The sequence below is a fragment of the Rhododendron vialii genome, chromosome 2a (assembly GCF_030253575.1).
Source record: "Rhododendron vialii isolate Sample 1 chromosome 2a, ASM3025357v1".
Taxonomy (NCBI): Eukaryota; Viridiplantae; Streptophyta; class Magnoliopsida; order Ericales; family Ericaceae; genus Rhododendron; species Rhododendron vialii.
Genome location: NC_080558.1, coordinates 43997391 through 44063833, shown reverse-complemented (window position 1 = coordinate 44063833; position 66443 = coordinate 43997391). Strand labels below are relative to the sequence as shown.

General features: G+C 37.9%; 3 protein-coding genes and 1 pseudogene across 4 annotated transcripts; all 4 read right to left on the bottom strand.

Annotated features, from left to right (window-relative positions):
- Positions 1-480: 480 nt before the first annotated feature.
- Positions 481-6591, bottom strand: LOC131315627 (probable copper-transporting ATPase HMA5). The gene is made up of 6 exons (XM_058344796.1): positions 6236-6591; positions 3446-4837; positions 2743-2997; positions 2088-2210; positions 1494-1973; positions 481-1009 (listed from the first exon to the last, which is right to left on the bottom strand). Exons 1-6 carry the CDS (start codon positions 6539-6541, stop codon positions 590-592), a joined length of 2976 nt encoding a protein of 991 aa, XP_058200779.1. The 5' UTR covers positions 6542-6591; the 3' UTR covers positions 481-589.
- Positions 6592-13942: 7351 nt separating this feature from the next.
- LOC131317587 (probable copper-transporting ATPase HMA5) lies at positions 13943-21645 on the bottom strand (annotated as a pseudogene).
- Positions 21646-39804: 18159 nt separating this feature from the next.
- Positions 39805-47795, bottom strand: LOC131315626 (probable copper-transporting ATPase HMA5). 2 transcript variants are annotated; one of them, XM_058344794.1, is made up of 6 exons: positions 47404-47795; positions 42407-43798; positions 41756-42010; positions 41463-41585; positions 40871-41350; positions 39805-40386 (listed from the first exon to the last, which is right to left on the bottom strand). In XM_058344794.1, the coding sequence occupies exons 1-6, from the start codon at positions 47707-47709 to the stop codon at positions 39970-39972; spliced, it is 2973 nt and encodes a 990-aa protein (XP_058200777.1). In that variant the 5' UTR covers positions 47710-47795; the 3' UTR covers positions 39805-39969. The 2 variants fall into 2 exon arrangements, with proteins under 2 accessions (XP_058200777.1, XP_058200778.1); XM_058344795.1 differs by lacking the exon at positions 41756-42010.
- Positions 47796-63801: 16006 nt separating this feature from the next.
- LOC131315625 (actin-depolymerizing factor 7-like) lies at positions 63802-65927 on the bottom strand. Its single transcript, XM_058344793.1, has 3 exons — positions 65758-65927; positions 64714-64973; positions 63802-64227 (listed from the first exon to the last, which is right to left on the bottom strand). Exons 1-3 carry the CDS (start codon positions 65758-65760, stop codon positions 64077-64079), a joined length of 414 nt encoding a protein of 137 aa, XP_058200776.1. The 5' UTR covers positions 65761-65927; the 3' UTR covers positions 63802-64076.
- Positions 65928-66443: the final 516 nt, after the last annotated feature.

Sequence of the window (66443 nt, the reverse complement as noted above, 5' to 3'; positions counted from 1 at the left end):
ATTACGTGGATTATTTAATTAACAAATATAACGAAATCAATGGTTTTGATCGTTATTATTGTGTCGTGGTTGCAAGTTAACTGTACATTCAGTTACAACAGAAAAATTGGTTTTATATCAAGTATATTGAATGCACAATTCTAAATATTCTTTTGGTACGACACATCGTGGTAAGAAAATATCAATTTTTTGTGTTGTCATAACAATTATGGTTATGTTATATAATTTGCAATATTTTATTAATTGATTTAATAAATGGGTGGTCCGGATTATTTACTTTTAAATCCAATGGTTTAAAATCATAGTGCGTATGGTACACCCCCTAATTAGGGGTGTGTACCATAGGACTACCCTTTTTGGACTTAAGGGAACTATTTTTGCTTTTGATCGTATTATTGTTTTACATTTTAGATTCTTCTAGTCAAGACCAATAATTAATCCAAAACTCAATGCAAATTCAACGAAAGTTCACAAAAATCAAACAGAAATATCGCAATCCAAATTTTGAAATTTCGCCAAAGTTGCTAAATGTTGTACAAGACTTTAATCTACAACGGGGCATGAGAGCAAGCTTAACACCAAATAAATTCTACAACTCAACTACTATTCCTCCTATCTCCAGGTTGTCCAGAATTTTGGGTCTTCTGTAATTCTTCAGCAAGAGAGAGCAGCAAACAACACTAACTGAAGAAGCAGCCATTGCAGCTCCAGCAATCCACGGTGGTAACCGAAGTCTAGTGGATGGAAAAAGGACTCCAGCAGCAATTGGGATGCTGATGAGATTATAACCCAGAGCCCAAACATAGTTTAGACGTATCCTCGAAAAGGTTTTCCTTGAAAGGTCAATGGCCGTTATCACGTCCTCCAAGTAGCTCTTCATAAGAACTATGTCAGCTGCCTCAATAGCAATGTCGGTTCCCGCACCAATTGCCATTCCAACATCTGCAGCTACCAGTGCCGGGGAGTCATTGATTCCATCTCCCACCATTGCCACGACGTAGCCTGCAGCCTGTACATTGAAGACGTATGATCATAGCATGTAAATAATGGGATTGTTAAATTTATGTGTAACTAGAACATGGTAATGTAGAAGTGCGAGATTATGAAAATTGATACTCCCTCTGCCCCATTTGTCTCTCCATTTTCACCATCTTGGACATCTCAAAATAATCTTTTATATTTTGAATTTACTCTGGGTTTAAAAGATTTCGAGAACTTTGTCTACAAGAATTTTAACTGTGATTAGTGGACAATATCTTGAAATTTTTGCAAGGGAAATACATTATTTGTTTTTCCCCGTTAAAGGGCATATGGCAAAAAAAAAAAAAAAAGGAACGGAGCGAGTAAAAGAGGTTGTCAACCAATCTATCATGACTAATCAAGGACGAATAGACTGGATAAGTCATGGCATGGATACATCATACATGCAAGAGGCTTTAGGATGAACAAGCACGAAGTGATAATATAGGGTCGAAGCCTATTCGAATTGCTACCTGTAATTCCTTTACTTTCTCTGCTTTATGCTCGGGCTTGGATTCTGCGATGACAGTGTCGATTCCAACTTCCTTGGCAATTGAATTGGCTGTTCCCCAATTGTCACCGGTCACCATTATACTTCTGACTTTCATAGACTTGAGAATGGAAATGACTTCAGCAGCACTGGGCTTCAATGGATCAGAAATGGCGAGGACTCCAACTAGATCCCTATCTACTGCTACAAGAACCCCAGTTTGAGCCAAACCTTCTGTTTCCGCAAGCATTTCTTCAGCTTCGACTGGGATGACAATGTTTTCTTTCAACATCAAGCTCTTGTTTCCTACAATCAATTCCTTGTTCATAACAACGGCCTTCACTCCATGGCCGGTTATGGATTTGAAGTCTTGAGCTTCTGGCCAGGCAGGATTCTCTTCATCTTCTCGGAATTTCTTGGCATACTCAACGACAGCCTTGGCCAAAGGATGCTCACTGTTCACCTTAAAAAAATACCCAGCATGGTGAGGAGTCCTTCTTTGTCAGGAAATTTCGAAGAATACAACAAATCAAGGGGTATCTTGACATTAAATGAAACTTAAATCGGCGGCTGATACCTCAGCTGCAGCAACCAGTTCATAGAATTCTCTAAGCACCATAGTTTTGATGAGCCTTGTGTTAACAACTACTGGCTTGCCTGTGGTAAGAGTTCCAGTCTTGTCGAAGACAATGCAGTTCACCTACAAAAAACCATTCGCATCAAGATTCTAGTATCGCTACATAAACTAGATTTTTACTATAGGACTCCAAACAGTAGCATGTGAAGTACATTTGAAATTTGAATGGTGTGTTTTCCAATTTGATTAGCAATACATGTCAGACTTTTAAAGAAGTAAAAATTTTAGGTGAAAGTACACGGAGACCCCCTCAACTATGCCTTTTTTTCACGAAGACCCCCTAACATTTAAAACTGCTCATACAGACCCCCTCAACTATATGAAATGAAAAATTGGCTAACACTGTTAACGGAATGAGGAAAAATGACGATTCTACCCTTAAAAAGTCGTCCACACTGACCCCTTCATCTTAACAGTGTTTTTGACACAAGGGTGCTAATTGGTCAACGGTTATAGTTTAGGGGGTTTGTATGGGCGGTTTTAAATGTTAGGGGGTTTCCATAGAAAAAAGGCATAGTTGAGGGGGTCTCTATGTACTTTTACCAAAATTTTATGAAGTGCAGTTTCTAAAGAAGAAATTGATTTCTCAATCTACCTTGTGTGCACTTTCTAGTGCTTGACCACCTTTAATTAGGACACCTTGGGAAGCACCAACACCAGTACCAACCATAACAGCAGTGGGAGTGGCCAAGACTAGAGCGCATGGACATGCTATGACCATAACAGAGATGCCAAACTGCAGTGCAAGCTCGAAGCTATCCATGGAGGAAGGTATCCAAGATTTCGGGAAGCCATGAAACTTCCCAGCTAAAAACCAGGCAAGCCAAGTGGAAAAAGATAGAATTATAACCTGCAAAGTATAGTTAAAAAATGTGACCGAAGGCCAACAATGATAAGAACTATTACTCGTTTGCTAACTCCTTGGTTCTATCCAGCAGATCTAGAAAATCAATCTTCATCGGGAAACTAATACAGTAAAAGTTCCCCCAAGAAGGGAGGAAAGTCCTATTTTCGAAACTTGTTTCCCACCAAGGACAATAAGACTTAGCACCTTGAAGGACAGTCTGACAGTAAGAAAATTTCTAAACACTGACAAATTTATCGCCGCACCTAAAACATGAACATGACGCTTTTTATTGATTTACTACTGAAATATAAAACGCTGAAAAGGCTCTCATTCATTTAGGAAAAAGGACTTCAATGCACATATTTTCCTTCGCACCGAATAAGTTCGGAATATAGGACTAGAAACTAATTTACTGGAAAAAAAAAAAAAACAGCTCAGGTATACTACTTACCAGAGGCACAAAAAATTTGGAAATGCGATCAGCAAATTTCTGCACCGGAGCTTTAGCCATCTGTGCTGATTCCACGAGCCGAACAATTTGGGAAAGAGCACTCTCCGATCCAATGCGAGTTGCCTTTATATGTAACACACCATTCTCATTCACCGTGCCTCCAATGACCGTATCTCCCTTCCACTTTGCCACTGGCCATGCTTCTCCTGTAATCATGCTCTCGTTTACATGGCTTTGCCCCCATATGACATAGCCATCTGAAGCCACTTTTGCACCTGGAATAATTTTAATCACGTCGTTCTTTTGTATCAATCGAATATCGATTTCTTCTTCACCTATTACATTTCCTTCTTTATCAAGGGTTAACAGTATAGCCGCCTCGGGGGACAGTTCCATAAGCTTTGCAATGGCCTCAGACGTCTTACCTTTGGCCAAAACCTCCAAATACTTCCCAAGCAAAATAAAAGAAATGAGCATTGAGCTAGTCTCAAAGAAATCCGTGGATTTGAAATATGGAGAAGTTGCGGCTCTCGATACATTATACACTGAATAGAAGTAGGCCGCATTTGTTCCCAACGTAATCAAAACATCCATGGTGGCAGAGCCATGACGTAATGCATTGTAAGAACCAACATAGAATCGATGACCAATAACAAACTGAACAGGGGTAGCTAGGGTCCACCTTATAAGCTCTCCCACAGTAAGCATATTCACCACTTTAGTATCCATTACATGCTTTAGTCCAGGGATATACATAAAGACCATAGAAGTTAAGAAAACTGGAATTGTAAACACTGTGCTCCACAGAAAGGATCTATAGTACTGCTTTATTTTCTCCTTTCTATGGGATTCTCTTCCTCCTCCTTCGGGGAAAAACATTGCTTTAAAACGCCCGGATTCAGTTGACTCGATGACTTTGATCAAATCTCTAGGTCCTGTCAAATCTGGTTTGTAAGAAATGGAAAATTTATAGAGCTCAGGGTCAATGTCTACCTCTTGAACACCTGGGAGTGCTTGAAGCGAACTTTCAATCATTCTCATCGAATTACTAGTCCATTTTCCTTCAATTTTGAGCTGTATTTTGCTTGTATCTTCTCCAGTACTTATCAAAATGGCTTCAAACCCAGAGTCTTCTACGGCTTCTATTAGCTGATTGTAGCTGACAACCTTCGGATCATACAGGATTTCTGCTTCTTCGGTTGCTAGTGCAACTAAGGCTTTTTGAACACCAGGCACTGCTTGCAAAGCAGATTCAACAGTTGTAGAACAAGTAGTACAAGTCATGCCCTTTATCTGTATCCGACATACATAGGCGGATTTCTCGTTTGTCTCATCTTCTACCAACGTTGCCTGAAATCCCACATCTTCAATGGTCTCTTGAATTGTTTCCGTCTAGAGAAGAATAACAAATTGTGAAACAGTGGGAATGCAGACAGGAAGTATATAATGAAGTGCAGATCTTTCTTAAAACATGACTAAATGTAAACAGCATGATTATTTCCTGACTAACTTACAAGTTATTACAGAATATACTAAGAAGAAAAGGTTGCTTGCTAAAATGGTTCTCTCACTTCTTGTGTGGTGTTAGCAATAGATTGCTTCAGCTGATAGATTTTCGGCGCGTTAGTCTGGGTGAATCGATCACGTAGATCGATCCATATTTCCCTTGCAGTTTGCGCGTATAGAATACTAACACGGATCTCACTTTCTGTGGAGTTGAGGATCCATGAACTGACAAGGTCATTGCCGCGCTCCCATTGACGTAGTTGGGTGGTTTCCTTGGGCTCTTCAATTGAAAGTATTCACAAAATTGCTAATATTTACATAGAGAGGCTTCCAAGAACAAACTAGAAATATTCATGCAAACGTACTTACATGTCAACCTAGAATTCAGTCGGCACCTATTACACGTGGACGCGTAGTTATATGGGCCATGAGTCCATCCAAAACTCAACCAATACGCACCTAAAAATGAAAGAGAAATGAAGGTTCTTGCCTTAGATTTTGCTGAAAATTCGAAGTATCAACTGGAAAATTCAGTTGAAACTAAGGTCGTTAAAGGAACCAAACTGCTCATAGTCAACTTGTGTTGGCTCATTAAAAGGTTTTTTTAGAATCATCCATATCAATGCAATGTTAGGCGAGCAATGTTACCCACATAATTTTAGAACACAACTCCAGACACAACTGATCCGGAGCGGTTGGATCCATACGGGTCTACATGCATTGAACGTTCCGGACTTAGTTAATCAGAAACACAACATTCTACCACAATACTATTAATCAGAAACACAACAAATAAATCCACCAATCATGCTAGGGACACAACATTCTACCACAATACCGACTACACCCGCTTACGTGGCACTACATGATTGGTAATAGGATAGTATATATTGTAACAAAGCTCAAATTTTGAATTTTATATATATATATATATATATATATATATATATATATATATAAATTTAACGTTTTAAAGTGATCCCTTGAATCCAACTGTTTTTGGAAAAAAAAAAAAAATCCACCGGTTGAGATCCTAGGACTGGCCATTTTCGGAAAGAATCCAAATCAATTTCTCTCTCCTCTCTTCTCTCTCATTCTTTGAAAAATAAATACTAAATTCTTATTTTTTAAATAATTATTTTTCGTTTTACGAGACGGATCATGCTTATTTTCTCTTGGTAATACACGTTTAAATAAAAAACAAATATTTATTTTCCTTACGCCTAAAACTAAAATAGCAAAATGAAAATTCAGGCCAAGTGGAGACCTATCCCACAAACTTACGTTAACGAAGCTGGGGTAAAACATGACATGCGCTCTTTTTTTCAGCACGTCAACCACCGCTTCTTTGATCCCCGGCAGCCGCTTGACGGCCTTCTCGACGGACCCTGCGCAGGACGAGCACGTCATCCCGACCACCGAAAACAGCGCCGTCGACTCCGACCCTTCCATGTTCTTCTCCTCTTGCGAAGACAGCGCTCCCTTCGGGTACTTGGGCATCGACGGGTAGTGCGGCCGCGGCGACAGGTCTCCTCCTCCTCTACTACTCTCGCTCCTCATGCACGCTAGTGAGAGAAACTTCGCCGCCATGTTACTCTCTCTCTCTCTTGGAAGGGAAAGGAGCGTCCCCTGGGAATCTGCTCCCCCTGCGTCGTGTTGTACTCCGTATATACTAGTAATGTAGCAGGTGAGTTCATTGGAGTCTTGGACACAGTGAAAGAAAAGTAGCAGCGGGAATAATATTTTAAATTGAAAGGTTATTCAATTCATTGATCTCATGTCACCACCACGATTTGACTCCATTTTTTCCAATTTTTTTGAATTTTTACTAGATTTGCAATATAATTTTGGGTCTAAAAAGTAAGAAAAAAATTAGTATTATAAAAAAAAAAGTTCAGTAAAAATGTAAAAAAGTACCAAATAGTTGTCTTTTTTATATAAAGTGTCATCTTAAATGAGTTTTTCCCAACATAAAAGTCCACATTTTTATACTCCCTCCGACCTAATTTAATAGTCTTTTTTTGAAGTTTGTATCATTTTTTAATCGATTATATCTTTCAATTGATAATGTTTTACGTGATTTCAAAAATATTGTACTATAGAACTAATCGAGATCTATCGAACAAGATCCATATTCGATATGAAATTCATTACGGATTCAAAGATATAACCCATTTTTAGCCGGTTAAAATAGAACTAGAGACAATTAAATCCAGACGGATGGAGTACTTTATGATGTCTCTTGTCAACACAAATGATTTGTTCCAAAAAATTTGACTTAAAACTAAGCAAAAAATTGTGAAAAGTAAAAAAAAAAAAAATACCGAAAAAAGTACTAAACAAAAAAAAGTTAAGAAAAATGGAGATGTAGTGTTATTGTGACAACGTAACGTAGTACTCCAACCTCTCTTTTACTACGGATGGATCAAGGAGGGGATAAGTTCAAGCGCCGCCCTACCGAAGTTTTAGAATTGCTTTAGAAATTGTAGTAGTTTTTTCGTTTCAACATCACAATTATGTAGGTTCGTCCACCCAACGTCTTCTAAAACATTTTAACACTCAGCCATCCTAGATATTTTTTTGAAAAATTCGATAATCCTCCTCCTAAGATTGTATGCATATGTGCAAACTTTAAAACTAGATTCAACATTTTATCTTTTGAAATGGATATAGATGCACAAAATTATAAGCATGCATCTATAATTATATCTTTGCAAATGAAATAGGTTGGTTGAAAATATATACAATAAGTTGTCTGAGGCCCCGTTTCGGAAACGGAAATAAGTACTTATTTTTTAAGAAGGCAATTTCAAGCTCAAAAATCATGTGTTTACGTAAATAATTTTCCTATCAATATGGATCTTGTTTGATAGATCTCATTGAGATCTTTTATACGGTGAAAAAAAATTAAAAAATAATTTTTTATTTATATTATTTTTGAGTTTGAAAATGTGAAATAAGTACTTATTTTTTAAGAAGGTGTTCTGAAAGGGAGCCGGATACTACTTTGTAATGTACTCTCTCCGTCCTATTTTTTTAGTCATTTTCAAAAGTTCGCGACACTTTTAAATTAATTATATCTTAAGGTGGCCCTAATGCCACTACTCATACTGTTACTGCCACAACCTTCTGTGTAGTCTGACTATTTTGCCTTCAGCAGTTCCTTCAATTGTTTGGGGATGAGGTTTTTGATTTTCTATCGTCGGTGAAATTGTATTTTGGAGTAATAAATTACTTCCCCTATATGGGTTTGTGATGATTGAGAAATGGGTTTCTTAATTGTCGTGAGAGAGAGTACAGTGAGTGAGAGAGAGAGAGAATCCAGTGATGGAATACTTGGTCACAGCTGTATAATTGTCGTGGCATTATAATCCACATGTCTTGCCCTATTATATAATTTATAATATTTTACATGATTTTAAAAATTTTATTTCACAGTAAAAATTGAAAACTATCAAAAAAAAAAAAAATCGTATTGTTGGTAAAAAGTGTTACCAATTGATCACATATGTAACCAATTTAAAATTCGGTTATGATGGAATGAGAGATTAAAAAATGGGAATAGAGAGAACGTGTGGTAAGGAATCATTATCGACTTTGATATGTGAAAAAGAAATTAATTTTCGCCAGACAATCTTGTGTGGTCAAAGACGACAAGCTCCGTGGGGAAACTTGTCTTTAATTGTTTTCCTATCTCCTAATATAAATAAGGAACTACTCTCTCCGTTTGTTCTAAAATCTTGGTGCTTTTTGAGAGTGCGTGTTATTTTTTAATTAATTAAAATTTACAATTTATAATATTTTAGTTGATTTTAACAAATTTGTATAAAAGAGCTTATTGAGATCTATGAAACAAGATCGATACATATTTGATATAAAAAACATTATAAATTAGAAGATGTAATCAATCTTTTGAGACTTCTAAAAAAGAAAAGAAGAATTTGGAACGGATGGAATACTATACACCTCGATCAAGGTACATTTAAAAATAGAGAAACAACAAATAGTTGATCAAGACATCTTGTAGTACTTCCAAAAGTAGGCATCTTTGTACTTCCATTCATAAGATCCGTTTAACCCATAGTTCTAAAAGTCGATCGCTATGTAGCATATTGGCCGCTACGTAGTGGTTTTTCAGATCTTCGATACCGCTATACACGTGCTATCCAAAATTCACACCCCTATCGGCCGCTACAGGTGCTTTGGCACCAAAAATGATTTTTTAAAGATCACGACCGCTACACCCGATTCTCACCACAACGTATCATTGATACTCCCGCTACCGATTCACAGTCAGTTACTGCTATTTAAAACTATGGTTGAACCCTCATTAGCTATAAGTTATAACTAACACTTCTTGTCTTTCAACAAAAAAAAAAAGCTGACCATTTGGTTCAACTCTTGCTCACTACTATATATCTTACTCCCACGTATACAGTATAAATTTCTTGCATGCCTCTCCTTAAATAAAAAAAGCCTACCAAATTAAACATTTACTGATCTTGTACAGGGCATGCGCGCGATGATTGCCATCGCATGCACTTGGTCAAATGTGTAAAAAAATAAGGCCTTTGTTTGGTTGTCCAAATGGCTATGCTAAAGTCATTTGTAATTTATTGCAGTGTCCGAAAAGATAATACTCCTCCCATCCTAATTTAATAGTCACTTGTTCTATTCTAATCGAATACTGTAAAACACTAATTATATCTTTAAATTGATAGTGAATTTTATATTCACTTGTTTGATAGATCTTGACTAGTTCTATTCCTTCTGTCTCATTTTCGTTGTACATTATTCTGTCTGTCTCTTTCATGTGTCTTTAATTTGCATATATCTTTTAGAGTAGATTTTGAAAAATATGCAATATGAATCTTGTTTGATAGATTTCGATTAGTTCGATAATACAAAGTTTTCAAAATTATGAAAAATATTATAGACTGACATATATAAGCAATTAAAAAATAACACGCAATTTAAAAATGAACAATGAAAATGAAATGGAGAGAGTATGATACAATGTTTTTAAAATAACATAAAATATTATAAAATATAATATATTATAACTTGAAAAGTAACACGAACTACTTTTAAGGGACAATTAAATTGGAAAAAGCAGTCTACGCCCACCGCTAGCTTACGTGGCGGTGGGACCCATATTTTTTTAGCAAAATAAAACAAAAAACGCTGGGGCAAATCCTCTAAAGTGTAAGTGGAGTGCAATTAATGACTATTATAATTTTATGCACATTTGCAGGGTTCGATTTCTGTAAGCACTTATTTCCTCCTCAAATTTCATAAGATAAAGTAGATAAGGTTTAACGAATGGAAAAAAAAAAAAAATGCCCCAAAGTTCGAAGAGAGAGAGAAGAGGAGGACCCAGTGCGCGACCAGAGGCGACCCATCACCACCGGTGACCACCACCGCCACCATGTCCCCAAACACCAACTGGATCGCTGTCGACGTCACCCGCACCAGATGAAACAGGCACAGCTCCCTCTCCCGCAGCAAGTACTACACATTCAATTCTCACAACCCCACGCACCAGCCCATTCACCTCGCTCAACGTCACGCTAACGCCCCCTTAGTCCTCGCGCACGGCGTGAACCTAGCTCAGAAAACTCCTCACTATTCCCTTGTTGAACATCACGATATCATTATTCGATAAGGCGCCAATGTCACCATGGAGGGCGTCAAGGGGGGAGAGGAAGGAGGAGCGGATGGAGAGAGGAAGGCCGGCTAGGGTGAAGACTGAAGAGGAGGGTTTGGGGGAGGGAGGGGTGGTGGAAGAAGTGGTTGGCGTTGGGTGCACGGCGTGAGCCTCAGTGTTTTTTGTTTTTGTTCGTTTTTAAATTTTGCTGACAAAAAGGTGGGGCCCACCACCACATCCACCGCCCAAAGCAGTGAGCGTAGTCTTGTTGAATAATGTTTTTCCATCGCCTTAATACCAACCTTTTTAGCTCAATTCTAAGTCAAGAACATTAAATTAAATGCATCTGATTTTTCAATACAAAAAGCTTGGAAGAAAGTCAAGAAACTAGTTACTGCTAGTTAAAATAAATTACTTTAATATTTTTTAGTTAATAACATTGACTCATGTATAAAACACCACATTATCATCATATAATAAATATTCGGTCCGCAAAACGAGAACTTAAAAATAATATGAATTTTTCAAGAAAAAATGAAACTTTTTTCAACAATTTACTAAATATCCATGAGTTCTTTTAATTTATGAAAAAAATTTAAAAAAAAATCTTGTAGAAAATGCATTATTTTTAAGTTTTTGTTTTGCGGACTGGACATTTATTTTGGGATAGAGGTAGTATTTTGCCAGCATAGTTTGCTCGTTTTCTGACTTGTGCTGGGTCCATTTTGATTATAATATTTTGACTTGTGCTCGTTTTGTGATCATAATATTTGTGTTTTTGGTGCATATCATGAGTTTTGATTTAGTGGTGATAAAGATAGTGATGCTTTCTTTTTCTGCTCTGTAGGGTATTCCTGAGGGCAGGCTCCCAGTTAAATACCTAGGAGTGCCTTTAATTAGCACAAGACGTACTTCACCTGATTGTTCTGTTCTTAAGGAGAATATCTTGGCTAGAATTCATAGTTGGAGTCAAAAGTTTGTGTCATATGGTGGACAGGCGGCTCAACTTATTCGATCAGTTCTCTCTTTAACATTCAAACTTATTGAAGCTCAATTTTTACATTACCTCAAAGCATTCTCAAGGAAATAGAATGGGTTCTTAGTGCTTTCCTATGGTCTAGTGCTGATTTGAAACATTATGGGGCAAAGGTAAGATGGGTAAATCTCTGTGTTCCGAAAAATGAAGGGGGGCTTGGCTTTAGATCCTTGAAGGAATGGAATAAAGCTGTTAATATGAAGCATTTGTGGGCCCCTAATTAGCCAAAAAGCAGATAATCTATGGGTAATAAAATGGGTTCATGTATATATCCTGAAAGGGCAGAGTTTGTGGGGGATTTAGTGTCCTAGTGAGGCTTCTTGGGTGATGAGAAAACTGAAGCTGAGAGAGCTACCTGTCAAGGCTGACACATCACTGGCAATGGTAAAGATACCTTCGCATGGTGAGAAACAGTGATACCTGCAAATGAAAACAGGTTAAGATACCCTCTAGGAGTTCTATGGCAGCAATTTGGACACGCTGTTGCGACAAATAGAGGGCTTGCTTTGCGTGCTAAAGTTTCCTCTAAAATTGACCAAGGAAGTTTGGAAGTGGCCACGACTTAAGGAACACAGCTGTTTTGTCTGTGGATAGGGTTGTTTGGACCTTAACCATAGATGGATCATTCTCTCTACGAAATTTGCTTGGGAGGCTTGTAGACATCGAAATCCTGTCCAACCTTGGCATATCCTGGTCTGGTTCAGTCATGGCGTGCCCCATTGGATTTACTTCCACATTTCCCCACTTATTCATATACTCACAAAAAAGCAATAAAACATAATCATGCCATGTATCCCCACATCTGTATACTAATCTGGATTCATAGCTGAGCACCCCTATTTTCAGGTTTGAGATGTCCGACCCTAGAAATACACTCACACCCGATAGTCGCACGCCCTAGTCCAGGTAACATGGATTACAAGTGTGATGAGCGGGTAGTTCTTGTAACTTAGTATTTCGCTTAGATAAATAAGTTGCAGAATTTTAGTAAGATCTCATTTGGATGAGAAATAAACTTTCAAAATTAATGTGGTTGTATGAATCGAATATTAGGCCCGCACATGAAAGTAAAAGCTGTGGATGGAAGATGCAAAGAAAGCAACCAAACCTCATTTTTTGCTCTTTGAAACCAAAGCAGAGCTACAAAAGCAGAGATTATTGGGTGCTAAAAATGCATAAGAAAATCGCAGTCCAAAATTTCCACACTGTAATGACTATATTTATGTCAAAATTCTGTTTTTTTTTTTAACCGTATGTCCGGAGCAGCTTGCGTGCTTGTCTATCAGTTACTTATTGTATTGTGTTCTGCCATGAGAATATCTGTAAACCCCTCCTTATGTTGGATAAATCCCCCTCTTGAGCTAGGGGACTGCATCTAAATATTGCACTGTATTTAAAATGTGACTTATGTGTGAGAGAAATGAGACTCAAAATCAATGAAGGAGGGATTCTCAAGATTTGTTGTTTCATTGTTGTAGCTCATTGAATTCACTAATTCTCCAACCGCTCGACGTTGAAAAAACGTAGTCTCTCACCTTGTCTATGGGAAACGCCATAGACAAAAAGAATGGGGCGGAGGGAGTATACTCCTTAATTTATAGTCAATGTTAAGCCCTTTCACAGTAAATGGTATGATGGGGGCACCATAAAATAAGTGATTTTTGAAAATGTTATGCTATTTTTAAGATGTTATCCACATGGTGAAAAATGTTACACCTTTTCCTTGTGAATGTGAGGCCGTTTTATCGTACTAATTTGTCATAGCCTTTGCGGTTTTTGTCGCGCCTTGTTATGGCTAATGTTATGCATATTTGTGGTAAACCTCAACGGAGATATATCCCTATACAAGATGGAGGACATTCCTTTAGGCATGAAACAGGAAATACTAGTTAAGGCTGTTAAGATATTGAGGTAAAATTTTCTGGGCATACCTGAGATAAAGTTCAAAACTGTATATGCTCAATAGACAAGCTATAAGGATGCATTCAGTTTTTGCTAAGAGGCTTTTGGCCCAACGGCAAGAGTAGTACACTTTCATGCCGGGAAAAAAAAGATCAAGAGTTCAATTCCTCTTTCAAAGTGTTAATTTAACTATTCCAATAATAATGACTTTTTCCAATCGAAAAAAGAGAGGATGCATTCAGTTTGAGCAAGTCAAGCTAAAAGGATTCATTCAATTTTAACTAGTAATGGAGCAAACTTCTAATCATCTTTTGTTTATTGTTTTGTCAAATATTTTGGATTGATTGTTTACCTTGATGAGAAGAATCGAAAAAATTATAAAAATATACACCGAAATTGAAAATGTGCAGATAGGACAGCACTAAAAGGACATCAAGACAACTTCTATCTTTTTTGGTCTCAAGGGAACAGTTTTTGCTTTTGGTCGTAATGTTTTACTTTTTAGATTCCTCTCATCAAGACCAATGATTAATCCAAAACTTAACACAAATTCACAAAAATTAAGAAAAATCAAACAGAAATATGGCAATCCAAATTTCGAATATTCGCCAAAGTTGCTAAATTCTGTACCAGGTGCACAAGACTTTAATCTACAACGGGGTATGAGAGCAAGCTTAACATCAAATAAGTTCCACAACCAAAAAAGATGCCAAGTTTAACATAATCATAGTTCTTTTACTCAACTACTATTCCTCTTATCTTAAGGTTGTCCAGAATTTTGGGTCTTCTATAATTCTTCAGCAAGAGAGAGCAGCAAACAACACTTACCGAAGAAGCAACCATTGCAGCTCCAGCAATCCACGGCGGTAACTGAAATCTAGTGGATGGAAAAAGGACTCCGGCAGCAATTGGGATGCTGATGAGATTATAACCAAGAGCCCAAATGTAGTTGAGATGTATCCTCAAAAAGGTTGTCCTTCACAGGTCAATGGCTGTTATCACGTCCTCCAAATTTCGAAATTTTGCCAAAATTGCTAAATGATGTACCAGGTGCTCTTCATAGTTATTACTAATATTATGAAGAGCTACATGGAGGACGTGATAAAGGCCGTTGACCTTTCAAGGAAAACCTTTTTGAGGATATGTCTCAACTACATTGGGGCTCTGGGTTATAATCTCATTGGCATCCCAATTGCTGCCGGAGTCCTTTATCCATCCCCTAGATTTCGGCTACCGCCATGGATTGCTGGAGCTGCAACAGCTGAAGAATTAGAGAAGACCCAAAATTCTGGACAACCTTGAGATAAGAGGAATAGTAGGTGAGTAAAAGAACTCTGATTGTGTTAAACTTGGCTTCTTTTTTGTTGTAGAATTTACTTGATGTGTTTTTTTATCAGTAAAAGAACTACGGATTTGAAGTCTTGAGCTTCTAGTCACACAGGATTCTCTTCATCTTCTCGGAGTTTCTTGGCATACTCAACAATGGCCTTGGCCTTGTGTTAACAACTACTGGCTTGCCTGTGGTGAGAGTTCCTGTCTTGTCGAAGACAATGCAATTCACCTACAAAAAACCATTCGCATCAAGATTCTAGTATCGCTACATAAAATAGATTTTTACTATAGGACATTAGCTTGTGAAGTACATTGAAATTTGAATGGTGTGTTTTCCAATTTGATTAGCAATACATGTCAGGCTTTTAACCTGAGTAAAAAAATTATGAAGTGCTGTTTCTAATTAAAGAAGAAAATTGATATCTCAAGCTACCTTGTGTGCACTTTCTAGTGCTTGGCCCCCTTTAATTAGGGCACCTTGGGAAGCTCCAACACCAGTACCAACCATAAAAGCAGTGGGAGTGGCCAAGCCTTGAGCACATGGGCATGCTATGACTATAACAGAGATGCCAAACTGCAGCGCAAGCTCGAAGCTATCCATGGAGGAAGGTATCCAAGATCTCGGGTAGCCATGAAATGTCCCAGCTAAAAACTAGGCAAGGCAAGTGGAAAAAGATAGAATTATAACCTGCAAATTAGTATAGTTAGAAAATGTTACCAAAGGCCAACAACAAAAAGATCTATTGTTTGCGAACTCCTTGTTTCTATCCAGAATCTGAAGAATAAATCTTCATTTGAAAACTAATACAGTAAAAGTTCCCCCAAGAAGAGAGGAAAGTCCTATTATTGAAACTTGTTTCCCACTTAGGACAATAAGACTTTGCACCTTGAAGGACAGTCTGACAGTAAGAAAAAATTTCAACACTGACGAATTTATCGCTGCACCTAAAACATGAACATGACACTTTTAATTGATTTAATACTGAAATGCACTGAGAAAGTTCTCATTCACTGAAAAAGGACTTCAATGTACATATTTTCCCAGGCAGTGAATAAGTTCCGAATATAGGACTAGCACCTAATTACTGGGGGGAAAAAAAACCAGATCAGGTACACTTACCAGAGGCACAAAAAATTTGGAAATGCGATCAGCAAATTTCTGCACTGGAGCTTTAGCCATCTGTGCTGATTCCACGACCCAAACAATTTGGTAAAGAGCACTCTCCGATCCAATGCTAGTAGCCTTGATATGTAACACATCATTCTCATTCACTATGCCTCCAATGACCGTATCACCCTTCCTCTTGCGACTGGCCGCGCTTCTCCTGTAATCATGCTCTTGTTTACATGGCTTTGCCCCCATATGACATAACCATCTGAAGCCACTTTCGCACCTGGAATAATTTTAATCATCTCGTTCTTTTGTATCAATCGACTATCGATTTCTTCTTCACCTATTACATTTTCTTCTTTATCAAGGATTAACAGTATAGCCGCCTCAGGGGACAGTTCCATAAGCTTTGCGATGGCCACAGACATCTTACCTTTGGCCAAAACCTCCAAATACTTCCCAAGCAAAATAAAAGAAATGAGCATTGAGCTAGTCTCAAAGAAATTCGTGGATTCGAAATATGGAGAAGTTGCGGCTCTCGATACACTGTACACTGAATAGAAGTAGGCTGTATTTGTTCCCAACATAATCAAAACATCCATGGTGGCGGAGCCATGACGTAATGCATTGTAAGAACCAACGTAGAATCGACAACCAATAACAAACCGAACTGGGGTAGCTGGGGTCCACCTCATAAGCTCTCCCACAGTAAGCATATTCACCACTTTAGTCCCCATTACATGCTTTTGTCCAGGGATATACATAAAGACTGTAGAAGTTAAGAAAACTGGAATTGTAAACACTGTGCTCCACAGAAAGGATCTATAGTACTGCTTTATTTCTCCATTCTTTGGGATTCTCTTCCTCCTCCTTCGGGGAAAAACATTGCTTTAAAATGCCCAGATTAAGTTGACTCGATGACTTTGAACAAATCTATCGGTCCAGTCAAATCTGGTTTGTACGAAATGGAAAATTTATAGAGCTCAGGGTCAATATCTACCTCTTGAACACCTGGGAGTGCTTGAAGCGAACTTTCAATCATTCTCATCGAATTACTAGTCCATATTCCTTCAATTTTTAGCTGTATTTTGTTCGTATCTTCTCCAGTACTTAACAAATTGGCTTCAAACCCAGAGTCATCAACGGTTTCTATTAGCTGATTGTAGCTGACAACCTTTGTATTATACAGGATTTCTGCTTCTTCGGTTGCCAGTGCAACTAGGGCATTTTGAACACCAGGTACTGCTTGCAAAGCAGATTCAACAGTTGTACAACAAGAAGTACAAGTCATGCCCTTCATCTGTATCCGACATACATTGGTGGATTTCCCGTTTCTCTCATCTTCTACCAACGTTCCCTGAAATCCCACATCTTCAATGGTCTCTCGAATTGTTTCCGTCCAGAAAATAATAACAAATTCTTACATGTTAAACAGTGGGAATGTAGACAGAAAGTATATAAAGAAGTGCAGAGCATTCTTAAAACATGCTATATGTAAGAAATGAACAGCATTGCAAAAAGCTAGAACAATGTTTCAGAACAGAAATGAAATTACTAGTATTCACTCCTTTGATTATTTACGGACTAACTTACAATTATTCACAAAATTGCTAATATTTACATAGAGACGCTTCCAAGAACAAACTAGAAATATTCATGCAAAAGTACTTACATGTCAACCTAGAATTCAGTCGGCACCTATTAAACGTGCACACATGGTTATATGGGCCGTGAGTCCATCCAAAACTCAACCAATAGTCCAATACGCACCTAAAAATGAATGAGATATGAAGGTTCTCGCCTTAGATTTGGCTGAAAATCCTAAGTATCAACTGGAAAATTTAGTTGAAACTAGGGTTGTTAAATGAACCAAACTGCTCATAGTCAACTCGTGTTGGCTCATTAAAAGTTTTTACAAGATTGGTTCTTCTAATAGACAAGCCCTAGTAGAATACATGTTTTCGGCTCGTAAAGTTTCCAAAATCAATATTTTTTTTTTTGAAAGGCAGATCTTCTATTAGAGATTCAACTTGATCAAAGAACAGAGCTCACTAGGGAGATTACATGGGGAGATATGGGCTACACATCCTTTCCTACTACTACTAGCAGTCCAGTTAGCACATCTATTAGACGTTCGATTACACCAAGTTAATTTAAAATCAAAGTTTACAGAGAGAGAAAGAATATCATCAAGTAAAGCTTGAATGGTCCCCTTGTTTTGCTTTGAATTAGGCTGCAGCATCTTGATTAAAGGTTCGCAGTCATATTCAAAGATTGCTTCTCTCTTTCCCCAAGCTCTGGCCATGGAAATGGCAACTCGGATAGCCCATGCTTCAGCCGCTAGAGCTGAGGAGACTTTGATTATTTGGTTCCTTAAGATAAGCTTATAATGTTGGAAGGAAAATAGAAAAACAATCCACTCGAGCTCAGTTCACTCGTTAAAAGTTTGTTCAAGATAGATTTGACTAATAAACAACTCAATCCTTGAACCTATTTTTTGAAACGTAGATGACGACAAAGCTTGTTTCTGGGAGAGGAACCATGTATGAGATCTAATGTTGTACACTTTTGTTATGTATGGGAGAGGAGCCATGTTTAGTTAGTACTCTCTTCCTTTTGGTATTTTGCTTACGGTGCTTACGGCTAAGGCTGTAAATTTTGTTACGTATGGGAGAGGAGCCATGTAAATTTTTACATACAGTTGAAGTTGTAAATTGGCTTTATTTGTTGCCTATCTCGTATCGCTGATTAATTGCTGGTGAATTTTTTGTCTAATGGCTTTAACCATTTCATTTCAATTTTTTGAGTTTTGGGTTGGTCTAAGAGTGGAACATGTGAATCTAAAGTACTTGAATCAACTCTAATAATAAAAAAATAAAAAAAAACCAATAGTTTTACGAGCTACTTGCATACCACTTAAAAATAGTGGGGCTCACTTCGGGGTCCTACACAAACTATCTGAGCCATTAGTTAATTTTACAATAATTTTTTGAGTAGCTCCATTGAATGAACTGTAAATTCTTCATCCAATCTTATAGATTTTCTTTCAGGATCCTGAATTCAGAATGAAGAGTTAGACAATTGGATAAATTTCTTAATAGTTATCAAATCAAAAAGTTATCTTAAAATTAATTGACAGAATACTCACTTTTTAGCTATAACATTGCCAAAAATGTGCAGTATTAAAATTAAATCATTTGTGTGAGATCCAAAACTGGGCCCCACAAAAATCTGTGCACAAATCTATGTAATATTGTACTCCCTCCGTCTTTAAATAAATATTTGGACCGTAAACTTAGGCCTCTAAAAAGATGCATTTGTTTTGCTAAAACATTTAAATTTTTTTCACAAATCAATAGATATTAATGAGTTCTTTCAAATTGTAAAAAAAGTTTTGAATTTTTTTACGGAAAAATTACATATTTTTAAAGGTCTAGGTTTGTGGGCCTGACATTTATTTAGGGACAAGGGTATTTATTTAGTCGCACATTTCACTTTTTAATTGGTGAGATATAATGGGGTGTTGTGGCATGTGGGTAAGTTTTGAAACCTTCGGGTTAAGTTTTTACAGGAGGAGTAGAACGGTTAACCCAAGTTAGACAGCACATGTGATTTTTCATTTGGTTTGGTACTGTTGATGACATGGCGGCAAGGTATTTGTTAATGGAGAAAATATCCCGGGATAATGGAGAATAATATCCCGGGATTCCTTCTCGTATTATTTGCTTTGTTTCCCAATTTACAGCTAGATAGTTTCCTTGTATAGTTAATTAGCTACCTAGTCTTTAGCTTTCCTTGTATTTTTTCCATGACTCTTGTCCTTTAGTTTAGGCAATCAATTATGTAACATCACTATATATATGAAAAACATTCTTCTGTTTCTCCAATGAGGAGAATACCAAAATCTGCCTCTTTAATTTTGACATTGTATCAAAGCAGGTTTTGATCCCTGCTTGATTTTTTTTTCCAACCACTTTCTTAATAGCGATTCCCATCATTCATGATAAGCACCCAATAATGCATATTCTTGGTGCTTAAGTCCTTAGTTTTACCGCTTTTTGTTTAGTTAATTTAGCTTTTTATTTGATATTGTTCGTAGGGTATGTTAATTCCATTTTGTAAGAAAACCGCTTAATAAGAGGGTTTTAAAGCTTAAAGCGAGCCGGAGGCGTTCAGAACTCAAGATGATTAAGGAATAAAGCCATCGGGGCCCAAGAACCAAGTGTTGAAGACCCGTCGGGTGGCCAAAACCTTTGGAAGCCAAGTCGGAGGCCGGATGCTGAAAAACCCAAGGATTTGAAGGCTGTATCGATACAGAGTTTTGCTGTATCGATACCCGGTTGAAACAGAGAGACTGAGAAATGCCAATTTCAATTTGGTATCGATACAGATACCGGTTCATTTGGCGGCCTTGTGGATTTGTCTAAAAGCTATCCATCGATACAAGAAACCCTTGTATCGATACCGAGTGCGGTCGCATTGGATTTTTAGGGCATTTTTGGGATATTTTGTGCACGAATGAAGGCTAGTATATAAGCCTCATTATGTCACAATATCCAAGTACACACTAGATTTCATTGCACTTTTCAGATTTATAATAGGATTTCATTTCTTGTTGCTTACTCTTGCTATTGTTTTTCATTTTCCTAGTTAATTCTGCACTTTCCTTCCTTAATTAGTTGTAGTTTGGTATTTTGCTCTTCATTAAAGTTGTAGCTACGCTTTTGATCTATCTTAATCTCTAGTTTAATTTGAATTTCATTATGTTTTCAATAATTAGCTTTGTTAATTCAATTTTTAGCATGAGTGAGTAGTTAATTAGGCTTGGTCACGGGGTGATTAGCACTCCATGACTTGAATTGATCATACTTTTCTCAATAAATCTTCATGTTTAGTTGGAAAATCAAGGTAATTCGTGTTTGTCTATTAGATATCGGCGGTGTTAACCTCTTTGATCATGCGTAGGCAAGAGCGAGCCTACTTGCCACGCATAGATGCTTGGAGCTTTGTCATCCCTTGCGTTTGCTAGATGAATACTAGAACTCTCTTGGTGTTTTGACTCCTTTTCTAGTAAACTGGCTTAGTGTCAAACCTCCGGGTTGAGAGTGATAGAAAACAGAGAAACAGAGACATAAAATACTGATGTTATTTCTGAATGAATTACAATGAGGTGAGTACACCTTTAAATAGAGTAAAGCTATGCCTAAGAAAGGAAGATTACAAGATGTGATTACGATATGATTACCCTATGATTACGCTATGATATGATTACGATATGATTACCCTATGATTATGCTATGATTTGATTACGATACATGTCCTAAAATAGCATATTACAAGAAGATATAGAATATATATTCAAGATACAGAATATATATTCACACACCCCCTCAAACTCAAGGTGCGAGGGCAGAGAGCATCGAGAGTTTGTCAAGGAGAAAGCGGAAACGAGCAGCGGTATGGGTCTTCGTGAAGAAATCAGCCAGCTGCAATGTGGAGGAGACAAAGGGTAAAGCAATGGTGCCAGACTGAAGATGCTGACGTATGAAATGACAATCAATCTCAATGTGCTTCGTGCACTCATGGAAGACCGAGTTGTGGGCAAGCTGAATAGCACTCTTATTGTCGCAGTAAAGAGGTGTAGGAGTAGTAACAAAGACCCCCATATCGGAAATAAGCTAGCCAAGCCAAACGATTTCAGAGGTAGCATGGGCCATGGCACGATATTCAGCTTCCGCGGTGGAGCGAGCAACAACAGATTGCTTTTTGCTTTTCCAAGAGATAAGAGAATCGCCTAGAAAAACACATAGGCCAGAGGTAGATTTGCGGTCATTAACATCACCTGCCCAGTCGGCATCAGCATAAGCATGGAGGGTTAAGCTTGACGAGAAGAAATCAGAAGGCACTGATGAAGGGTACCACGAAGATAACGGAGAATACGTAAGAGGGCAGCCCAATGCGTAGTCTAGGGAGCAAAGACAAACTGACTAACAATGTGAACTGCATAAGAAATATTTGGCCGAGTAACAGTAAGATAAACTAAGCAGCCTACCAATTCGCGATATTCCGTAGGATCCTCAAGGGGGACACCATCAGAGGCAGAGAACTTGGCATGGAGTTCAAGGGGAGTATCAACAGTCTTCGTATCCGTGAGACGAGCACGGTGAAGAATATCAATAACATACTTGGACTGTCCCAAAAGATACCCCTGAGGAGAGGAAGCAACTTCAATACCAAGGAAATAACGTAGCGGGCCCAAGTCTTTCATTTCGAACTCACGGAAGAGATGACTTTTGACTTCAGCAATATCAGTAGAATCAGAACCAGTGATGATCATGTCATCAACATAAAGTAACAGAAGTACTAGGCCATGAGAGGTGCGACGGAGAAATAGAGCAGAGTCATGCATGCTGGGCATGAAGCCAATTTGAAGAACAACATCCTGGAAGCGTGAATACCAAGCGCGAGGGGACTGTTTCAAGCCATAAAGAGCACGACGCAAGCGACAAACCATATCGGAAGGATGAGAGAAGCCAGGAGGAGGCCGCATATAAACCTCTTCAAAGAGATTGCCATTGAGAAAAGCATTCTTTACATCCAACTGAGAAATAGGCCACTGGTGCACTGCGGCCACTGAGATTAAGGTGCGAACAGTGGTCATTTTGGCAACGGGGGCAAAAGTTTCCTCATAATCAATCCCTCCTGAGAAAACCCTTTAGCAACTAAGCGGGCTTTATACCGTTCTAAAGAACCATCAGAATGAGTCTTAACCTTGTAGACCCATTTGCAACCGATTAGATTCTTACCATCCGGAAGTGAAACCAACTCCCAAGTCTGATTGTGAGCAAGAGCAGTAAGTTTAGCTTGTATGGCATCCATCTAATTGGGATCATTGCAAGCTTCTTTATAGGACCTAGGCTCAAAATAAGTGTGAATGCGGGAAATGAATGATTGATAAGAGGATGAGAAACTGGTATTAGTAAAGTCATATTTTACCGGTGGTTGACGATTGTCGCGGACAGGATACCGGCGGGTAGGCGGATCAGGATCCGCAGAGGCAGATTGGGGAGCAGCTGTAGAAGTTGGACGACGGGTGTAAACCTGGGTGATCGGAGCACGACTAGGTGATGCTAAGGGGGCTGTAGAAATATCAGATACCTGAAGAGTGGAGGTGTACTCCTCGGGAGGCACATCCATATCCATAGGAAATGAGTCAATATGGATCAAGTCTTCTTTGGCTACTGGAGCAGTGCGAGGTGGAAGAGTAAAATAAGGAAGACGCTCTAAGAAGACAACGTGCCTTGAAACATAAAGCTTTTTGGTCACAGGATCATAACACCGATACCCTTTTTGATTAATGCCATACCCTAAAAAAACACCTAAGACACAGCGGGTGCAGAGCTTAGTGCGGTCTTTCTTGGGAAGGAGGAGAATAAAACAGGTAGAACCAAACACTCGAAGAAGAGAGTAATTAGGAACCTGACCATAAAGCCGCTCATAAGGAGAGCTACCAGAGAGAAGAGGGGTGGGCATCCGATTCAGGAGATAGGCTGCAGTGAGAACAGCTTCTCTCCAGTAACAAGACGGGACGGAGGAAGATAGGAGTAGAGACCGAGCAGTATTAAGAAGGTGACGATGTTTTCTTTTAGCTCTACCATTTTGGGCAGGAGTGTCAGTGCAAGACGATTGGTGGATAGTCCCAAGCGAATCTAGGAATTTTTGAAACTCTAAGAGTGAATATTCCCCACCCTAGTCAGACTGAAGAATTTTAACTGATGTAGAAAACTGATTTTGAACCATGGCATGAAAATTCTTATAAATCGTAAAGAATTCAGATTTGTGTGTCATTAAGTAAACCCAAGTATACCGACTAAAATCATCCACAAAAGAGACATAATAGACAAAACCACCTTTAGTAACAACCGGAGAAGGGCCCCATAAATCAGTGTGAACAAGCTGAAATGCGAAGTAGAAACAGAGGTACTTTTATTAAAAGGTAAGGCTGACATTTTTGCAAACTTACAACTACTGCATTCTGAAATATTACTGACTGAAATATGACCCAAATGACCTGACTTAACTAAAAGTTTTAGACGTTCACTAGACAGATATCCTAATCTAGAATGCCAAAGATAAAACGGAGATGACTTAATAAAAAGATGACGCAGCAGTGGAAGAAGGTTTTATTGGGAGATGCAAGTGCTTCAAAAGATAGAGATCACCAACTCTACGGCCTGCCCCAATCTGCTTCTTGGAACCCCGATCCTACACAACACAACCAAAGGAAGAGAAAACAACATCAAAACCAGAGTCGGATAATTGGCTGATTGAAAGTAGGCTCAAAGACAACTGAGGAACATAAAAGACATTAGGAATAGATAGTGAATGTGCAGTAAAAGATAGAATGGAACCAATAGAAGCAACATGCATGGGAGAACCATTGGCTGTGGCAATACTAATAGGAAAAACAGGTGACACACAATTACTAAGAAGAGACATATCAAGAGTCATATGATGAGAAGAGCCAGAATCAAAGATCCAAGTGGTGGGTTGGATACCTGAGGTGGGAGAACCACCCAAACCTGAGTGAGTGGTAGTCATGGCAGAAGCTTAGGGGGAACCCCCTCGAATGGCTTCCATGTAAGCCTGAAACTGCTGAAATTGCTCATAATCAAACTCTGGAGGTGTACTACTAGAGACCGGTGCTGCCAAGGTTGTAGGAGGGCGAGAATGTTGTTGTGGTGCCCGAGACTGATGCGGGGCATGAGGACCAGTCGACTGAGTTACATTTTGTCCCTTTGGCTTGGGACGGTTAGGGCATTGATGCTTCCAATGACCCTTCTGATGGCAATAGTTACACTCATCTTCAGGAATTTGAGGTCTTGGCTTGGCCATAATTTGGATAGGATGAGATGCTGGAGTGGGCGAGTGATGTGTCGGATATTGGCCAGATGGAGCAAATGGAGCAGCAAAGACAGACTGTGAGGGAGGTGCAAGATTAGCCACTTTGAACCGCATTTCCTCAGCGATAAGCTCATGAACAGCACCATCTACTGATGGCAAAAGAGACCGATGCAAGATAGCCCCACAAAGAGGCTCAAACTGAGGCTGAAGGGCCATGAGAAACTGAATAAGTCGTAGCTCCTCATGAAATTTGACATAACTATCAAGTAGCTGCAAATCTGAAGGTTCCATGAGAGCTAACTGATCCCAATAAGTAGTCATTTCGTTATAAAATTCTTGAATCGATTTATTGTTTTGGGTGATATTTCGGATGGACATTTCAAGTTCATATCGTTTAGTAAAATTTGATTCAAGATACAGAGCTTGTAAATAATCCCAAACTTTTTTTGCTGTGGTATATTTCAAAAAATTCATGCCAATACTTGGTTCTACGGAGTTGTGAAACCAAGTCAAAATCTGTGTACTCCCTGTGTTCCATTTTCCCAAAGCAGTGGCATACCCTGGGTCTTTTGGATCAGAAGGAGGTAGCGTAGAACCGTCTACATATCCCCACATTTCTTTACCAACAACAAAATTTTTCATCACATGAGCCCAGTAGGAGTAGTTGTTACCGGTCAAACGAACACTAATAGCCTGATTTTTATCGCCAGACATGATGCTAATAGAGAAACGCAGTTGAAAAAAAGAAAACAGAATACCAGAGTACCAATCTGCCTTAGACTGGTTCGTCGGAGCTGTAACAGAGGTTGCCGGAGCTACTGCAGTGCCGGCAAATGCTGCTGGAGGTTGTCGGAGTGTGGGTAGGTCACCTGCGGTTGGAGAGGGATGGGTGTCGACTGCTATGAGTATTTCTTGTGATTTGGGTTGCTGAAAAACAGAGAGAGAAGGAAAGATAGTAGCTGACAGAGGGAGAGAGATATGAGGATAGAAGACTGATTAGAAAGCAGGTTAGAGTTTGGGAACCCGCTCTGATACCATGATAGAAAACAGAGAAACAGAGACGGAAAATACTGATGTTATTTCTGAATGAATTACAATGAGGTGAGTACACCTTTAAATAGAGTAAAGTTATGCCTAAGAAAGGAAGATTACAAGATTTGATTACGATATGATTACCCTATGATTATGCTATGATATGATTACGATATGATTTCCCTATGATTACTCTATGATATGATTACGATATGATTACCCTATGATTATGCTATGATTTGATTACAATACATGTCCTAAAATAGCATATAACAAGAAGATACATAATATATATTCAAGATACAGAATATATATTCACAAAGAGATCGTTGAAGCGTATCTCAACCCGATTAGTTTGCGAGAAAAACTTATTGATTCAAGTTATAAGTGTTAAAACCCCCTAAACCTAGCCGCTTAGTTAAATTGTTTTCAATACACACTTAAATTGCACTTTTTCTCTATTTCAAACTACGCCTAAAGTTAGCCGTCTCAAGGCCACAATACTTGCATCTACAAATCCAATTAAGCCATGATGATATTCTCTTGGGTACGATCCTGGACTTTCGGATTATTATGCTTCAACGGATGTATTAACCCTACGCTTGGGGTGATTATCGACGGACGAAGCAATTCATCATGACAGAAGCTGGGAAAAGTAGCAACAAGTCCAATACGTCGGAGGAATTAAGAGTAGATGATCCCTTCTACATCTCTCCTTCTGATAGTCCAATGGTTGTATTGGTATCGCCTCCTCTGAATGGAAACAATTATGGGTCATGGCTCCGCGCAATTACCATGGCTTTAAGAGCTAAAAACAAAGTTGGGTTTGTGAATAGATCCATAGAAAAACCTGGGGAGGACAAAGAAAAGGAAGTATCCAAGTGGGAAAGATGCAATGATCTAGTTGTATCATGGTTTCTCAATTCTGTCTCTGGTGAAATTCGAAGTATCATTCTTTATGCCCACACTGCAAGAGCCATATGGATTGACTTGTCAGACCGATTTTTGCAGTCCAAATGCTCCTCAAATTTGTCAACTAAAGCAATCCATATTGGCACTCAAACAAGAAGAACTATCAGTTTCGGCTTATTTTACGAAACTCATATCGCTTTGGGATGAGTTGAATTCACTCCAAGCTTTCCAACCATGTATGTGTGGAAGTGGAAAGTTTTTCTCTGAACGGCTCCAACAAGATAGGGCAATGGAATTTTTACAGGGTCTTCACAAGCGTTTTGGTCCACTTCGAAGTCAAATCTTATTGATGGAGCCTTTACCGAATGCAGCAAAGATATATTCTCTTGTTCGACAAGAAGAGAAACAACAAGAGATTCAATCTGTATCAACTCCTATTCCAGATGCTGTAACACTTAACATCACAGCAAGGTCGAATAACTACAATTCTAATCGACTGATCGATGGTCGAAATAGCCATAATACAAGTGGAGGAAATCGTCCACATCAAAGTAGTGGAAATTGACCATATTCTGGTGACGGAAATAGCTTCTATTTTGGTGGTAGAAATCGCTCAAATCCCGATGCTAGAAGCAATTCATCTGTTGGTGGATATAATTCATATTCCGGTGGTGGAAATAATTCTAACCGTAAGGTTAAATATCATTGCAACCATTGTGACAAGGATGGTCACTCCACGGAGCGTTGCTATAAAATCATTGGGTATCCTCCAAAGCGTTCAGAGTTCTCTAATCTTTCCACCAAAACTGTGAACAAAACGAGACCTGCTGTTGTAACTCAAGAGCAATATGACAGGTTATTAGCGATGCTCTCTTTAGGTAATATCCACCACAATTCCAACTTAGCAGGTATTGCTCTTTCTATTCCACCCACCTCTGTTTGGATCATTGACACAGGAGCTACAAATCATATGTGCTCATCTTTAACCTTGTTCACTACCTATAAATCATGCCCTACTCAATCTTTTGTCCAATTACCTGATGGTTCTTCTACTCACATTGGAACCATTAAGCTTTCACCCACATTAACATTTGAGAATGTTTTTCACATCCCATCATTCAAATATATTTTGCTATCTGTGAGTCAACTTGCATGAAGTAATAATTGTACTACTATTTTTTCTCCCATTTCTTGTTCCTTTCAGGACCTATCAATGAGGAGGACGATTGGACATGGGAATATCCATGAGGGGCTCGATCTATTACTATCAAGCATCACAGACGGCTTTGGCGATGGTCACACCTTCCTCTTTCGACCTTTGGCATTGGAGGCTAGGCCATCTTTCCTCTAGCTCCTTAAGCACTTTAATTAAAGATTTTCCTTTTATGTCAACTTCTGGCAATCATTTTTGCGATGTTTGTCCTCAAGCCAAACAGAATAGATTGTCCTTTTATTCTAGTTCTATTGCAACCGCTAGAGTTTTTCAGATGCTACACTGTGACATATGGGGGCCCTTTGTGCAACCTTCATTGAATAAAAGTCGTTATTTTTTTACCATTGTATATGATTTTTCTCGATGCACTTGGATATACCTTATGGGCATGAAATCTGAAACTAAAACATTCTTGCAATCCTTTTTTGCTTTAGTCCACGCCCAATTCCATTCACATGTTGATGTTATTTCCTTTGGTCATGGTAATATTTTGTTTCCTACAATACAAACTATCCAATCTGATAATGGAACAGAATTCCTTTCTAAGGATATGCAAAAAAAAATTCCAAACCCGCAGCATCATTCACCAACGAAGTTGTGTTGGAACGCCCCAACAAAATGGGGTAGTTGAATGCAAAAATCGCACATTCTTGAAGTGGTGCGTGCCCTTCGTTTTCAGGCAAATTTACCCCTTAAATTTTTGGGTGAATGTGCTCTCACGACTGTTTACCTCATTAACAAAATGCCTTCTTCTTTGTTGTCTAGAAAGTCACCTCATGCGGTTTTGTTTCAATCTAAGCCCAACTATTCTCATTTGCAAGTCTTTGGCTGTTTGTGTTATGCTCACAATGCAAATATTAAGCATAAATTCGATCAACGTGCCAACCCCCAAGCCCGGCATATTCATTGGCTACCCTTATGGTTAAAAGGGTTCTCGAATTTATGACATACAGTCACACTCCATTTATACATCCCGTGACGTCGTTTTTCATGAAGGTATATTTCCATTCCGTGACGTCCCTCCAAGTCCCATATCCTTCGCCCCGGGTATTTCCTTGCCAATCCATGTTCATGATCCTTGGATTTTCCTCCTACTGCCACAATTCCCATTACCCATACCCCTCCAAAGGACACTCTCACATCCAGCCCCACTCCAATTGAACCAATGGCATCTAACCAAATAACACCAGCAAAAGTTCCAGAACCCACTATTCTAGTGATGCCCACCACCGCTAGACCATCTTGCAGCAGTCGGTCACCTTCCCGCTTGGCTGATTATCATTGCTCCGGTGCCACTTATGGTTCCTCCCCTCTCCCACCTGACTTCTCGTTCACAGGTACTCCTTATCCTCTTCACCATTTTCTTTCTTCTTCTAATTTTTCTGTTGGGCGTAGAAGTTTTCTATATGCCGTTTCATCTCTCGATGAGCCCCATACCTTTTCTCAAGCTGTTCAATTACCTCAATGGAGAGATGTTATGGAAAAAGAAATAATTGCTCTTGAGACCAACAACACATGGGATCTTGTTTCTCTCCCTTTTCACAAAAAACCCATTGGCTGCAAATGGGTTTATAAGATCAAGTATCATTCTGATGGTACCATTGAACGCTACAAAGCCCGTTTGGTGGCTAAAGGTTTCACTCAAGTTGAAGGATTGGATTATCATGATACATTTGCTCCTGTAGCTAAGCACGTCACAGCTCGTGATCCTTTTTCCCTTGCCGCCATTATAGGGTGGCCCCTCTATCAAATGGATGTTAATAATGCGTTTCTACAAGGTGATTTAGAGGAGGAAGTTTATATGACATACACTACCACCTGGTTTTGCTCGAAAGGGGGAGACGAGAGTTTGTTGTTTAAACAAATCTATTTATGGTTTAAAACAGGCCTCCAGACAATGGTTTGCTAAATTTTCATCCGCCTTATTGGATTGTGGTTTCACTCAATCTAAGGCCGACTATTCTCTGTTCACTCTCAAACGAGGTGATTCTCAGTTATTTGTTTTGGCATGTGTTGATGACATAATTATTTCAAGCAATGATGAGTTGGACATTCAACGTATAAAGCATTTCCTCCAATGCCGTTTTTCCATCAAGGATCTAGGCAAATTGAAATATTTTCTTGGTATTGAGGTGGCTCGATCCCACAAAGGGATTTTTCTTTCCCAGCGCAAATATATACTTGATATTCTTTCAGACATTGGCTTAATTGGAGGTCGAGTTTTCCCTTTTCCCATGGAGCAACATTTGCGCTTATCCGCTACTGATGGTACTTTATTGCCTGACCCTACTTCTTACCGCCGTCTCGTGGGTCGCCTCATTTACCTCACTGTCACGCGGCCCAACATCAACTATGTGGTAAATATCCTCAATCAATTCATGCACTCTTCGCGTAGTGCTCATATGGATGCTGCTTATCGATTAGTCCTTTATTTGAAAGGTTCTATTGGTAAAGGGATTTTTCTCTCCTCTTCTAGTTCTGTTGACTTACGGGGCTATTGTGATTCTAACCGGGCTAGTTGTCCCGAAACTCATCGCTCCACCACTGGTTATTGCACTTTTCTTGGCTCTAATATCCTCTCATGGAAAACTAAGAAGCAAGCTACTATTTCTCGCTCTTCCGCTAAAGCCGAATATAGAGCCTTCGTGACTTTAACTTTTGAATTACAATGGTTGAAAAGCTTATTTTTGGATCTTGAAAAGCTCATTTACCTCACTGTTGCGTTGCATATTGCCAACAATCCAATGTTCTACGAGCGTACCAAGCACATTGAGATCGATTGCCATTTCATTCGCGAAAAAATTCAGTCCAATCTAATCGCACCTCGCTACATACCTTCTTCCGCTCAACTGGCTCACATTTTCACTAAACCTCTTGGCAAGGATCTTTTTCATGTCCTGATTCGCAAGCTGGGCGTTATTCACATACACGCTCCACCTTGAGGGGAGTGTTAATGGAGAAAATATCCCGGGATAATGGAGAATAATATCCCGGGATTCCTTCTCGTATTATTTGCTTTGTTTCCCAATTTACAGCTAGATAGTTTCCTTGTATAGTTAATTAGCTACCTAGTCTTTATCTTTCCTTGTATTTTTTCCATGATTCTTGTCCTTTGGTTTAGGCAACCAATTATGTAACATCTCTATATATATGAAAAACGTTCTTCCGTTTTCTCCAATGAGGAGAACACCAAAATCTGCCTCTTTAATTTTGACAGTATTGGTTTGGAGGAAAAGTGGACTTCTCCTCCTTTGGCGGAGAGAATTTATACTCATAGTATTAAAGCGATGATTAGCGATCTCTGTTTTATAGTAATTTCACGTCAAGTGTTGGTGATTAATCTTCCATTCCGACCACGAGAGAAATAAAAAAAAATACAAAATTATCGGCCAAGTTGAAACTAAAACTAAAATACCAAAATGAAACAAAAGAGAGGAGATTGCGTGATCGATAAAACAAAAGACACTAAAAATAAAATACCAAAATGAAAATTTAGGCCAACAGGAGACAGCTGCTATCAACTTACGTTAACGAAGCTGGGGGTAATACATGGCATGCGCTCTTTTTTTCAGCACGTCAACCGCCGCTTGTTTGATCCCCGGCAGCCGCTTGACGGCCTTCTCGACGGACCCGGCGCAGGCCGAACACGTCATTTCGCCGCCATGTTTACTCCGCCGCACTCTCTCTCTCTCTCTCTCTCTCTCTCTCTCTCTCTCTCTCTCTCTCTCTCTCTCTCTCTTAACCCTGTATAGGAGACTTGGAAGGGAAAGGAACGTCCCCTGGTATCTGCTCCCCCTGCGTCGTGTCGTACAATGTAGTACAATGTACTAGGTGAAAGAAGAGTTGCAGTGGGAATAATTGAAGAGTTATTCAATTTATTGATCTTATGTTACCCCCACCACGTGTTGACTCCCATTCTCTCAAAAAAAAATTATATATTTTGGTCGCGCCTTTTTTGAAATTTTACAAAGAGATAATTTTGGGTCTAAAAAGAAAGAAAAGTTATGAACAAAAAAAAAAAGTTAAAGTAGAAACGAAAGAAGTACCAACATCTGTTCTTTTCTTCTTTTTTTTTTTTGTCTTAGTGTCGTCTTATATGTGTTTTTTTCAATATCAGTCAATATTTGTATATTTTTCTGATTCCTCTTGTCGACACAAGTTATTTGTTCCAAAAGTTTTGACTTAAAACTAAGTAAAAAGTAAAAAAAAAAAAATACCAAAAAAGGTATTAGAAAAGTTAAGAAGGATGGAGCTCTAGATGTTCTTGAGACATTGTTACGTAGTACTCCAGCCTCTCTCTCACTACGGATGGATTGAGGAGGGGATAAGTTCAAGCGCCGCCCAACCAAAGTTTTGGAATTGCTTTAGAAATTGTTGTACTTTTTCGTTTCAACTTCACAATTAAGTAGGTTCGTCCGTCCAACATCTTCTGAAATAATTTAACACCCAGCCATTGAAGATATTTTTTTGAAAAATTCGATAATCCTCCTCCTAAGATTGTATGCATCTGTGAAAACTTTAAAACTAGATTCAATATTGTATCTTTCAAATGGATATATATAGATGCACAAAATTATGCGCCTCTTGTTGGGAAAAATTCGGCATAAACAGAATTTCAAATAACAATTCCATTGATATATAAGTACACAATTACAGAATACAAGTATTGGAACAAATTAAAATGAACGAGATACAAACAGAATTTTCTGAATCAGAACTGAGTCCTGTGTGATACCACAATCTTCTTAAGAAAGACTCACCGCCTACCGAGGGTGTTGTTGGATTCGTCGGCGTCTTCCTCCTAGGGTTGGCTCGGCTAAACCACAAGCCTCCAGCACACCTCCATCGATTGCCTTGGCGAACCGATTACTGCATGCCTCTCTCCACACAAAGAAGGAATTTCAGAGTGACTTTGTGAATTCGTGGAATTCTGGTACCAATGGAGAATGAGATACACCAATACATACACATCAGGTGATCTTGTGTAAACCCCAGAATTGATTTGGACTTGAATATGCAACCATGAGTGAGGGAAAATCAATATGCAAAACTGCCAGAATAAATTGCAGGTATAAATGCTGCCATTAACCTCTATTCAAGGGAGAAATAACCAACTAGAACTGTTGGAAATTTGTAGAGCCTTGTCCAAATTCAATGAACCAACAGAGGCCTTTTGATTGCCTCGAGAGACCCTCCGAACGTCCCAATTATCATTCACAAAATTTGAAAATTTTCCAACAATACACCACGGCGCGCCCCCCCCCCCCCCCCAAATGAAACTGGCAAGCATACTAACACAGAGTACAAAGCTAACCTAGAGAAAAAGAGATAACGGATAATCCTTGGCAAGCATACTAACGCAGAGTACAAAGCTAACCTAGAGAAAAAGAGATAACGGATAATCCTTGCATAGGATATGTGGCTTTTGGCCTGGAACTTTCCCTTGTGATAGCCTATCGGGGCAGACTAATGTGCGGTCCCACTTTGAACTGTTCTGCTACCGATGTAAACTGAGACAACAGATGTCACACAGGACTACTTCTCCTGACGTAGTTTAGTTCTCACTGTTGGGTTCATTTTGGCCATGACACCTCTTCCTGGTTCTGCGAGTATTTTCTCAAGAATTTCGCCACGATTCTCAAATAAGCAGTCTCACTTCATACTATCATAGGTGACATTCCTATAAAGGGTATCATACCCCGTCTGGCAAACCACCGCGTAGAAGTTATTAAAACCAATGATTAACCTCTTCCCATTTGCAGGTACCACTATTCTACACCATAGGAATGGGCAAGAGACCGAGTCTCCTCAGTGATCGTTCTCGGCTACTCGTGAAAGTCTCATTGAACCTAAATATTGAGATCTCCAGTCAACTAGGTTGGCTACCCCCACGTAACTATGAGCATAGTGGCTTTAGCTCCATTTCTTTCGATACTTGCTTAATTAGCTCTCGGTTTAACCCTTTGGTTAGCGGATCCGTAATATTGTCCTTTGACCTCACATAGTCAATAGCGACAACCACACTTGAGAGCAGTTGCCTAATGGTATGTCTACGACGAATATGTCTAGACTTACCATTATACATATTACTTTGTGTTCTTCTTATTGCAAATTGACTGAAGCAATGGATACTAATCGCTAGCATAGATTTCGACCATCTTGGAATATACTCCAGAAACTGGTGCCAACAGTGGATGTGGACACAATAATTGATGAGGGCGAAAGTGAGGTTTTTCGGCGTTTGTTTTCTTGCAATTTTTTCCAGACTGGTTTCCAATGGGTTTTCTCTCCAGTCTAGGTCTTCCCATCTGGCTGAGTTCCGATCTGGGTCTCCCCCAGATCCAGTGGGTGTGGTAGGTGGGCGAATTACTTTCAAGTTTTTTCTGTTTTGGTGGTTTTTGTGTGGTGTTCGGAGTTTGAGACATGTGGCCGCCGTGGTTGTGTGGGCTAGTTTTGCTGCTACCATGCCTGCCCACGCGCCGGAGTCTGTCGTGCCAGTGAAGACTTGCCCAGGAGTGGCGTACGTCCTTGCTATGATTGCGAAGGTGTGCCGGCGTTTCGTTGGTGTTGTTTTCCTCTCAAGAGATAGTCGATGTGCCAGTTTGGGTTTCTGCTTCCGATTGACAATTTCATCTTGCGCTTACTTCGGGTTTGAGCTTTGGATTCTTTTGGATCCTCTACTTCTAAGTCACAGACGAGATTCTCATACTAGCACTTAGTATGTAGGTTTGCTTCGACAGGATGTCCTTGAGTCTGTAGCATGTGTGCTTCGCAGTAACTCGTTTATGTGATTTGGTAGTTTTTGCTCATTCCTATATATTGTGATGAAATCTTTTCCCTTCAGGTGATGAATGATTGCGTTGATCGAAAACAAAAAAATAAAGAGTGTCTCTAACTTCAATTTTGTGCTCTCCTCTGTCCAATTTTGTTTGCTTTGTATAATAGAAGGTGCTATTTTTGACCTCAAAAATTAAGCTACTTTGTGAAATATATGAAATTTTTTGCACTTATCAAAATATCTCAATGAGTACATTTTTAAAGAATTATTCTCGAAATCATTTTTTTTTTCGAGGTAAAAATGACTGAAATTATCTGAAGCACTAATGAGCCCAGAGGGGGTGAAATGCCAATCATACTAACAGGGGAATGACTTCGGTGTCCCCGGTCATTTTGGAGACACCGTAACTTTTGGCATAACAAAAACATTACGAGAATAATCAAAACCATTACGAGCATAACCAAAACCCATTACAAGCATAACAAAACCATAACAAGACATAACTTGATTGTTATGCATTGGTTGGTTTTGGTTATGCTTTGGTTGGTTTTTTGGATATTCCTTGGTTATGTCTTGTTTGGGTTTTGTTATACTTGTAATGAGTTTTAGTTATGCTCATAATGGTAAAGTTATGCCAAAAATTACGGTGTCCTTAAAATGACCGGGGACACCATAGCATCATCCAACAGACTCAACTTTTCATATGATGCAAACCAAAAAGGGAATGAGTAACAACTAGTGAGGATGATATCCTACTCCTTCTTAAGAAGAAACACTTTGATTCAATTTCCGCTTGCCACAAATTGGCCAATTTTTCCAATTTTACCCCCTAATTGGGGGGGGCATGCAGTTTAGTCTGGTGTCCATAATGGTAATTTCCCCTCCTTGCCTTAATGGCCCAGATGGGTGCGTCACGCACAGCCACGTAGGCGTTGAAACCACGATCGCCTTCTATAGTTCTACTCCCTCGCGTCGTCTCTCTCTCACCAGCGATTTTTCTTCCATGGCCTCTCTCTCTCTCTCTCTCTCTCTCTCTCTCTCTCTCTCTCTCTCTCTCTCTCCAGATCAGGACATGCAACTCTATTCCAGAGCAGTCCAAATTTCCGGCCGCCTACCTATCACCATGCCGGTGAGTCACTCACACAGTCGCACTATAAAAGTTGAACAGGTTCTGCATGTCTCACTGATCTCAAATCATTTCCCTTCCTCTCCTCTTGTAACTTTTTTTTGCAGAGTAAATTTGAGGATCTAGCACTAGCCCTGCGGAGGCGATTGGTACAAATTAATAGCAGAGATTTGTTTCCTTGTTTGGGTCTCAATCTGTACAAAATCGGGCGTGTTCCAGGCGAGCATCTTCAAAGACGATCGATCGATGTACACAACGGAAAGGAAGTCTGATTTACCAAAATAATTGGTAAGCTGTTAGCCTACATATCTGTATACTTATATGCATGCTAGGGTTTCGATTACACTAATGTAACTTTTTTTTTTGCTAAGCTTCCACTAATGTAACTTGTGAACGACATAAGTAGTAATTAGTTTTTTCTGATTGATCAATAATCATAGCAATTTGATTATTGATAATCAGTTTTCCATTTTCTGCCTTGAACCAATTACACCCAGTTTTTCAGCCTCAGTTTCGATGCTATTTTCAATGCTAATAAGGAAGCATTGAGAAACTTGCGTTTGGTGACATGGATATTGGTAAAGCATTAGGCAAAAGCCATATCAATACTAAGGGTCCATTTGTTTTACCTGATACGAGCATTGGATAGGACTTAATTGTTTAGCCAATGGGACCACATGTCTGGTGTTTCGCTACAACTCTTACAGACTGGATTAAATCTACTTATGATATCTAATTTTACAAAGCATGGGATGTATAGTACCATGGTAATGCAGGATTATTAAACCTATAGCTATCAGTTCCATGGACAAAATATCATATGGGTCTAAGTACCTTCAATATGAGTCCAGTCCAACAAGCTAGCTCTAAAGTTCAAGGTTTCTATGCCATGTCATGTACCTCACCGGCTCACCCATGCTTGATTATTTTCTATTGTCTCCTTTATTTTTTATTGGCATTTGCCCTGTCCTTCTAGCACTTCTAAGTTTAAACTTGAATCAGGTGTTGGCTTTTTTTTTTAACACATTCAATTCATTTCAAAACAAAGCCCAAAGGCAATACGGATTCCATCAAAAGATACAAGAATGAACCAAACCTACCAAGACTTTGAGAAGTTATTAGAAGGTGTTTGGGTGAAAGTTAGGCTTTCGATTCTATTTAGATGAAGTTGTTGGCCTTAGACTATAAACTTTCTCACATTTGAGAACAAATCTTTTGCCATTGGTTCAAGCAATAGACTATTAATTGCAAAAGAACTGTATGCTTCACTTTATCCTCCCTTGACACACTCTCGGCAACCCCAAATTGAGAAAAAGAAAAAAGGATAGAGCAAAGAGAGAGGTGCTACTTGTGTGAGTTATGAGTCATTCGAACTCCAACATTGAAGATTTTAGGGGCTTGTTGAGTGAAGAAAATGGTTCACGGTGTGAATACAACAGTTTTAAGCAATTATTCAATAGTTCCAGAATCGGGTGGTCTATCTTTGTGGCTACATATTTGTCCTTCATAATGTTTAGTATGCAATTTTCAAGAACTTTTGCAGTAGAAAAATATAATTTTCATTTAATGAATTCTCCGGCACGAGCCTAGCTTGCAATTCATTGCAGATGTGCAGTATTTCTCACTTGATCACTCCTTGGTAATTTGTGCGGTTTATCACTTGTATTTCTTGATGGAGCTGAGATTATGATTACCTGGTGGCCTTTTTTATGCAATATTTTGAGGCATTAGATGCTCAGCTGACTAATATTGCGCATGACTCATTTCAAATACTCAAAACCTTGATGGATTCACTTCACTACATCCAGTTGTACCTAGGACACACTTTCTGCACATGCATATGTGTACCTCTAAGGCTGGAGTGTTCAATAAATTATTCGAGTCCTCGGCTGAGCTTATTGTAATCGTGGAAGTGTGAACATTGACTCAAAGAGATTAGGATAGTATGTAGTTGTGGACCCTTGTAATCCAAAGTATTTCTCTTTATAATTCATATTATGTTCCTTTATTGTGCGTTGGTCTTCGATTACTTAACCATGAACTTTGTTGTATTAGAAACAAACTGTTCTTTGCTTCGGATGGGATGGTTGTCCATTTCTCGATAAGTTTCATATAACTTCCATGTGACATCTTTGACTCCAGTTGCCCATAATAAAGAAGGTATGTACCACTGCAGGTTCAGAGCAATTTGAAGGTTAATCATAACTTGTAAAGTTATAAGGGATACTGCTGCGGTCATGCTTTTTGGTCAGATAGCTGATGGATTCACAACTATATTTGCTAGTGAACTGGTATTCCCTAAGTTAGACATGGCGTTAGCATAATTGTTCTTAGTCACTTTACGATTTGTATTTTGACATGTCCTACCCATTGTGAAGAACTCCAGCACAAGTCCTTGAACTGAACCTCACAGTATAGGGACCGAGGGAGTAATTTTTGTTGTTATGAAAGCTTGTCTTAGGTGTGGCACTGGAGTTGTAGTAGGCTCGGTCTAGGTGCAAGAAATTACTTAGTCAGGTGCGTTTGATAAAATGCTTGTAATCAAATTCATACTGATCATTCATAAATATGGCGGTGCTTTTGTTAAACTCATTTGTTTTTACCATTGTGACCACAACCTATATTTTGATTCTACAAAATCCAAACTCATTCTCTTCAACGGGCATGACATACGTGCCTTGCACGTCGCCCCGTACCTAGTATGATAATATTATTCAGTGCTTTTAGGGCTTGCCAACCTAATCTCTCTGCACATACATAGTGCCGAGAGAGTACGCAAACATGATACCTGAATTTTGAACAACATATTTGATTGATATATGAGCAATTAATCCTGAGTTGGATCTGTTTACTATGGAGATGAAGGGTAGTGCCACAACATTGGCATCGGTCGAATACACACCAAGGTAAAAGTACTCTTTCGGTACCACTGCATTTTGCTATATGGCACTATAAAAAAATTCACAACTGTACCGACTGATTTTGTTTGTTTTTATTTTTATTTTTTTGTTGTCAAAAGGTCGATTCTCATTGAGTATTGTTTTTTATCTGACATCTTTCAATTATTTTATCGGGTGTTGCGACCGCTAATTGTTTTAAATTATCTTTGTCCACTTCACGGCTTCTACATGACTGCTATAGCTGGTTCAGGTACTCTAGCGCCGGAAATAATTTTAAAAAAAATTTGCAGTCAAGGCTGAGATATTGAGGTGAAATTTTAGGCATGAAACAGGAAATACTAGTTAAGGCTGTTAAGATATTGAGGTGAAATTTTATGGGCATACCTGAGATAAAGGTGAATTTATTAGACCAATTAGAGGATGACCTAGAGTATAAAGTTCAAAACTGTATATGCTCAATAGACAAGCTATAAGGATGCATTCAGCTTTGCCGAGAGGCCTTTGGCCCAACGGCATTAGCAGTGCACTTAGGTGTTAGGAGGATCAGCAGTTCAATTCCTCTTCTAAGGTGTGCCCTTAATTTAACTATTCCAACAATACTGACTTTTGCCAGTCAAAAAGAGAGAGGATGAATTCAGTTTGGGCAAGTCAAGCTAAAAGGATTTATTCAATTTTAATTAGTAATCGAGCAAACTTCTAGTGATCTTTTGTTTATTGATTATTTTGGAATTGATCATTTGCCTTGACAAGAAGAATCGGAAAATTTATAAGAATATAAAAACTGAAATGGAAAAAATTCAGATAGGAGAACACTAAGGACATCAAGACAACTTCGATCATTTTTGGTCTCAATGGAACTGGTTTTGCTTTTGGTCATAATGTTTTACTTTTTAAATTCCTCTCATCAAGACCAATGATTAATCCAAAACTTAATGCAAATTCAACAAAAACTAAGAAAAATCAAACAGAAATATCGCGATCCAAATTTCGAAGTTTCGCCAAAGTTGGTAAATGTTGTACCAGGTGCACAAGACTTTAATCTAGAACGGGGTATGAGAGCAAGCTTAACATCAAATAAGTTCTACAACAAAAAAAGAAGCCCAGTTTAACACAATCATAGTTCTTTTACTCAACTACTATTCCTCTTATCTCAAGGTTGTCCAGAACTTTGGGTCTTCTGTAATTCTTCAGCAAGAGAGAGCAGCAAACAACGCTTACCGAAGAAGCAGCCATTGCAGCTCCAGCAATCCATGGCGGTAACCGAAATCTAGTGGATGGAAAAAGGACTCCGGCAGCAATTGGGATGCCGATGAGATTATAACCTAGAGCCCAAATGTAGTTGAGATGTATCCTCGAAAAGGTTTTCCTTGAAAGGTCAATGGCCGTTATCACGTCCTCCAAGTAGCTCTTCATAAGAACTATGTCAGCTGCCTCAATAGCAATGTCTGTTCCAGCACCAATTGCCATTCCAACATCTGCAGCTACAAGTGCCGGGGAGTCATTGATTCCATCTCCCACCATTGCCACGACGTAGCCTGCAGCCTGTGCATTGAAGAGGTATGATCATAGCATGTAAATAATGGGATTGCTAAATTTATGCGTAGCTAGAACATGGCAATGTAGAAGTTCCAAGATTATGAAAACTGATACTCCCCCTGCCCCATTTATTTCTCCACTTTTACTATTCTGGACATCTCAAAATAATCTTCTATATTTTGAATTCATTCTGAGTTCAAACGATTTTGAGAACTTTGTCTACAAGGATTTTCATTGAGACTGCTGATTGGTGGACAATATCTTGAATTTTTTTTTCCAGGGAAATACATTACTTATTTTTCCCAGTTAAAGGGCAGATTGAGAAAAAAATTGGAACGGAGGGAGTAAAAGAGGTTGTCAACCAATCTATCATGCTTAATCAAGGATGAATAGACCGGATAAGTCATGGCATGGAGGATTCATGCAAGACGTTTTAGGATGAACAAGCATGAAGTGATAATATAGGGTCGAAGCCTATTCGAATTGCTACCTGTAATTCCTTTACTTTCTCTGCTTTATGCTCTGGCTTGGCTTCTGCGATGACAGTGTCAATTCCAACTTCCTTGGCAATTGAATTGGCTGTTCCCCAATTATCACCAGTCACCATTATACTTCTGACTTTCATTGATTTGAGAATGGAAAGGACTTCACCAGCACTGGGCTTCAAGGGATCAGAAATGGCAAGGACTCCAACTAGCTCCCTATCTACGGCTACAAGAACCCCAGTTTGAGCCAAACCTTCCGTTTCCGCGAGCATTTCTTCAGCATCAACTGGGATGACAATGTTTTCTTCCAACATCAAGCTCTTGTTTCCTACAATCAGTTCCATGTTCCTAACAATGGCCTTCACTCCATGGCCGGTTATGGATTTGAAGTCTTTAGCTTCTGGCCAGGCAGGATTCTCCTCATCTTCTTGGAATTTCTTGGCATACTCAACAATGGCCTTGGCCAAAGGATGCTCACTGTTCACCTTAAAAAAATACCCAGCATTGTGAGGACTCCTTTGTCAGGAAATTTCGAAGAATACAAAAAATCAAGGGGCATCTTGAAATTAAATGAAACTTAAAATCGCCAGTTGATACCTCAGCTGCAGCAACCAGTTCATAGAATTCTCGAAGCACCATATTTTTTAACAGCCTTGTGTTAACAACTACTGGCTTGCCTGTGGTGAGAGTTCCTGTCTTGTCGAAGACAATGCAGTTCACCTACAAAAAACCATACGCATCAAGATTCTAGTATCGCTACATAAACTGGATTTGAATGGTGTTTTTTCCAATTTGATCAGCAATGCATGTCAGACTTTTAAGGTAATAAACATGAGTAAAAATTTTATGAAGTGCAGTTTCTAAAGAAGAAAATTGATTTCTCAAGCTACCTTGTGTGCACTTTCTAGTGCTTGGCCCCCTTTAATTAGGACACCTTGGGAAGCCCCAACACCAGTACCAACCATAACAGCAGTGGGAGTGGCCAAGCCTAGAGCACATGGACATGCAATGACCATAACAGAGATACCAAACTGCAGCGCAAGCTCAAAGATATCCGTGGAGGCAGGTATCCAAGATCTCGGGTAGCCATGAAATGTCCCAGCTAAAAACCAGGCAAGGCAAGTGGAAAAAGATAGAATTATAACCTGCAAAGTATAGTTAGAAAATGTTACTGAAGGCCAACAATGAAAAGAACTATTATTCGTTTGCTAACTCCGTGTCTCTATCCAGCAGATCTAGAGATTGAATCTTCATTGGCAAACTAATACAGTAAAGTTCCCCCAAGAATACTTAGAGGACAGTCCTATTTCCGAAACTTGTTTCCCACCAAGGACAATAAGACATCGCACCTTAAAGGGAAGTAGGATAGTAAGAAAATTTCTCGACACTGACAAATTTATTGCTGCACCTAAAATATAAAGCACAGAGAAAGTTCTCATTAAAAGGACTTCAATGTACATAGTTTCCCTTGCATCGAATAAGTTCCGAATATTGGATTAGGAAGAAATTTACTGGGAAAAAAATAGATCAGGTACACTTACCAGAGGCACAAAATATTTGGAAATGCGATCAGCAAATTTCTGCACCGGAGCTTTAGCCATCTGTGCTGATTCCACGAGCCGAACAATTTGGGAAAGAGCACTCTCCGATCCAACTCGAGTTGCCTTTATATGTAACACACCATTCTCATTCACCGTGCCTCCTATGACCGTATCACCCTTCCTCTTTGCCACTGGCCGCGCTTCTCCTGTAATCATGCTCTCGTTTACATGGCTTTGCCCCCATATGACATAACCATCTGAAGCCACTTTCGCACCTGGAATAATTTTAATCACGTCGTTCTTTTGTATCAACCGACTATCCATTTCTTCTTCACCTTTTACATTTCCTTCTTTATCAAGGGTTAACAATATAGCCGCCTCGGGACACAGCTCCATAAGCTTTGCGATGGCCTCAGACGTCTTACCTTTGGCCAAAACCTCCAAATACTTCCCAAGCAAAATAAAAGAAATGAGCATCGCGCTAGTCTCAAAGAAATCCGTGGATTTGAAATATGGAGAAGTTGCGGCTCTCGTTACAGAGTACACTGAATAGAAGTAGGCTGCGTTTGTTCCCAACATAATCAAAACATCCATGTTGGCGGAGCCATGACGTAATGCATTGTATGAACCAATGTAGAATCGACGACCAATAACAAACTGAACAGGGGTAGCTAGGGTCCACCTTATAAGCTCTCCCACAGTAAGCATATTCACCACTTTAGTATCCATTGCCTGCTTGAGTCCAGGGATGTACATAAAGACCATAGAAGTTAAGAAAACTGGAATTGTAAACACTGTGCTCCACAAAAAGGATCTATAGTACTGTTTTATTTCCTCCTTTCTATGGGATTCTCTTCCTCCTGCTTCGGGGAAAAACATTGCTTTAAAACGCCCAGATTCGGTTGACTCGATGACTTTGATCAAATCTCTAGGTCCTGTCGAATCTGTTCTGTAAGAAATGGAAAATTTGAAGAGCTCAGGGTCAATGTCTACCTCTTGAACACCTGGGAGTGCTTGAAGCGAACTTTCAATCATTCTCATCGAATGACTATTCCATTTTCCTTCAATTTTTAGCTGTATTTTGCTCGTATTTTCTCCTGCACTTGTCAAAATGGCTTCGAACCCAGAGTCTTCTACGGCTTCTAATAGCTGATCGTAGCTGACAACGTTCGGATCATACCGGATTTCTGCTTCTTCGGTTGCCAGTGCAACTTGGGCTTTTTGAACACCAGGTACTGCTTGCAAAGCAGATTCAACAGTCATAGAACAAGAAGTACAAGTCATGCCCTTTATCTGAATCCGACATACATTGGTGGATTTCTCATTTGTCTCATCTTCTACCAACGTTGCCTGAAATCCGACATCTTCAATGGTCTCTCGAATTGTTTCCGTCTGGAGAAGAATAACAAATTCTAACATGTGAAAACAGTGGGAATGTTGACAGAAGGTGTATAATGAAGTGCAGAGCTTTCTTAAAACATGACTATTTGTAAGAAATGAACAGCATTGCAAAAAGCTAGAAAAATGTTTCAGAACACAAATGAAATTACTAGTACTCACTCCTTTGATTATTTCCTTGACTAACTTACAAGTATTCACAAAATCGCTAATATTTACATCGAGACGCTTCCAAGAACAAACTCGAAATATTCATGCGAACGTACTTATATTACACATGCACACGTAGTAATATGGGCCATGAGTCCATCCAAAACTCAACCAATACGCACCTAAAAACGAACGAGAAATGAAGGTTCTTGCCTTAGATTTGGCTGAAAATTCAGAATATCAACTGGAAAATTCAGCTAAAACTAGGGTCGTTAAATGAACCAAACTGCTCGCGGTCAAAAATCAATCTTTTTTTTTTTTTTTTGTGAAAGGCAGATCTTCTGTTAGAGATCCTACTGGATCAGAGAACAGAGCTTACTAGGGAGATATGGGAGACACAACCTTTCCTACTACAACTAGCAATCCAGTTAGCAAATCTATTAGACGTTCGATTACACCAAGTTAATTTAAAATCAAAGTTTCCAGAGAGGAAGAATATCATCAAGTAAAGCTTGAATAGTTCAGATCTTTTGATCCCAATTATGCTGCAGCATCTTGATTAAAGGTTCGCTATCGGATTCAAAGATTGCTTCTCTCTTTCCCCAAGCTCTGACCATGGAAACTGCAACTCGGATAGCCCATGCTTCAGCCTCTAGAGCAGAGGAGACTTTGATTATTTGGCTCCATAAGATAACAAGCCACTCAAGCTCAATTCACTGGTTAAAAGTTCATTCAAGATAGATTTGACTAATTAATAAACAAATCAATCTCGAACCCATTTTTTGAAACTTGTTAAGTTTCCAAACCGATCTTGAACAATTCATTGGTGGGCTCGTTGTAGCCGATTACACCGCTGCTGTGTGGGGGTGCAAGATGGTGTGTAAGTGGGTGTGGTTCTGATATTTTTGATAGACCTCTTCCCACCAATACCAGGTAATCATCGGGCCTAAGCCTGTAGCAACTGGGTAATAACCTTGGTCTGTCCTCGAGATTCGAACCTTAATTTTTCTTTCTTGCAACCAGAAGAAACTCAATTTTCAAACCCTAAACATAGGTCAAGCATTTCTAATTCCTAATTTCAACTCCTCGAAACTAGAAATGCCATAATTTTTGGTTGGTCACGTAATTGAACAACGTCAAACAAACAACCAACCAAATCCACTGCAACTACTATTAATCACAAACGCAACAAATATACTTCCTCCGTCCCGATTTGTTTGTCACTTTTCACTATTTGGGACCTCTTACAAAATTTTCTATATGTTTTAATTTATAATATTTTTTATATGCAATATGATTCTTATTTGATAGATCTCAATTAGATATAAAATATGATGTTTTCAAAATTACGTAAAACATTATAGATTGCGAGATATAGCCAATTTTTGAAAAGACACGTATGTCGAAATTAGACAAACAAACTGGGATGGAGAGAGTATCTAACAATCAAATTAGGGACACAACACTCTACCACAATACCAACTGCACCCGCTCAAAGCCGGCCCTAAGCTAAAACTTAAGGTGTGGTCGCTTTAGGGCTCTGAAAATTTACAACTCTTAGGAGCCTAATAAGTGCGTAAATATTCCTATTTACGCCCCCTAACTTAGGTTTGTTATGTTCGTTTAGTGCGCTAATTGGAATTTGATACTTGTTAATTATGTTTCAAGACTCTTTGAGCCGATAGATAACATTTGAAGTTAAAGCGCAAAGTTGGATTTCATTTCATGTAAAAACAAAGTCGGTTGTCAAAATTAATTAGAGCTCGAAGCGGCAATTGATGAGTATATGGCGTGAAATGGTCTTATTTGGGTCAAAACCCATTGTGACCCAATCATGATTGACTGGAAATTGTACCATTATAAAGTGGGCCGACTAATTACAATTTGGAAGGAATTGAAGAAGGAGTTGATATACTTTAAAAGCCAAAAATTCTCGGCTGATTAGAACGGGAGTGGTCCACTATATAAAGAAGGAAAAAAAAAAAAGGGTTTTGAGAGATATCTTATTCCCACGGCAGAAACAAAATGGGGCTGCGGAGACTTGGTTCACGCACAAGCAAGGCTTCAGCACTTCGATCACGGCTCGCGGATCACAATCACGGTGCTTTGGGTTTTTTTTTTTTTTTATTCTGCCGAAAGCTTTAATGGAGTTTATGTGTTTCGTGATTATTTATTCTAACTCTATGAGCGGCTAAATTCCTTGACTACGGTGACGAGGAGGTCTCTTCAAGTAGCATAGTTATTTGATTTCTAAGATTTTATATTCGACTTGATTGTATGACTTGGTTGATTCATAACTTTTTATGAGAGTTTATATTTTTTCTGATATTCAAATGTGTTTGTATCCACGGTTTTAAACACTGTCATATAATGGTTTCTAATATTTCAGGATAGGCTTTGAGATAGACTATACAACGTGAGACGGGTCGTGCTGTTGGTTAAATCTAATGAGACGATCCGTGCCGTATTGAAATAGCCTATACGGAGTACAAATCTTGATTTATCTTTTTGGGAATTATCGATAGGAATTTCGACCATACGGTGGTCTGGTTGAATGTTGAATGTGAATCCCAAATTTCGGAATAGGATAATAACCACTTTGAAACTACTTTGCAATCATCAATTATGCAGTGCAACTTATGCGGGTGTGGTTTGTGTTGTGTCCCAAGGATTATTGTAAATCCAATCTCTGTACCATACACTCACACGTATATATCATATATAGAGGAAGAGCGATTATTCTTAAAGCAAAGGGCCCCTCTAGGATTTTTCAACGGTTACAAAAATTTATTAAAAAGAAAATTTATAGGCAAAACTCTATATAAATTAAGACATCTTTTTTGGTTTGAAAATTTATCAAAGCCTGATTTATTTTATTTTGTTGAACTATGCTATCTATATATTCACAAATCAACTTTGGCTAAATATGAATGATGATCAGGTGGAGACAATATTACAGAAAAATTAAATTATACCAAAAAAAAATAATATAAGATTTCAGTGTATTTTTTGAACCCAGATGATTCGCTCAAACCCCTCAACCCCTAGTGGAGCTTAAGGACAGGGTTTATTAATAAGCAACGATCTTTGCTTTAACTTCACGTCAACTTTTGGTGATTAATCTTCCATTCCGATGATGAGAGAAATTAAAAAAAAATACAAAATTATCGGCCAGTTTGAAAAAATTTCCGAGTAAACGAAAGATACGAAAATCATATACTATAATTGTTTCAAATTTTTTCGTTTCAGTAACTTTACTTATTTTCTTTTTGTCCTATTTTTCCTTTTTTAAATTTCTCGTAAAGCTTACGAGTGATTAATCAAGAAACTTAACGCATCACTTATAAACTTTACGTGAAATTTAAAAATAAAAATAAAAATAAAAATACGGAAAAAATATTCCAAAATGAAAATTTTAGGCCAACTGGAGAGCTATCCTATCAACTTACGTTAACGAAGCTGGGGTAGAACATGACATGCGCTCTGTTATTCAGCACGTCAACCACCGCTTCTTTGATCCCCGGCAGCCGCTTGACGGCCTTCTCGACGGACCCGGCGCAGGCCGCACACGTCATCCCGACCACCGAAAACAGCGCCGCCGATTCGGACCCTTCCATATTCTTCTCCTCTTCCGAAGACAACGCCCCCTTCGGGTACTTGGGCATCGACGGGTAGTGCGGCCGCGGCGACAGGTCTCCTCCTCCTCTACTACTCTCGCTCCTCATGCACGCTAGTGAGAGAAACTGCGCCGCCATGTTTACGCCGCCTCGCTCCCTCTCCCTCTCTCTCTCTCTCTCTCTCTCTCTCAAGGAGACGAGGAGACTTGGAAGGGAAAGGAGTGTCCCCTGGAATCTGCTCCCCCTGCGTCGCGTAGTATATGAAGGTGAGGTCGTTGGAAACAGTGAAAGAAAAGTGGCAGCGGGAATTATATTAAAAATTGACAAGGTATTCAATTCATTGATCCCATGAACAAACAAAAAAAGTGAAGTGAAATGAAAAAAAAAAAAAAGAGAGGTAGTACTAAGCTGTTTTTTTGGGTCTAAAGTGTCGTCTTAAGTAAGGTGTTTTCAACCTCAATCCACATTTTTTATACTTTTTCGATTCCTAGTTGATGCAAATGATTTTTTTCCAAAAATTTCGACTTAAAACGAAGAAAAAAGTTGGTTAAAGTTGCAACGACCCGAATTTTTGGCCTAATTTTTTTTAATACAAATTTATATTTTTAAATTTCTAATTCAATAATTAATTAGATTGAATAATTAAAATATATTATTACGTGTACAATTGATATTATTTGCGCTATTGTTTAAGATATATATTTAAATTTTAGATATACAGGAAATTAGAGATTCATATTCATCTCTTATCTTTCCTATCTAAATTCTAACTAGAACTCTATTCAAATTAACTCTCCACTTCTCTCTCTCTCATCCTATACATATATGCGTCCACATACATTCTCACCTTATACATAAACGCGTCCACATACATTCTTATTTTATACATATACGCGTCCACATACATTAGATTAAAAAAAACCCCATCAAATGTGGCATTTGTCCTCTATCTCTCTTATCATTATCAGTATCTTTCTCATTCACTCTTCTTCCCCATTCTACCACTTCCACACTTATCCTCTCACATTCTCACTACCTTATTCTCTCCCATTATACATACCCACATAAATCCAAAAATTGAACACCAGTATATTATTTCACTCACAATTCTATTATTGAGTCTAGAATAGAGAGAGAGACGGATTTCTACATAAAATCCCTCCGTACATCATATTCAGGTTCTCAATCAACCACTACATCACCAAGTATCCACAAACCACCTTCCAATTAGCCCCGAGTCTCCTGCTGCCGCCGCTGTCTTTTTCATTTTACCGAAATCGCCCGCAAACTAGTACCCGCTCTTTCGGTCGGATTTAAGGTAGAATAATTGCTTCCCTATTTTCTCCTAAGTATTAAATAATTTCTATATGATGAATTTGAAAAGTTATAATGGGATTTGTCATACCCGCGAATCAAACCAGAAGTACTCTGTTTCCTAAAAAAATAGAAAAATCGAAGGCTACTATAGCATGCACGTTTTTTTTTAAAGTGAGATATTATAAAATTACAATTTGCCCCCTGAATATACTTTAGTTCTCAATTTGAACCTAAACTATGTGGTTGATTTATTTTTAATAGAATAAGCGCATGCTATAATTAATTAATTTACTTGTTCAACGAATCTTAAGGGCATCGGTCCAATCATAAAATATTATGTGTTTACTTACTCGCACAATATTATTTGATATGTACTTTTTATCTCATTGAAATGTATTATGTTATGAATCGAGCTGTTATTGATTGTATCATGTTGTTCGTGTTAGAATGCACTTAGATTCATGGGATGATTTCGAGTAGTGAACATATAGACGTGGATAAGTAAAGAATAAAATGGTAAAGTTGATTGAGAATGCCGGGTGCCGGTAAAGGACCCTAGTACGGTAAAGTACTTTTAGTTGAGTTGGGGAAACGGTAAAGAACCCCGAGTGCGGTAAAGTACTCAGAGTGTGTGGAGGATGGTAAAGGACTCCGGGTACAGTATTTGGGATACGGTAAAGGATCCTAAATACGGTACAGTACCCAATGTGTGTGTGGAGGACGGTAAAGGACTCCGGGTACAGTATTTGGGACGGTAAAGGACTCCGGGTACAGTATTTGGGATACGGTAAAGGATCCTAAATACGGTACAGTACCCAGTGTATGTGTGGAGGACGGTAAAAGACTCCGGGTACAGTATTTGGGATACGGTAAAGGATCCTGAATACGGTACAGTACCCAATGTGTGTGTGGAGGACGGTAAAGGACTCCGGGTACAGTATTTTGGGAAACGGTAAAGGATCCTTGAATACGGTATAGTACCCAGTGTGTAGATTATGGGTATGATAAAGTACCCAGTGTGTAGAGTTGGAAGACGGTAAAGGATCCTGACAATGAGATAGTGCGACCGCTAATGCTGAATTGTCATGGTGAGCTGTTCCTTTATTATGGTTGTAAGCGAATCTAGACTGGATATATAATTTAATAGTATTTGCTTAGAACCATAGTGCAAGACAAATAAAGGGAGAGTTATTTCATGGGATGGTCAAAGTTAGTGGATATGGGAGGAAAGGACCTTGTGGAAAGGATCCTTAGATTTCATGTAACATAATTGATAGTAAAAGAAAAGGCGATAGAGTTATTATTCTGTACCTCCTATGAATTGATATATTGTTGATCTGCTAAATGTAGAGTAAGGGGTTGGTAGGATTGAGATTATTCTATTGGGTGAATTATCACTCACGGATACGTTTGTATCCTGGTAAATCGTTTGTTTCGGCGATCAATTTGTCAGAGGGTGCAGGGTTCAATGTTGGAGCTGTTTGACACAGGAAGAATACCAAGAACGAAGACCAAGTATGCTTGAGATCTGAGTCAAGACTAGAGTTGCTCTGAAGATATTTAAATAAAATGTTGAATTCTTTTTGTTGTATTTTTTTTAATGTACATTTTGTATAACGACAAATAGGGGCCTAGTAGTTTATAAAATTCAGTATATTTTAAGGTTATTGCTTTCGAAATTCCTTAGAAAATCGGAGCGTTACAAAAGTAAAAAAAAAAATTACCAAAAAAAAATATTAGACAATAAAGTTAGGAAGAATTGAGCTATAGTGTTCTTACATGTGACACCCTTACGTAGTACTCTAGGCTCGGAGCGGATAAGTTCAAGCGCTGCCCTACCAAAATTTTAGAATTGCTTTAGAAATTACTATAGTAGTTTTTTCATTTGAACGTCACAATTATGTAGGTTCGTCCACCCAATGTCATGTAAAACAATTCAACACCCGGTCATCCCAAGATATTTTTAGAAAAATTCGATAATCCTCCTCTTGAAATTGTACGCATCTGTGAAAACGTTAAAACTAGATTCAATACTGAATCTTTTGAAATGGATATGGATGCGCAAAATTATATGCATCTCTAATCATATCTTTGTAGATGAATAGGTTGGTTGAAAATATGTACAACAATTTATCTGATGATAACTATTTTGTAATATATGTGGTTAGGAATCGATATCGCCCTTGATATGTGAAAAAAGAAATAAAGTTTCACTCACTGTACATTGAAATTCTATGGCCGTCCTCATCTTTCACCACACAATCTTGTGTGGTCAAAGATTCGGAGTACTAACCGTTCAAAAAAAGACTTGGAGTATTTTAACTAAAAGCAATTCAACTTGATAAAGATAGAGATAGAGAGGAAAGAAGTACTAAAAAAGAGAGAAATTAAGAGATTTGGTAATGAAAGCAATAATTAGATTTTCTTGTTTTTATTTCTTTTCTAATCACATTGCTACTATTTTAACGAAAAATAATTCGATGGCAATAAGTGTTGCTTTCATTTATCGGTCTTGCTATTGCCAGCCCACTGGGCTGACGATAAACACACTAAAAGATAAGAAAAACATGTATTTTTGTGCACTTTTTACATCATTTAATACATATTTACACACCTACTATCGTCAGCCTATTGGGCTGATTTTAGAATTTTCCTTCATTTATATTCCTAGACATTTTCATAGAAAATTGCTCTATTTACTATTTTAACAAAAAATAATTTGATGGTGATATATGTTGCTCTCATTAATTTATATGCCTAGACGTTTTTCTTCCTCTCTCTATTTCTCTCAAACGTGATAAAGATAGAGAAAGAGAGGGAGAACAAATATTACGGAAAGGGAGAGGGAGATAGAGATAGGGAGAGAGATTGATTGATTTAGTAAGGAAAGCAATAATTAGATTTTTTTTTGTTTCTTTTTCTAATCCCATGGCTATTATTTTAACCAAAAAAAATTCGATGGCGATAAATGTTGCTCTTATTTATATGTCTAGACATTTTAAAAAAAAAAACCACTCTGTTTATGATACAGATTTGAGATAATATTTTAATACATATGGATATTTTAAAAATGAGATTATTATTAGGAGTGTCTTTAGCCACAAGTAATCCGCTAGTATTACAAATATAGGGGTAGATTTAATAAATTTTCCAAAATATGAGATATGTATCAACATTTCATATGAATATTTTCATCAATTTTACAGTACCATTGCATTCAAATAGGAAATATCCTCTGTGAGATATGAAAATTTAAGGGTTTGAGAGTTTTTAATTTAATGACTGTAGCTGGTAATAAAATTTAATGTTTATGAGTTTTTTTTATCTAGATTAATAATGCTAATTCTTCTTCATGGCTTTAAATTAGCCTCTTTCATTTGGAACTCGATAAATGAGTCTAGCTTGAAAGCTCAAAACTTTACAAGTTTAAGCTTATGCTTGAAAGTTCGACATTGGCTTGCATATTTCACAAGTCAAGCCAAACTTATCACGAACACAAAATTTCAAGCTCGAACCAAGCTTGAACAATTAATCTCAAAAAGTTTCAAGCTCAAGCCAAACTTGAACACATGTAGCGAGGAGTCAATCCAAGCTTGAACAATATTGTGATCGACTTGTTTGGCTCGATTAGCACCCCTAGACTTAGAACATCCGTAATGGGTGTGTTATATTTGTGTGTCAAAATGTTTGTTAAGGTATGTGTTAGGATAAAAATGGGTCCCACATGTGTGTGTTAGACATTGCCAACTTAGAAGTGTGTTAGTATATATATGAGTACCTTTAATGGGTTAGTTAGGAGTGTGTTATTTTTTGATATTAACTCTTTACAATAATGTCAAAAGCAACGGCTATAAAAACTTACAGCGGCATTTCTATTTGACATTTAAGCTATTTAAAATGCTATTGCATTTCTATTTGACATTCAAGCTTGAGCGAAATGTTATTCAAATTTTGGTGATCATGCAATTTAAAATGTTAGTCCATTTCAATATGTTTAGTCAACACTTTGTGTTTAGCTATGATAGAATGCTGAAGACTTTGATTAATAGCCAAAATATAGTGAAAACGCATATATAGAAATACAGATAAAAAAAACTACATACGATAAGTTTTCAAAAAAAGAGTAGTGGACTTTTATGTTTTATGGTTAGAGTTTGAATTTATAGATATGGGACACACTTATTGTTTGTTAGCTTGTTTGTCAAACTTGACACATATGCTGGCATACTACTAGATTTAGCACACTCTAACACACAACACAAGCATTGTGGCACAAAAAATGCATTTTTGTTTATTAAGTCTTAACACACACAATTAACACACTAGTTACCAAATCCATTATAGATGCTCTTACCTCATGAATAAATACATTAAAACTAAAAAAAAGTACAAAATATCAACACTCCATACCTAATTATGCTTTTCATAAATTAACAGATTGCAAGAGCAGTAACAACTTACTTCAATCTATCTAGTAAAACGATTGAGCAAAAGCATACCTACACCTTAGATCTTTCACCAAGGTTACTTGGGGTTCCCAAAAATCTCCTCTCTTCTGTTTCAATTTTCTCGAAACTGCCTTCAAAGTTTTAGCAATGTGGGATTTTTATGGGTGAAAGATTGGAAATTTTATTAATTGAATATTCAGAATGTTATGTAACCCTCAAATTTTATGTTTTGTTATATTTTAATCCTTAGCCTTTAGAAATTAATGTTGGTATCCTTGTACTTCAAAGTTACCACTATTTGATAATTTTTTCCAAAATACTAGAGGGGGCAAAGCCTTTATACATTGGAATTTTTTTTTTTAATATAACATTTCTAGAGTTTTAACTTCATGTTAAACCCCTTGACTTTGAAATGACGTTGATTTAATTTGAAAAAAAAAGGAGAAAAAATAAATTTGCATAGGATGTGACTCATTAAGTTCGTAAAATAGACAAATATTATGAGATAAGCAAAAGCGAACAAATAAATGGTGACGGACAAAATACGAAAAAATGAAAGATTCTGGTAAACGCCAAGATTCTTATAGACTTTTTTTTTTTTTTGACAAGTGATTCTTATAGCCATTGAATCTGAAGCAATTTACTACTTTTGTTTTGAAGCAGAATCTTTCATTAGCCAATGAGAGAAAATGGTAAAAATTGCTCCATGATTTACCATTTCGTCATTTGATTCTCCATCCAACTGTGAAACTGGCTCTCACCATGTTCGCAGTTGATTTCTTTGTTTGTTCGTTTGGCTTGAATACTTTAGGGCGGTTTTTTGACTTATGTTGAACTTGGAGCAAAATTCCAATTCCGTTTCGTTTAATTTGTGAAATAAGTACTAAATCTGTAACAATTATGAGAATTTTTGAAAATTGAGTAGGCTCAACCGACCCTATTTTTATAAATTTCCCTCCATTCTCATAGTACCTGTAACAGTTTTTTAAAATTTGTAAACTATAGAAATATTATTGTTTGCTTTTTTGAATTTTAGTTTTGGAAGATGTGCATGTTACCAAAATGGGTGTTTCTTGGGAGGAGCTAACTGGGAGAAGTATAAAAATTGAACTAAATGTATTTTGGTTTTTGGAGATCCATACCTAAAGGTAGGTTTATTTATATGTGTGTGTGTGTGTTTTTTTTGTGGAGATCCGTACGTATCTCAATTTATATCATTTTTATTTCAAGTTTTCCTTTTTTTTTATCTTGTCTTGGCTTATTAAGTTGACAATGTTAAGTTAGATCTTATCTACTCTGACTGTTCCTTTTTCATGGTATGTGTTTTGACAGTAAATGAGAAACTAGGAAAAAAAAATTAATGGATTGAGGCTTAGTGCTTCGTTCGCTCCGATATAAGGAATAACGCCCCAAGCGTAAGGCTTAATATGTCAGTTGAAACATAATAATCCGGAAGACCGGGATCGTACCCACGGAAATAATTAATACGGCTTTGTTGGATTTGTAGATGCAAGCAAGGGCTTTCGGCTTTTAGGTAGCTAACTTGGTTTTATGTTTGCAGTGGAAGGTAAAAAGGCTAAATTAAACGGGAATAAACTAGGATAAAAAGCAGGTTAGGTTTAGGAATTACTAACACCCACGACTCGAGTTGAACTACATTTTTCACCCAATTAAGCATCATGTGTGGTAAGTAGACGATGCTCTTACCTACACATGATCAAGGAGATTAACACCTTAGCGATTTGACAAATAAACCCGAACCCCACATCGATTCTCAAACCAAAGGTTTAAACTTTATGATGAAAAACGCAATTCTACTTGAGCCATGAGGTGCTAATCACCCCATGAACTAACCTTGAAAAACTACTCACACATATCTATTGAGATAAGAGCAAGCAAAAATCTACTTAGCATAATTGAAATAACAACACTAGAAGAAAATTAGATTAAACGATAGATCGAGGGATTCGCTACAACTTTAATGAAAACGACAATATCAAAAACTAATTAATTAAGACAGAAAATTTAAAGATTCAAAGCTGAAAATTGAAGAACAACCAAGAACAATTCAAAATCTAGATCTAGATCTAAAAATGATGCAATCAAATTTATTCTACTTTTTTTGTACAAAGTGACATTATGGCTTTTATATCCTCCAAGTGCGCGCACAGAATATTCTCCAAGATGCTCCAAAAATGCCCTCTTCAAGCCCTCGGCATCGATGGAGAAAGGCTTAAAGCTGCAGCTAAAGGTCTCGGCATCGATGTAACATTTAGCTTCCCATCGATGCCGAGATAGGTAGGGAATTGGTCACTAAGTACTTCGGCATCGCTGTAACATGATACTTCCCATCGATGCCGAAGTGCTTAACTTCAGCAATTGGTCTTGCTTGCTGCTTTGCCTTGCCTTGCGAGCCGTCGGGTCACCTTTATCTCTTGACATGCCTTGGGCCTTAAAAACACCTGTTAATAGGCAAATTCCTACAAAACAAGGTTACGCTACCTCACGAGCAAAAGCAATTAAAAATCACTAAATTAACGAAAGAAATAACTAAAACTAGACAATTAGCGCACCCTTAATTGTATTATCGGATGCTTATCACTTAGCTATTGCAATGTCAAAGACATATTTTGTTAAGGATGTGAACTGAGAGTTGCACTTAATTGGCATGATAGTTTATAAAAAATATATTAAATTTAGGGCCGGTTCCAGAACCTAAATTAAGTACTTATTTTTTAAGAAGGTAATTTTAAGCTCAAAAATAATGTGTTTACGCAAATAATTTTCCTAGCAATATAGATCTTGTTTGATAGATCTCATTGAAATCCTTTGAACAGTGCAAAAAAAAAAATCAAAATTTATTTTTCATTTACATTATTTTTTAGTTTGAAAATGTGAAATAAATACCTATTTCTTAAGAAGGTGTTCTGGAATGAGGCTAAGTCCCATCCAAGGTATATATGTGTCACATATACCAATTATATGTCAATTTCAATATCAAACATCTTAGGTTGTGTTTGGGATGTCAATTAAAGAAGTCCATTTTTTTTGGTCCCCTCTGCAGGTTGCCTTCATACGATTCATAGCTAATAATGCTCCCTCATCAGTGGCAACATGTAAAATTAATGTCAAAATGAAGAGCAAGTAAACGCGGAAACATCTCGATCTGGATCCGATGGATCCACCATGAACCATATATATGCTCGTTTTCGCCGCAGGTCGGAGAATCAACGCTAGAACATCACCGGATCCGCTGCAGACGCTTTCACCTTTGCCGTTAGGAAGCTCAAAAAACCGTCACCAAGACCGATGGAAATATATTGTCCTGTTACTCGAGTAGTTTTCATTTTGTACACGTGAACGATAAGTATGGTAGTTTGAACGGTGGGGAATTATTTGGGTCCCTTACGTTCGTTGCGATCTTTGCTTGTCCTTCATAAGTAGAGTGCCCTAGTTTGAACGGTGGGGAATTATTTGGGTCCCTTTTGTTCTTTGATGATATTCACGTGTACGAATTTCATGAAAACCAGCATTAATCCAAACCTTGGCATCATTGAATAATTTGTCAAATCGTTAACTTCACGCCTCAAGATTAATCGAGGTGGGCGTGCTCTTGATTCTTTTAATCTTTGTAATCCTTTTTAAATATTAATAAATTCTTTTTGTTTAGCAAAAAAAATTAATCGAGACGAGGGAAAGTTGGGCCGAATTAAAAGAATTCCGGAATTGACGATCTTTCTGATCATAACTTGTGATTTATAGTGCGACACAGATAGTGACGGAGATGATGATTCGTAATGACGGGATTAAGATATATGGGCCCAATTGGGCAACTTTAAAAACAAATAAAATAGTAGTACTAGTAGTATATATGCTTTTTTATTTGTTTTTTTTATTATTATCTATTTTATCTGGTTTGTTGGTGGCTTTGCCTCCAAGCTACGTTTGGTGGTGTGCTTTTTCAAATGGGTTGAGTTTGGTATTGGCACCAAAGAATCCAAAGGGCATGCATGCAGCTTCTTTTCCCTCATTTAAACTAAAAGATTCAATATGATCAAAAAAAAAAACTAAAGATTCTAAACCAACCATTTGCTGTAAGAAAATCTTTTGCTCCAAACAAGCAGAACATTGAATTTTGACAAACCAATACAATTACATGCGCAAACATTCCGATATATCTACGTTAGCTCGGAACGGTTTTTAATAATCATCTCTCCATTTATTACTCATGTCTCTCTTCACTTTTTACCCAAAAAATCTGCTTCCAAACTTTTAATATCAAACAACCTCTTATTTCTTGTTTCATTCCCCGCTAGCTTCCTTCTCTTCGCCCCATTGAGTTCTCTCTCTCTCTCTCTCTCTCTCTCTCTCTCTCTCTCTCTCTCTCTCTCGTTTTTTTCATAAGCAAATTTTTTTTATTAATTTTTGAAGAGATTACAAAGATTAAATGAATCATAGGCACATTGACAAAAAAACACAACCCGAGAACCAAAACCCATAGAAGGCAAGAATCCAAACGGAAACACCACAAAAAGAGCCAAAACAAACCACCAACCAAAACCCCCCAAAACAACCTAAACAACACCCAGAAATCCAGAGAAACAGTCCAAATGAAACAAAACCGAAAAAATCTCCAAAACGATGGAATTATTTTGTTAAAGAAAAGTTACTGATATATATGCACCAATTTTTTTTTCTGTTAACGATTTAGCTGCGATCGATTGACATAACGTAATATGTATGGTGTAAGGCAGCAAAAAGATGAAAATATCCATCGATTCATTCTTACGGAGTAATATTTTTTTATGACGTATATAAAATATTGAGTCTTCCCTTCGTATTACATAACTTAAATTAATTTTGTACCGTTCGGTCGACCAAGTATAAACTCTGCATCGCACGGTGTATCGTTAACTTACAATAATAATGTTTTTTTTTTTTTTTTTATCGGCAACTTACAATAATAATGTTAATAAGTTGATTGCACTAGTTTTAAGTTTTAACCAACATCTTAAATTGTTATACCATTTACGTCTTATCACTGTTTTTGACATATTATTACTACACTAAAACTAGAAAAATTGATCGATGCAGCGTAGCCTCCTCTTGCAAAATTTATTTGCTAAAAGAGATTACGAACTTACTTATGTTAAAGATTCTCTATTTGAAACACAAACACGAATAGAATTCTCTCAATTTTCATTCGTAAACATAAAAAGCTCAACCCACTTGCCCTAAGGCGTACATCCTTATATATAATAGTCGATAAAATGGAATTGTGCTATTTTTTAAATATTAGTCCAACAAATATTACAATGCTGGAGTGCATTATACTTGTTCTTACCTTCAAAAAAAGGAAAACGTCAAAATGGTATTCTTTTTCCATAAACTATGTGCACGTAATTAATCTTACAGTGGAAGTAGAGGTAACGCTTGAAAATATTTCAAGTAATAACGCCAAAAAATCGAACACTTCAATTAGAAATTTAGAAGGGCCTTTGCTTCTACGAAAAAAGATGTTATATATATATATATATATATATATATATATATATATATATATATATATATATATATATATATATATATATATATATATATATCAGTCCACTTGAGGTAAGGGCTTCCCTTTTTCTCCCTTTTCCCGATCGAAGTTCGATGATCCGAGCTGCTCAATGTGTTCAGAACGTGATTTTAAGGGTACCCGCGAGAAATCAGCAAAAAAATATATTAGGAAGGGCTTCATTCGAACAGTTTTTATTTGAACCGTTTGATAAAAAACAAACAAAAACTGCTCGGATAAAGCCCTTTCCGGTCATTTTTTTTGCCGATTTCTTGCGAGTACCCTTAAAATCACGTTCTAAACACATTGAGCGGCTCGGATCATCGAAATTCGATCAGAAAATGGGAGGTCCTTACCTTAACAAGGTAAGGGCGCCCTTACCTGATTGAATCTGTGTATATATATATATTAGTTATTTTCAAATAATGAGGTCCTTATTTTAGTTAAAATAAGGACATCCCCATTTCTCCCATTTTCCTATTGAATTTCGATGATCCGAGCCGCTCAATGTGTTCAGAAGTGATTTTAAAGGTACCCGCGAGAAATCGGCAAAAAAAATGACCGAGAAGGTCTTGATTTGAGCAGTTTTTATTTGAACCGTTTGATAAAAACATAACAAAAACTGCTCGGATGAAGCCCTTCCAGGTTTTTTTTTTTGCTGATTTCCCGCGAGTACCCTTAAAATCACGTTCTGAATACATTGAGCGGCTCGGATAATCAAAATTTGATCGGGAAAGGGAGGTCCTTATTTTATTAAAATAAGGTGGTCCTTAGGAGAAGGGGACTCATATATATATATATATTTGACCGAAAGGGCATGTGTGTATGTGGCGGTATGTGCTAGGTCGGAATTGGATATGTGTGTATAAGGGTATGTTCCAAAAAGTACCAATTACGAATTAGAATACTAGTTCGAAGTTTCTAAAATTAGAGAATAATGAATAGATTATTTAGGTGTAATTCTTCAGCCAGCTCTTCCTCTATGGCTTCGTTAAACCAGGATACAGAACACAAAATAGAAAACTCTGTTGTAAAGTCTATTAGCAGTGTAACTTTGATAGGAAATTTTATTTATGATAATTTAAAAAAAGAATACAAGTCAAAAGAAAACAAAGAAAAGCGTGCAAAGTGTATATATATATGATCATAAACCATGATAAGGTGACATTAGATATGACTAATATTGTAAGCAGTGCTATACGCAGTGGCGACGCGACACCACAGTATGGGAGAATATAGAGTGTGGGATCGGGCGACCTCACGGGAAAAATAAAATTGTTATTACAGATTCCTAGTGTTTGCTCCTATGATTTACTTTGAATATTGTAGAGTTTGTTATTATTAAGTGTATAAAATTTGAGTTGGGATCAAGAATTTGTTATTTAAATAAATATATATACTATAATATATGAATAATTTACATGTCTATTGCTTAAGTTGTAAAGCATGGAAGTCTAATGCCTAGGTTTGGGATTTGCATAGATTTAGGATATTTGGTGTTTGATTGTTTGGGGAATTGCCTATATTTTGGTTGGAATATTGATATATATACACACACAGAGACACGAAGTCATCTGATTTATGTCAGTATTACAAAGCATTCATGGGACCCACATAAACCAAACAATTCAAAAACTATTTGTGTTCAAATTTGTGTCTGGATATTTGTGTTCTAAGTGTTACTTTTATTATTATTGGTCATCTATGTTGGATTATTCAAAAGACATTCCTAGGCAAAAAAGAGTGTACTCGTGACAAAGGGGGTAAGTAGCGTGCGTAGTATTACTCTTTGTTAGGTTGCAGATGTTAATTAGAGTATGGAGTTTCGGGAATTCAATTAATTGTGAGAAGTAGTGGAAAAAGTATTTAGATATTCCTATGATATTTCTAGAGTACCACTTTTGACTTAGTATAATTCTGGATACTCTTTGCATTATATTTTAAAACAGATTATTATCTCTCAGATCTTTACTCTGATCGGTAACTTCAGGGATAGGAGAACCATAATTGTTTATTTGTTTTGCTTTAGTCAATAGATATTTGTAGATGGTAAATAAATTAAAATAACAATAAGTGGATATTTGTTAATAAAATGTAAAATGTTTTTTTTTTTTTTTTTGGATAGACAACAAAATTTTATTAAAAGCTCGACAAATGGTACATCGAGAAGAAACCAAATACAGACCACTGAAAATTAAAGAATACTGTATAGGCCTGAAGGAAAGGAAAAGAAAAGAAAAGAAAATTACATTCAATCGAAATTGAATGGTTTCCAACTGCCAGACTAAAACATTTCAGGAGCAGCCTCATTAGATTATGAACTCAATAAAAGGATCTTCCATAGGACTTTAGTAGAGCGCTCGTCTCTTCATCCAGCATAATTCCATCAGCATCAAATACAACAAAAGCGATCGCATTAAATCATGAAATCCCAGCAAACTGATTTACGACAGAATTCATCAATAATGCAGTACTAATAGTTCAGCTCATTATTCAGCCATGTCTAACAGCAATTGGAGCATCAGCATTTGGAGTAAAAATAGGCATAACTCATAATGTCGTAATAACTCAATAAATGTCAAATGTTTCCCGCCACTTAATTGGCTCAACCGTACGTACGTAGCTCTTCTCTTTGACAGTACTATATCTTTGATTCTTTGCAATATTTACAGTACATTCTTTGTTTTGTCACTTCATTTTTTTTTTTTTTTTTACTTCATTTGCTTGCACATTAATGTAGTCATCCGTTTGAACGTAGTCATGATCACATACATTGATTATGCCAAACATCAGAAAAAATTAAGTAAATAAAGAAACATATATTCAACTCTAATTTTTTCAACTATGGAATATAGCCAGTCCGGCCTATGTTTAGGTTTGCCGCCTTGAAATATGGGCCCCCTACATTACATACATATCTGAAATATATAGTAATTAATTAGGTAAATAAAGAAGCTTATGTTCAACTCCAATTTATTCAACTATATATGGATTATAGCCAGTCATACGTCCACGTTCTTATGTCAAACTCCGGGGTCTAGGCAGCCTTGAAATATGGGGCCCCTACCATTACATTCATGTGCAAAAGTTGCAAAACTAAATCTGTACGTACAAGAGGGATAACGAAGTACTACTATGCTACGTAGTATTTTATTTTACATAACAAAAAAGTTCTGAACCCATATCTTTTGTGGACAATAGAGATTAAAGATAATTGTGCAAGCACCTCCTATTGCATGGGAGAGTGCATAGAGAATCAGAGATAGAGATCGCTAGACCCATATTCTCCTATAGTGAGTGAGATAATCTGTGTTCTCTTTTTTACCCCCCAAAAAAAAAAAAAAAAACTGTGTTCTCCACTCAAAGGAAATTGCAACTGTCCTAAACCTCCTAGTGCATGTGAATTTTGTGTGTGTGTGTGTGTGTGTGTTTTAAATCAAAAGGCCGGAAAATCCCTCCGCACAGAGGCATGCACACGGGTTTTCGGCACAAAAGATCATGCCTCAGCTAGAGGAGGTCCGATCCCCTTGGCACAGAGGCACACAGATTTTCGACACAGAGAATCTTGTCTCCTCCTAGAGACCTAGTGCAGTTGGTCGGTTTGCCATTTATGCTTATGTATGTGTGTGCTTGTGGCCGGGGAAAAGAATGCAAATGACCCGTCAGTGAAAGAGGAACACCTCGAAGAAAGAAAATTGGGCCAGGTCTGGCCCCTAAATAATCGGGCTGACCCAGTCCAAGCTCGTTGGGCTCCAGCTAAAAAATTGGGCCCTGCCCAACCCAGAGTTAAAATTTTAGGCCCAAGCTCAGTCCGAAGCCATAACTTTTCCGGGCTATTTAGGCCCTTTTTCCTTAGAAAATTTCGTTAATTTCTAGGAGTAAAATGAATCTTTGAGCACAATTATTATTTTATTACATCAAAATGAAGGGTATTTTTTTGCTTCATGAATTACATAAAAGAATTTATTGAGTGCATGGCTTCGACACATTGTGCGTGGAATATAATTGAATAGTTCTTGTAAGCATAAACTTTGGAATAAAAATACTTCTTTCGGTTAAACAAAAACAAATCATTGATGTTACATTGCAAACTTTTTATAATTAACATGTGAGGGGATAAATTGCATCACTAGAGGTCGAGTACATCCCAACTAGGTTGACACCCACGAGCCTGACAATCACTAATTTGCCTACTAGATCTCAAAAAACTATATAATCCATTTGGAATTAAGAAAAGTTTTACACTAGGGAGTCATATATAGTGCATGTTTTGCAAATTATTTTTTTTTTGAACAGCAAAGAAAATTTATTAATCTTTGAAAACAGATTACAAAGATTAAAAGGATCCAAAGCACGAGGCATCAAACAGAGCAAGAAGAACTCCGACAATCATATGCTACTAGGAACCAGAAATGTTTTGCAAATTAATTGACCATCGGAGTCAGACAATTCTATTGGATCGCCCATAAACATAGTTGCCCGATTGCTTTGAATCTTCATTTGCTCATCGCTATTTTGGTCAGACAAGTCACCGAAGGAAGCTCATCCTGAAGAAGTTATCCAGAGGAGTGGGAAATCTTCCCATCGCCACACTGTCCCGCGAGACCACCCTTTACGGAGAGTTGTAGTACCACAGCCCTGTAGGGTGGCTCGCGAGGAAAACAAGAACCCAATTGAACAAGCTCATATTTGGCAGTTCCAGTGAACCAAAACAATCAGTACTAACCCTGTTACAACGTTATAAGAAACGAAATGTGGAAAAACATAAACATTTGGGATAAATTCTTCTTATTTTTTTGTTTCCGCGAAATACACCAGCAAAGAAAAACTTATAAATACCCAAAGACAAGAGGAGATTCATTAACCTGCTAGATTAAATGATCAAACATTCAAACTGATCGATCAAGTAGTGTTGTGATTGTAAAGTGATATTGAGGTCTGTAGCTAAAGAGGGAAAATGAGGCTCAAAAGGCCTTGAAGTTACAATAAGTTGCAAATCTCTCACATGTCTCACTTGGTTTTGACTAGAAACACATCAACTACTAAAAGGACGATACGAATACAAATGAAGAGAGTTGAGAAAGCGCAAAACTCGATCATTCTTGATACGAAAGGCATATCAAAGGCCCCTCGCAAGGAATATCGATCAGAGCCAAAAAAAACCAACAAGTCTTGAATTATATGGCTCGCGATTTGACAATGTCGATGCTCATTTCGCTGGGATCTGTTGCCTGCAGTTCGACTTGAATCCCGTCGAGTTCTCTCTTGAATCTATCCTTGGAACTAGCATACACCATCTTATCCCTCACCCTTGATGTATCAGGAGCCCTGTTCCCGAAAACCCGAAAAATAATTAGTATTCCTCAGTTATGTCTAGTGTCAGAAACAAATGAACTCTAGGCTATATTCTGTGTTCATTATACTGAGAGCTTCATACTTAGATTGCTTTCCCTTCATAAATAGGCATTGGGGGTGCAAACGAGTCAAGTCGAGCTGAGTTGAGTTTTTTATCGTTCAAGCTTGGCTTGTTTGAAAACGAGGCGAGCTCGATTAATTTATAAAATGAGCCTCTTTTAACAAGCCGAGGTTTAAATTGTTGAGCGCAGCTCAGGTACTAAAGGAGCCTGAAAACTCGTGCTCGAGCTGCTCGATTCGTTTGCGGCCCTAGGCATGCCACGGGGTTCCAACTTACATAGAATGAGAACCAAGGGTCGTTGGTCGTATAAATCCTTTAAGTCAATGCAAGCAATAATTAAGCCTAGCTTTTGACTCTTGGAATCATGATTTTATTGAGTGCATTTACAAGGTACGTACCATGCAATGAAGAATATTTTGCTTTTCTGGACATTCTCATCTGTGGTGAAGTCGAAGTCATAGACAGCGTAGCGGCACTTGTCGCTCGGGAGGGAGGCAGCAAAATCATCATAGCTCTCCTCAGGGTTCCCGAGCTTCTCGACCGTCACCCGTTGGTTCTCAATCTTGAACACGATGAACCGGTAGTTCCTCTTCGCTTTCAGCTCCAAAAACTTCAGCTTACACTCGTCGTCCACCGCCATTCCAGATGCAGCATTCGCCTTCCCCAAAAAGTTGCAATATCAGAAACGAGAAATTGGAAATGACAAAAGGAAAGGATCCTCCTCCCCGCCCCACATGGACACTGGCCAGACCTGTTCAATGCCCTTGTGGGATCTTTCTGAGACCACTTTGATGATCGAAGTCGTTCACTTTTAAAAAAAAATTAGACCATCAACCAGGCCGTAACTTGTGTTCGTCGAATATCGATTGAAATGTTTTTGAAACACATTTATGCTTATAAAAGTCTTTTAAATGAATTTTGAAACACTGGATCAAAACTTTTTTTTTTTTTAACAACATAAATGCATGTGTTTCGAAAATACATTGATCAATATCTAATGACCATAATTTTGACGTAATTGATAGTCTCGAGAAATTCTAAAAAATAAACGATTCTGATTATCAAAGAGGCCCACAAAAGATCTTGACAAGAACTGGCCCTCAAAGAGGATCCCCTCCAATCTTTGAAACCATCTAGAAAGAGACAAGCTGGGATAAATGACCAACAAAAAATGAGTACTGCATTAAGTATTTTGACACAGATTGTTCAAGCTCATGATTATCTCCACCAAATATAATTCATGGAATATTCTCAACTACCTCATCAAAAAAAAGTGTGGAAATTCTGGTGTAATTTTCACATGACAATGATACTTCCTTTATCCAGAAGCATACATAGTCATACCAACTTTGTTTTCATATCCATCTTTCTGCACCGAGAGAGAGAGAGAGAGAGAGAGAGAGAGAGAGAGAGAGAGAGAGAGAGAGAGAGAGAGAGCATACCATGTTGTCCTCCAAGGAGGGAGCAGAGAGATATGGGAAATGTGGGAAACAAAAGGGAAAGGGGGCTAAGGGGGGCCAAAAGAATGAATGAGAGACATGGGAGTGAAAAACAGAGAAAACAGATCCTTGATTTTTGGGGAGATAAAGAGAGAGAGAGAGGTGGGACTTGTATCGTTCCAATTTTATCGGATGTTCCCGAAGGGACGGGAGAGGTGGGACTTGAGGAGAGGAGAGAATTTGTTGGACAAAATGATAGGTTGACATATTTTTTGTGCCTTATGTTTTCAGTTAGCCTCCACAATTCACTAACTTGCCTCCACGTTGTGTGAAGTTGCAATGGGATGTCCAAACCCGGAACCCCCAAACTCACTTTTCCATTTTTGGCACGTTACGGGTACGAGTACACCGGGATTTTAGAAGTACCCGTGCTTCATGAATACACAAACAACTTTAGAAGTACCATGATTCCTTCATGGTTGAGAACATTCTTTACAATCTCACCTCTTTTGTAACAATAACCTCGACGAGTCAACGCCCTCGATCATAAGACTTATGTTATCAGGAGCGAAATCAGAAATTTTTGAATTCTGAGATCAATATCTAGAAAAATGTTAACTATAAGACTTAGTCTTTTCGTTATTTATTAATAATTCGAAAACGCTACCGACAACTCTTAAAACGGTGGT

What these genes read in the sequence shown, in the direction of transcription:
- LOC131315627 (XM_058344796.1), bottom strand. Translation starts at nt 6,541, where the DNA reads ATGGCGGCGAAGTTTCTCTCACTAGCGTGCATGAGGAGCGAGAGTAGT. An exon ending in CACTAGAAAGTGCACACAAG is followed by an intron (nt 2,211 to 2,742) that starts GTAGATTGAGAA and finishes GGTTTTTTGTAG; the next exon opens with GTGAACTGCATTGTCTTCGA. An exon ending in AACTGGTTGCTGCAGCTGAG is followed by an intron (nt 1,974 to 2,087) that starts GTATCAGCCGCC and finishes TATTTTTTTAAG; the next exon opens with GTGAACAGTGAGCATCCTTT.
- LOC131315626 (XM_058344794.1), bottom strand. Translation starts at nt 47,709, where the DNA reads ATGGCGGCGCAGTTTCTCTCACTAGCGTGCATGAGGAGCGAGAGTAGT. An exon ending in TCTACCCCAGCTTCGTTAAC is followed by an intron (nt 43,799 to 47,403) that starts GTAAGTTGATAG and finishes ATTCTTCTCCAG; the next exon opens with ACGGAAACAATTCGAGAGAC. An exon ending in CACTAGAAAGTGCACACAAG is followed by an intron (nt 41,586 to 41,755) that starts GTAGCTTGAGAA and finishes GGTTTTTTGTAG; the next exon opens with GTGAACTGCATTGTCTTCGA.
- LOC131315625 (XM_058344793.1), bottom strand. An exon ending in AAAATATTCTTCATTGCATG is followed by an intron (nt 64,228 to 64,713) that starts GTACGTACCTTG and finishes TTTCGGGAACAG; the next exon opens with GGCTCCTGATACATCAAGGG.